Below are 72,089 nucleotides of genomic sequence, written 5' to 3' on the forward strand. Positions count from 1 at the left end.
GTTAAACACACCTGTGACTTATAAACGCAAAATGAGATGCTATCTGACCCTCAGAACATATTCTTCATTTACTCATTCTACAAAAATCTTCAAGAATGAGTTATACATAAAAATCTTGCTATTTAAACTAATCTTGTCTGAACCATTTTTAGATATAAGGTCCAAAGATACCCTATACAGATATTATTTGTTTCTAAAGTAAATAATACAAATAGTGCATTACTGAAATGGTAGAATATGTGTGCGTGTGTGTGTGTGTGTGTGTGTGTGTGTGTGTATGCATGTGGGGCATAACTGGTGCCTTTGTCCTAGGTGAGAGGAAAAAGGTCTTTCAATTTGAGAAAATGAAATAGTATTTGTTATGTAAATATGTATGAGTCATGTACATATAGAGGGCTGTACTTACCACCAGGGACTACCCATTATTAAAATATTAAAATGCTTCCTTCTTATCAATTGAAAAAGAGCTTCTCCCCCAAGCCCTAAAGTGGCTGCTCTAAGTTCTTCCCTGAGGATCTCAGAACCTCCCCATCATCCAGCAATTAAAGGGATTTAGCTGGCAAAGCACAGGGCCTCCAGGCCATAGCTGAAGCACTACCATCTTCTGACTGAATCAGGAATCTTTGATAAGTCATGGCCAGCATGAATGCATGAATGTGCTGTCAGTGAATGGCATACACCCTGAGCCAGCATGCTGAGCCCTGCAGTTACTACCTGGGTGACCTTGGCAAGTAAACTTAACCTTTCTCTTCCTCAATTTCCTTACTTGGAAACTGAAAATAATAGTAGCATTTATCACATGAGGTTGTTGATACAATTGAGTTTATGTGTGTGAAATGCTTGATACAGGGTCTACATAAGTGTTAGGGATGTTGATGATAAAGCTGATGATGAACTGATGAGTGGTCTGAATGTGAGCAAGGCCTCTTGCCCAGAGGGCTGAATCTCTGATCAAGGACAGTGTTTGACACCGAACAATGAAAACTAAGTAGGTCATATATTCTTGGGAATTCTGATGACTGTTTTTGCACTGACACAATGTATTTTTTGAAACTGAGCACTATTCCAAACAATGGTAGGCTAGGATTCTTATTCTCCATGAGGCCTGGTGGACATGTCATATAGGTAAGCCCCCATTATCAAAGGTTTTCTGGATGTGTCTCTTGTGTGCTGCCTTAAAGAACATAAATAATATAACCAGAAGAAGGGAAGCTCTGATCAGTGAATCATACTTCTATATGCAAAATGCTTATTATTAGAATCTGCTCAGAGAGGAAAACTCCCTAGAGCAATCGTTCTCACCCTTTACAACAGTGTCTCCTGGCTCCTGGAGTCCTCCTGCTTGCCCACCAGTATGGTGTGTCATTTTAGTTTGGGTGAGGTCCAGGGCCAATCTAAAATTACAAAAAGAGGAAAGAAGAGGGGAAAAAAGAAAAACAAAAGATCACATATCTTGTGTACAGAAGTTTCTAGAGAAACTTCTTCCTAAGAGCCTGAGAGTGCACTGAATGGATTCCAAGTGATGTTGTCACTGTTATTACAGTTTTAAATGGAAATTACACTGTAAGGTCCTTTGAGATTAAAGCAAGGACTATGTCCATGGGTTAGGAGAAAGGAGAATATAAGAGGATGGATCTGATAGGCTGGCCTAGGCCCACTCTCTATTTCCTTCTTATTCTCTATTTCCCATTTCCTCCATCCATGTCATTTCATTTTTCTTTCCAGTTTACTGCCAGGAGACTTAGGGCAAAGATGAAACAGTATCCAATAACCATGACTGGAGTGTTCAGAAGGCACCAGCCTTAGGAATGGAGACCATTGAAGAAATCATCTGCAGTGGGGCAATGCCACGCTACCAGTCCACGTTTTTTTACTGGGACATGAGCTTCACATGCAGCAGGAACTTTATCTTGGAGAAGTCCCTGTTGTCTAAAAACTGAAGGACTATCCTGGAAAAGTGGATTTCATCACTTAGAGTCATCATGGAAAGCCTGATGGAAGAGACACCCCCAGGGAACAAAAGATGACAAGCAGGTGTCTTTCAGACTCTACCTGCATTGCATCCCCTTCTGTAGTCAGATACTTCTGTGCAGAAAGAGTACAACCGAAAGGTGGAAAACAGTAGGCTTAATGCACTTGGAATATTAATAGCATTTTTTTTCTTTGCTCTGCACCTCTATCTACATAGGAGTTCTTTGCCAAGTTGCCAGGAAACATGTGACCGACTCTGCCATTTGTCTTGCTTATGTGTTTTAAGATTTCTTAATCCACAGTACTACAAAGAGAAAACAAGTTTACTTTTGGTGTGAACAAAGATTATATTTGCTAAGTTGTCTAAAAGTACAAGTTCAAATGGGAGGGAAAAAAATGCATGTGCACTGGAGGAATCCTGATGAAGCTGGTAGCTTTTCTCATCTTTCAGGACAGAGTGAGAAAGTGGTTTTCCTATCTTCCAAGCTGTATGAAGGGTGCAAGCCCACCATATCTCTGATCAGCACAGAAAACCTGACAGGAACAGTACATTTTGAGAAGAGAAGCAAACACAGTTAGCAAATTCTCTGATTTTATATGCAGTCTTAAAAACCCTGACCAGAATATTGAATGTTGCACCAAACTCAGAGATCTGAAAGGCTGTGGGACTAACTAATGAATCTTTGCCCCTAAATGTTTTTGTCCATGGTAGAGACTTTGCTTCATCAAGGGGCCAAGGAACGAAGCAAAGCTGTCAAGAGGACATAAAGATTACCCCCAATTGCTGACAGCAGATGGCAGCTAATGGCAAGTGTTTTTAACACAGCTTTATTGTTCCAGGTTGAGGCATTAATGTGTCTCTGTGGGGTTTTTCTGGGTTTATTTATTTATTTATTTTATTTTAAAAAGTCACTTTGTAAAATGACAGTGTGACATGCATTGTAATTTTTGCCTGCACTGGGCTCCCATTGCTATATTTGTCTTCTCATTTCCCTGATGTGGGGGTGGCATTTGAGTCAACCAAATGCAGGTTCGTATTATTTTGAGCTTTGACAATTAACAAGGAAAGCATCAATTCTTCTAAATAGGAGTGAGGAATTGTCCCCATTTTCTGAGTTGCAAGAGCTTTGAAATCAAAGTAAATATAGCCTGTTTCCACATGCTAAGTGGGTTTTACATGACTCAAGGCAAACAGCCCCAGACCTGTTTGTGCCAGCTACAACTGCTTAGTGGCCTAAGAAGAAAAAAGCTTCTTAACACTTTTATTTCTTTAACAAAGCGACTTTAGTCACTGCAGATTTAAATCTGATTTCTGGGTGATTATCTTTTTGTTTAATTTCTAAATCCCAAGTATTCTTTTGGACTCCAGCTAGTTGCAACTAAAGCACAGGGCAGTTGATTAATAATGTCAACACAAAAGCCAGAAAGAAACCAAAAAGGAGTGAGGCTCTCTTAATGTTTTCCTTCCCCATCAGAGTCCATCCAATTATCAACAGGAAAATCTTAACCAGTAAGAAACTAGCCTCTGTCCCACCCTCCGTGCTCTTTCCAGGGATCCAGAGGCTCTATTTAATACTGAGAAGTCCAGCTGTAAATGTGACCACCCTGGAAAGTTAGGTGACAGCAATGGCACTTAGGTAGTCCTGCACTTTCTGAATATCCTTAAATAATTCCTGGATACAACCTAAAACTTATTGTTATGCTCTAGAATGTTCCTTCCCTAAACACTACCTCCAAAATTAAGACATGTCTTTTATGTTTTTGTAAAACTAGATGCAGTAATGTTAAGAATCAAGTGCACTTCAGGATTCAGCTTGCAATCAGCCTTCGGTGGTTGCAATCTGATTGGCTGGAGAGAGTAGGAAGGAAGGATGGGTATCTGTTTCTCTTGGGGTGTTTTTTTTTTCATTTTGGCACCAACTTTCAGAGCACAGGGTTCCTAGGAAGGAAATTCCAGAGCAAGTCCTTCAGTTTCACTTAGACATCTCCCCTGCTGTATTGGGCCAGCCCCAAAGACCTGCCTCAGTGTGTCCCTGACAATTTCACTGTTGGAAGCCTGAGATCCTTGGCCACCAACTGTTACCAATTTTAAAGGGAATATAACAAACAAGCAAAACAAAATGAAAGATTAGGCTATTTATTTGGCAGTTAACTGCTTAGAACTTTTCTATTCATTCACTCAGGAAAAGTGGTAGAAAGTCTCCCTCCTCCTTTTCAAATTGTAAAATAAACAGCTCAACCTCTTAGACTCCCATAGTGCTACAGGGTAAAGATGCCAAATAAACAAATTTTCCACATCCCTTCTTCCTTCCTGCAGTGTGAACTATCTTAGACAGTATTTGTACCTCTAGAGAAAACAACAACAACAACAAAAAAAATTTTTGAGGAGTTTTGTATTTTTAATGCAGGGAAGAGCCCTATTGCTAATTAAACCACAGCAGCCTGAACATCGGATCATCAACTTCCTCCTTTTGCTTATCCTACGGGTCCCCACACTAGGCTATCTGGGAAGATAGACAATATCTCAAATCCTTACTGTCTCTGGCATCCAACTCATGTGAGGGTCTGCAGAGCAGTGTTTAAGCCAAGACAGAGATCACTATTGTATGGATTAGGATGACTTGGGCCATAGACAGCAAAGTATCTCACTTCATCTGGCTAGACAGTAAGGACATTTATGATCTTATATAACAAGAAGACCTAGCATTCTGTGACTCAATAAAGGGAGGCTCAGTAAAGCTACCCAAGAACATCAGGATCTTGGCTCATTTTTCTTTCCACTATACCAAATTCCTGCATATTGGGTTTGTCCTTGACAAGCCACCTTCAAACTTACAGGATGACTTCCACCACCAGAAACACCACTGGCCTAAGGCACATGGGAGAAGTGTTCATTATCACCTCTCTCTCTTTTTTTTTGGGGGGGGGGGTACCAGCAATTGAACTCAGGAGGACTCAACCACTGAGCTACATCCTCAGCCCTGTTTTGTATTTTATTTAGAGATAGGATCTCACTGAGTTGCTTAGGGTCTCACTAAGTTGCTGAGGCTGGCTTTGAACTCCTGATCCTCCTGCCTCAGCCTCCCAAACTGCTAGGATTATAGGTGTGTGCCACCACACCTGGCTCTCTCTTTTTGAAATCTGTTCTTTTCAGATATACATGACAGTAGAGTGTATTTTGACATATTATACATACACAGAGTATAATTCTAATTAGGATCTCATTCTTGTGGTTATATATGATGTGGGGTTTCACTGGTCATTTATTCATATATGAACATAGGAAATTTATGTCCTGCTCATTCTACTCTCTTTCTTATTCCCATCCCTCACCCTTCCCTTCATTTCCCTTTATCTATTCCAATGAACATCTATTCCCTGCCCCATTTATTGTGTGTTAGTATCCACATATAGGAGAGAACATTTGGCTTTTGTGTTTTTCGTATTGGCTTATTTCACTTAGCATGATAGTCTCCAGTTCCATCCAGGATATGGGAAAAAAGGTTCACTCATGCATTGCTGGTGGCACTACAAATTGGTATAACCACTCTGGAAAGCAATATGGAGGTTCCTCAGAAAACTTGGAATGGAACCACCATTTGACCCAGTTTCCCACTCACACCTGAAGGACTTAATCAGCATACTGCAGTGACACAGCTACATCAATGTTTATAGCAGCAAAATTCACAATAACTACAGAACTAACCAAGTTACCCTTTAACAGATGAATATATACAGAAAATGTGGCATGTATACACAATGGAGTACTACTCAGCCACTAAGAAGAATGAAATTATGGCTTTTCTCAGTTTAGGGATGATTCTTTTGCTGGAAAACTCCTACCAGGTCTCCCCTTACTTTTTGTTGGCTGGGTCAAATGATCACCACCAGGCCCAATCAGTGGTAGGGAAACAAAACAATGATGATTGACTTAGATGAATCAAGGCTTCCACTAGATCTGCTGGAGAGAAGGTAAAATCCTGAATAAAATCAGACTAAATGGCTATTAGGTATGTAAATTACATACCTGTCCCTGCTTCAATAACCAAAATAGCTCCTGAATAGCTTTACCCAGAATTCTATAATAAAGTTTAGGAGCATAGTCCTCTCTTCCAAATGTAGAGATAAAACTAAGAAATGCTTACATTATTCACATTTGCTGACTCCAGTGCTCATAAGTTCAAGATACATGTATGTAGAGTATATAGAAGAATTAGAACTGGAAAATTATATATATATATATATATATATATATATATATATATATATATATATATATATACACACACACACACACACACACACACACACACACATCTTGCTCTGAAACCTTTATTTTGGTAAAATTATCTTATTTTCAAGATTTATTTTCCTTTCTTCAAAATTTCTAGAAATATCCTGTGTTCCTCCCCAGCCATCCCACCCCCATGTGGTTACTCTGGTAGTGCTATAGGAATAAGGGCCTCCCAGTTATTCTAAATTAGTGTGCATAAATGTGGGTCAATAGAGAGGACTCTCTTACACTATTAAGGTTCACAGACTGTGCAGTGGCTTTTACCTCTAGCTGGTCATCTTTTCCAGAACCTACAGCATTTCAAATGTGGATCCAGCCTGAGAAACAGCCACAGCCCATTCTCAGAGAAAGAGGATCTGGTCACTCTGGGGCTTATTAATAGATAAATCTTATAACTTATATATCCCAAGCCAAACTACTTGGGAGATTTTTCTTGGCAACTGAGGCCATAAAGAAGAAATTTTTGGATCCATTTCAAAAAGCAATAATTATATATTCTAATGCACAGCATAGCTTTATAAATAGTTTATAGAAATGGCAAATCATGGGGTCAGCTACAAAGACTTAGAAATCCTTGTAAAAACGCAACATAAAATGGCTAAGTGTGTAATGAACTCACAGGTAGGGAGAGGAACACAAAGCTTGCCTCAAATGAGGTGGAACTAAATCAAGAGCTGGAAGCACAGGAGCTAACTGTTCAGAAGAGCAGAGAGGGGCTGGGGCTAGAGTCCCAGTGCTGTGTGCATGGCAGGAGGCAGGAGCTATGAGCCAAATGACAGCAGTGGGACCCAACTCTCCAGAGTAAAGCTGCTGCCTGTAAGTGTGGCTTGCCACCTGCATGGAAGTGTACACTTGAGAATATCATCTCGGTCACAGGCATGACATAGAAGCTTATCTGTCTCTGTTTGAGATTTGAGCAGGAATACAGTTCTTCCCTGAGGGAATAAATGAAAAGCAGGGATATTCTGAAGGTGGTCAATCAGCCCAGTTTACCCAAGACTCTCCTAGTTTCAAGTCTAGAAGACTTGGATTCTGGAAGCCACTGTCAGTTCCAGGCAAGCCAGGGGCTTTGTCACCCTTGAGTACCTCATGTTGTCTTGGAGTCTAATCAACACTGCCCCACTTCTAGGAACTCCCTACACCAAGAAACCAGCATAATATTGTCTCAAAGCTGCTGGTGCCTCTGAGGTTTGGCAGAAGAGAATGCAAATTGTCAAAGGTCTCACAGATGAAGCCACAGAATTGCCAAAGGTCTCACAGATGAAGCCACAGGGCTTCCTGGGAATGGGTGCAAGTAGAGAGACCGTGTTGAAGATTAGCTGCCAAGGAAAATCTTTAAAACTTGAGCAATTGAGCAATTATGTGCAAGAGTCAGCAGTCAAAGATTTAAGCCCTGAAACCTGAATGACAGAATCTGAAATAGAATATACAGTGCAAATGTTGAATATATTACGAGTGTATCTGACTGTGTGTATGTGTGTGGGGGTGTACACTAAGAAAAAACCTAGACATTAAACACAAGTGCAGGGAGATTTGAAGGGGAACAAGTATGGTAATTTACTTGCAGTTCTTTTGTATATTTTGATGCAAAGTTGAGATTACAAATCAATAATTATTATATTTATGTCTGGTAAATATTACCTTTTAGGTTATGGTTTTTATTATTCATAATGTTTTGTGCCCTATAGTTTTCATTTGATTTTTCTTAAATCATTTTTATTTAACCCAATAAATATATCTGAAATGTGTTTTTGTGCAAAAAAGACATATAAATATTCAGGGAACTGGGAAAGGATGGAAGAGTCATCAGACCCAAATGCAAGTTTGATTCTGAGTGAAAGAGAAAGGAAAGAAGGTTGGGAGAAAGCATCTTAGATTGAGGTATAGCCTAAAAGAAGTTTGGCAAGGCCATTATACATTATCAGAGCCAAGGTCACTTTTTGGAGGAGTCCCGTGTCTCCCAGGACCTGGGTGTCAAAGAATCTGTGCCATGTGGTTTAATTGACTAGCAGCAGCCCACAGAAAGCATATAGGGTCACAGCAGCTGGAGCTGTTGTTCAGCTGCATTCCCTACTGTTGGAGACACATGCTCACGACTAGCACAGTTGGTATTGGACCAGTATTATTTTTAAATAATTTCTTCACATTTATTTACTTACTTATTGTGGAACTGGGCATTGAACCCAGGGATACCCTTCCACTGAGCTACATCCTCAGCCCTTTTTTGTTTTTTATTTTAAGTTGCTGAGGCTAGCCTCAAACCTGCAGTCCTAGCTTCTCACTGAGATTACAGTTATGCACTTTAAATTTTTGGTCATCATGACAAAGGTACCATTTATAAACAAATTAGAGGTGAACTTTTAAATTCCCAGTCTGAAAGTCTTTAACTTTTAACTAGCAAATGCAGTTCATTTTTAACAATTATGATTATGATCTATTTGATTTCTTTTGTAATATTTGTTCTTCTATTTTACCATATTTCTTCTTTGCCTCTTTTCCTTCCTTAGTTGCATTTGAACAATGCTTTTTAGGTTCTTTAAAATGAAGGTGGTAATAAATTAGTAAACACAATAGTATGTAAAAGACCACATAGAATTGTGAAGATATTATTTATTAAACTGTTCTTTTTATTACCTTTGTCTTTGTACTTTTTTTGGAAGTTATATACTCCATTTCTATTTTTTTAAGGGTTATTCTTGGAATTTTGGATTGTATACTTGTCTCAACAAAGACTGAAGTCAATTAATTTCTCCTAATTAATCTATAAATTCAATAAAATTACCATAAAAACACAGATAGATTTTTTGTGGAACTTAATAAATGCCTATGAACAATTTTGATGCAGTTCTAAAATATATATATGGATTAGCAAAGGGCAATAAATAGCCTAGATAATTTTGAAGAAGAAAAAGAAAGAGGAGGGAAAAGAGGAAGGATTTATCTTCTCAGATAGAAGATTTGCCATAAAGCTAAAGTAAATGATGTGCTATTGGCACAATGATAGACAAACAGAGCAGAAAAGAAAGCTCCAAATAAACTCTCTTCCTTTCCTTTTGTCTCTCTCTCTCTCTCTCTCTCTCTCTCTCTCTCTCTCTCTCTCTCTCCTCTCTCTCTCTCTCACACACACACACACACACACACACTACTAGTTCATGACAAAAGTGGCACTTGAAAACAATGAAAAAATAGGGTACTTAATATATGATGCTAGGATAATTAGGTACCTAAATAGATAACTTTATATAGAAGATGAAATTATATTTTTAATTAATACACAATTCCAATGCATTAAAAACTTAAATGTGAAAAAAGCAAAACTTAGCACTTTAAAAAAATATACAGAAGACAACATTGTCACAGGAAAGAATTTTAAGCTAAGATACAAAATATAAAAGGTATAGAAGGGAAAGCACTGATAAATTTAATATTAGAAATTAAAATCAGTCTATGATAAAAAAAATTATTAAGTTGAGGAAAATACTTTAGGCTAGGAGAAGATATTTTCTATTTATTTTTAATAGACATAAAATTATTTATAAGAGAATTACAAATCAATGAGATATAACCCAATGTAAAGCAGAAAAAAAAAAGCTATGAAATTCTGCAGTTCATTGTAAAGGGAAAAAGGAATGACCAATAAATTTATGAGAATGTGCTAAGCTTCACTAATAACCAAAAAATGCATGTTAAAGTGCACTAATGAAACACCACTTCATGTGCATTGCAGGAACAAGTGTTGACAGAAAACACTGAGTTTTGGGGAAATGTAGGGAAATAAGAATGTTCATATCTTGCTGGAAGATGTGAAACCAGTTCGTGGTGTTGGCAAGTAGTTTGGTAATTACTAGAAAATTCTGAGGTATGTTCATCCTCCCCAGGTGGAAGTCTTCCCTGGGGAACTCCTTGTGTATACAGAAAGAGACACATATAAGACATTACTGAAGCATTGCAAACCAAAGACAAAAAGAACAAAATGTCAACAAGTCTAGGAGAAAAGATAATAAAACTAGGCTTATAAATACAATGAAGCACCATGTGGCAGTTACAATGAATTAGATCAACCTGCATTAAAAAACAAAAAACAATGCTGTCCTAGGTATATACCCAAGAGAAATGAAAACATCTGGCCATACACGAATATGTACATAAATGCTGATAACAGCATAATTTATAAGAGCCAAAATGTAAAATCAACCCATATGTCCATCAACTGATGAACAGATAAACAAATTGTGGTATAGCCATATGATGGAATAATATGAACCAACATTGAAAACACCATGCTAAGAGAAAGAAATACACACAAACACATGCATATTACATGATTTCATTTACAGGAAATTTTCAAAATAGACATATGTCTAGAAACAGAAAGTACATTACTTATGGTTTATAAGTAGAAATGAAGTTAAGGGAAGAATGGGTGGTGGAAGATAAAGGGTATAGTTTTTTGTTGTTGTTTTTTAAGGTGACTCATGTTGGAGAATTGACAGTGGTAATGGGTTCAATTGTCTATGAGTGTAATAAAAACAATTCAAATGGTTTTGTACACTTTAGATGAATCATAAATTATGTAAATCGCATCTCACGTTGTTAAAAATATAGATTAGTATAATATTTAGGCAAGAAAAAGTAGCTATTATTTGGAGATATACATATAAATGTAAATATGTAAATAACACATACAGTACACACACATATACATAGGAAAACTTCAAAATATTCATTGCAACGGCACACATAAAAATCTGGTTGAAAGTTGCTTCCATAGAGAGAAGGTGAAGAACTAATGGGAAGGCATTTGAGTGTGAGTTGATCAGTGTGCTTCTTTTAAAAAGGTTTATCAAAAGATGTTAATATTTTACTCTTAATTCGTATATAAATATATTGCATTGTTTTCTGGGTTTAACATCTTTCATAATTAATTTTTAAATAATTGAAAACAAAAAATTCTTGTAAGCCTGTTAACTTCATTGAAATGAAACAACTTTCAAAGATGAAATAAAATATTTTATTCCCTTGCTCTACTCATATAGGCAATAAATCCATTCTCTTTTTCTTCCTCTGATAACACTTTACAGTTGTAGAAGGTGGTCTCAGGAGATACGTATTTGAGTCCATAAAGTGGGCTTTGCATAAATCACATGCCTTTCAAATGAATGATATATAATTCCAGCAACAGAGAACTACAAAATGATGCTTTTTGTCTTGTTAGAACAGATTTTTGTTATCCTTTGAAAAATGATATAAATTAAATCATTTTCCCCTGAAATAACAATGTAGCACATTTTAGCTTCAGTTTGTAAATGGATCACACTGGTTTGTTTTCCCAAAATGTAGGTTATTACATGGCTACTATGGTGGTAAGAGAAGAGGCAGGCATTTTGGATGTTTTTGAAAACTGAAATGGAATAGGGAGTCTCTTTACATTCAATTTGTAAGGCCAACAACTTGTTGGTTGTGAAAAATGTAAATATTTTGTAGTACAACTAAATCTAAGTTTGAAATGTGAAAGGCACATAAAAATCATTATTGTGCTCTTATCTCGAAAAGGACCACTTTTATTGCAAACTGTAAAATAGATTCAGCTACTCTAGTCCTTCTGAAATGGCATATTAAACTGATATCTGCAATGTTCCAAGGATATCATGAATTCAGCAAAGTAAATTATATAAATCTGTGCTGTATAATAAAGGAAAACTAATTGCAAAGCATACACCATCCTGGGACTATATTTGTCAGAAAATAGTAGGAGTCACTGAGTAAATCTTGTTTGAGGAAGTATTTATGTCCAATCCCTAGAGTGTCTGAAATCACTGATAGAAGATGCTGGCAAAATCCACTATGCTTACTGGCTTAGCTGACCATCACACCCAAGAGGAAAGATTTTTATAGAGAAAAGTCTTTTAAATATGTGGCTGACTGCTAATAGATGGAACCAATTACCCAAGAAATTAAAATGAATAGATGGTTAGTCATCACTGCTTGGGTTACTGTAATAGCCTGTTTGTGACTAGATCTTCCTGCATAGACAACGATATCTCTTCCGAGGATGAATCCCAAGTTCTGAAGGAAATTGATCTTTCATAATTTCTTTCACTGGAAATTACCCTTGGTAGACCCTTCGTGTCTCAGCAGTTGTCCAAAATAGTGGTGTATAATGAGCTTTGGCATTCTCTGTATATGTCCCTTGAATCAACCAGTATGAAGTCTATTGTTTTTTTCCTGGATCACTTTCAAAAGAAGTTTTTGAACCATCAGCTTGGCCATAAAATCAATCTGATGTGTTCTTAAAACAGCCTAAAATACTTGATCAAGTATATTTGGAGCTAATGTTTAAATCACATACACATTCCCCTGATCATCTAATTAATACAGCAGTCCCAAGAGCCTGAATAATGAGTTTCAGATGCAAACAACTTTTACTTGCAACACATGAAAGTATTGGATCTATTCATGCTTTCATAATTGACATCAAATTTGTATTTTTTTCAATGAAATAACTGAAAGGAATGGAATTTTTAAATGCATGTGGAAATTTTCTATAGATATCACCTAAGCTGGCAACTTGAAAAGTAAGATGCAATGTCTTTCTAAAATAATTATTAGTTACATAAAATTAATTAAAACTTAGGTATCATTTAGACCATCATTTCCCAAAATGCGCTCAAATAATGCAAGTTCCAGGAGGTGTTACTAAAATCTAAGGGGAATAATAGGTGATGGGGGGACAGCAGAGAGGTTCTGTGATGAAAGTGATGTAATGAATGTTTTTCAGGGACACTTAAGCTTCTTTTTGGAGATTCCTAGTGTACATTAGCGTATTAAGGACTTGTGAAGTCCTGCAACAAAGAAAACTAACCTTAGCATTATCCACACTTATTCAAATGATTAACAAATCCTATTTTTCCCTGACACTCATTCACACAATACTTAAAAGTACCAACAGAGACTGGTCTATTACCTTATGGATAAAGGCTTAAAGAATGTGACCTGCTTGCCCATGATCACATGAGCTTAAGTTGAATAGTCAGAAGTCCTGGCTTCCAACTCAAGGATGCTTCTTGGGATGACCCAATTAAGGATAAGGTTGTCCAAATGATGCTCCCAAATCATATACATTTTTGGAATAGTAAAAATCCAGTATTTTAGGAATTATCAAGAAACCTAAGAACATGTAGGCACTGGAATAGCTTGATAATGGGTAGAACACATGAAGTACAAACCCTAATGTCAAATGCAGACAATATCATCTTTCTCTCATTTGAAGTTAAGATCTCTCATCCCATTACCCATATTCATATTGTAGCTTTGAGCCAAGCTCTCTGATTAAAAAAAAAAAAAATTTCATTCACTGCAAGAGTGGGCTCAGATCTCAGAAACAGCAATTGGAAGACTGAAACCCTGATAACCCAGGGGCCAAAACTGGCATTTGTTCTCTTATTTATATCATGCTTCTAATTATACATCAGGACTTTCTATGGGAGACCCTCAGGAAAATCCCCGCTTGCGCCTAAGACCCTCTGACTTCACCATGTAACCATTTTTCCTTCCCGTCAGAAGCAGATGGAATTAATAGACTGTGACAATTGTCTATTGTTCTAAGTGAGTTGCACCATGATCTCTATGCCTCTTTCCCAGAAGATGGACGACAGAGTGTGAGGAGGAATGAGAATGTGTAATGTCTGCGACTTTCTTGTTCAAAGTCCCTCTTTGTTTAGAAATTATGCTAGCTTGACTTTCTGGGTTCTGTTAGATAATATAAGAATCTTGTTCCTCAGTGTCTCTGATGAAATTAGAGAATCATGGTGGTGTGTCACCAAGGTCTGTGCCTTAAGAAAGCATAATACAGGGATCAGCACATCTCCTGCCTTGGAAAGGAAGACCTTGTGGCTTGCAGATACCTGCCACAGGGCCAAGCACCCCATTGGTAATCGGCCCATTACTGAGAGAACAGAGTCAGCTGGGGCTCAGAATCATTCAAATAATTAAAGAATCCTCCTTGGGCCAGCGGGCTAGAAGCCCTGTGGGTAATATCTGACTTTTTCTCACCTCAATCTTTGATAGTTTAATCTTTGACGGAGAATAGAGGTTGGTGACAGTCCCTTTCCCTTTGGGTCCTCTGAAATCCCAATCTTGTATTAGATGGCCTGGGCTCCAAAGAAAAGTAATGCCCAAATCATGCAGTTTCTAAGTCCATAAGGTTACGCTTTTCATGGTGATTTGTTTTATATTTCATGTTTCCTTTTTAATAAATGGTGATTTTTTTATGAAGAAAATCTGGTTAGTGAATATCTGCTAATATCAATTATTAATGCTTGAGCATCTATTGCACTCATGAAAATTGCCTTCCCAGAGCTTCAGAAGAATAAAATAAACTAATATTTATTTAGCCTCTACTGTGTGTCAGGCACCATGCTAGTTCTTCCATATCTTAATATTAAATTGAATCTTCAATGGGACTTCAGAAAAAAAGCCTTCAGTGTCACTGCTGTTACAGATGATAAACCTAAGAGTGAGAAAGGACCATTTCTTCTGTTCAATCAGTATGTGTTATTTATTTGAAGGAGAAGCAGAAAAAAAGAAGAGGAGAAATAAAGGAATCAGAGAAGCTAAGATAATCCATGCTGATGCTTCTCAGACACATTTATATCACCTCCTCACTTGTTAGAAATGCAGATTTTCAGGCCACTCCAGATGTACTGAGTCAGAATCTGGGTTTTAACAAGATCCCAGGTGACTGGCATGCACTTTAAAGTCTGAGATGCAGTGTCTACCCAATTAAAACCTGACCCAAAGGGAAGGGAGAAGACAGGAAGAAGAGAGTCTCTATGGACAAGACTGAGCCAGAGATGGAGTTGTGAGAAAAGCAAGAACAAAGGCGATCTCAAGAACCTTTGTGTTGTGTTGTGAAGCCTATTAGAGAGAGGTCTGGGCAGTAGCATTGCATCATGATGCTTTCTCCTTAAATTGGATCTTTTGATGTTTTTAAGAGTCTAGTACACTTCTCATTTATTCATTTTGGTGCTGGGTATTGAACCCAGGGTCTTGCACATATAAAGTATGCAGTCTACTCAGTACGTTTAAATTTTATTTTCAATTATTCTTGATTTCTGGTCTGACACAGGCTTTCCACTGTACCATGAAGTGCCCAACTTGCAAATAGGTGCCAGTTAATTAAGCTTGTGGAGTTTAAATGAATTGAAAGACCAGATGAGATTTGTTGGTTCTGCAAGAGAAGCAGAAGGTTCAGGGACTTGTGTTTTCCTCTTACGTTCCCCCATGTATGTGTAGGTATATTTTGTCTAGAAAACCATATAGAACTCAAGTTTGGAGTAGCAAGTTGGGGTGCCTGAACTGCTCGGAGTTCAGGGAATGTCACCCTTTGGTGGCCACGAGGTCCTCAGGGCCTGCTGCTGAGGAACAAACATTGGTATGGCCTAGGAACTTGTTAGAGATGCAGGAACTGCACCTCTTAAATATGCATTTGACCAAGATTCAAGGCTAATTCAGTGTACTTTAAAGTGATATTGTGTGCTTTAAAGTCTGAAAATACTGTCTTAGCTGTATCCATATTAATTTTGATGACCTCTTACCTCCCACTGATCCCTCCTCCTGAAACTGCTCCAAGCCACACCTGGGTCCTAGCATACACATACCCTGGTGATTTTGGACATATTTTTCTACAGATATTTCCCAGGCCAAGCCTTCCAAAGTGCCGTAGGAGATAGTCTGGTTCTGAACAGATGCCAAATGCAATTTTTGGCAGAAGTAGGGCAAAAATCCTGGATTATCTACTCTAACTATGCCTGAGGGTAGAAGGATGTTGTTACCTACTATGGGTTTTGTTTACTTAATTATAAAAACATTTATGCATGGCTGGTCCAGCAAGTCTGATTGTAAGGTTTGAATCTAAATACAAATACTTTACTATTATTTAATTTGGAGTCCTAGGGATATTCATAGTCAATGTCTAGTTTGGTTTTAGTGATACTGATAAGAAAGTCTTCTTCATGCACATACCTAGAAAAATGGTTGGATCATCTGACCTGGCAATTTCACTCCTAGGTATATACTCCTGGGTATATGCCACTCCTGGGTATATACCACACCTGGGTTTATAGTCAGCTTTTTCATGCTGTGATCAAAATACCTGACAAGAACAACTTAGAAGAAAAAAGTTTATTGATGGCTCACAGTTTCAGAAGTCTCAGTCAATAGTTGGCCAACTTCTTTGCTCTGGGCCTGAGATAAGGCAGAACATCATGGCAGAAGGGTATGGTGGAAGAAAGTATCTCAGCTCATGGCAGCCCAGGAGCAGAGACAGAGGAGCCAGGGACAAGATGCCTCCCCCACAATAACCTACTTCCTCCAGCCATGCCCCATCTGCCAATAGTTACCACCCAGTGATCCATTCAAATTATTAATCAAGTGTACTAATCCACAGATGAGGTAACAGCTCTCATAATCCAGACTTTTCACCTCTGAATATTGCAACCTTGCTTAACACATGGGCTGTCTGAGGGACATTTTTAGGTCTAAATTATAATTATACCCACAGAAAATGAAAACACATCCACACAAAACCCATGTATATGAATGTTCACAGCGTTATTCATAATAGTTCCAAACTGGAAACAACCCAAATGCCCATCAACTAATAAAAAGATAAATTAAATGTGGTATGCTTTGTCCATTTTGTGCTTCTTTAACAGAATGTCTGTGACTGGGTAATTTAAAATGAACAGAAATGTATTGTTTCAAGGTTGGAAAATACAAGATTGGAAGGCCAGTATCTGTTGAGAGCCAACATGTTGTGCCAGGTCAGAAGGCAAGACAGTCAGAGAGAGTGAAAAGGGAGCCAAACATGTCCTTTTATAAGGAACTAATTCCCATAATAATGAACCTACTTCCATGGTGATGACATAACTCAGTTCTCATTAGGCCCCATCTCCCGACACTGTGGAATCAGAGACTAAGTTTTCAATGCATGCTTCTTGGGAGACACATTCAAATCACAGTATGGTATATCCATAAAACGGAATGCTATTTTGGCCATAACAAGTAATGAAGTATAGATGCATGCAATGACATGGATGAGCCCTGAAAACATCATGTCAGACACTCAGGATAAATACCATGTGATTCCATTTGTATGAAATATCTAAAACAGGGGAATCCCTAATGACAGAAAATAGATTAGGTTGCCAGGAGGAACCTAACAGAGGTTGAGTGGCAGGAAGGGAGGACTGGAGAGGGACTGCTAATAGGTGTAAGGTTTCTCTCAAGGGTGTTTAAATGTTCTAAAGTTGTGATGGTGATTATATGAGGAAGCACAACTCCGAAACACTAAAAAAACCACTGGATTGTGTACACTTGAGAGGGTTAATTTTATGGTATGTGAATTATATCATAATATAGCTTTTTTAAAATTGGCAATGAAACAAGAGCAGCCCACGTTGAAGACAGAAATCTGCTGGAGAGCGGTTTGCAGTCTCTGCTCAGGGCAAGGAACACAGAGAGGAGCAGCCTCATGGCCATCACTTGCTACCACCTGGGGCCCAGCAAGACAGGACTGCTAGAGATGTCCCTTAGCAATCAGATACAAGAAACAGGTGATGTGTTCCAAGCATAGCACCCTCTTCCCTATTGAGGAAGGTATTTCTGAGACTGATCATTTTTGTTTATTTGTTTTTTCTTCCTACAATGAATCTCCCTGACATTTTTTTTTGTTGTCGTTGTTTATTTGCTTTTTACTAAGTCTCTTTGCAGGATATAAGTGTTTGAACATAGTAACAGTAAAGAAGATCATCATTATTGAAAAAGTGATAAGTTCCTTTTGTTCTAATTGCCTTGGGAAGTTACTATACTCAAGTGACAACAGAACAAGCACATGAACCCTCTGGGCACGGGACCCTCTGTGATGGCTTGCATTATACCCATGAAGGTACCTTAGATAGATAAGGTGTATAGATGAGAAGGCAGGAAAGAGATGACACCATTCTTATGTACTTGAGAAGAATTTCATGAAAAAACCTTTATTGGACATGCTATTTCTTGTTAATAAAAGCTATTTCAAATGGTATATTTCTGGAAAGTGCCTACAGGTAATAGTATGAAATATAATCTGATTTTAAGGAGCTTTCCCAGAATTTCATTAAAATAGTCAATTTCACAGGGCTTTAATTGGCAAATTATTTTACTTTACCTCTCAACATTATTGTGATATCGAAAGAGACACAATTTAAATATCCATTTTACCTATGGGGAAATTTTCATGCAAGGTATTTTGGGGGACTCCAAAGGCAAGAACTGCAGTGAGAGAGACACCACTTTGTATTTCTCTCAGCTCTTTTTGCAGTGTGCTAACTTATCTATGATAATACTATGGAAAGAGTGCACATGAATTCATAATATTGACATGTGATAATTATTAATAATCATTATAAAAATAAAAACACATTATTAAATGTTTATGAAACACAGGTCACCATGCTAATCTCTACATATGTTATAGTATTTGATTTTCACTCCAAAATTCTCACCTAAATTGATCATCTATGTATTAACAGGTAAGTATTTTGTGTCAGATTGTACGTGTGTGTGTGCACATGGACATGTGTGTTGGAAGGGTGCCAGCAAAATCAACTTCGATCAGTAGTACTTCTATTCCAAGAACAATGCATTATATAAACCATCCCCAAAGTGCCCCCAAACTTACCACTGATTATTCTGTGAAGTTGCCCCCAGCTACAGAGAAGCAGCATAGTATGATAATGACAAATGTGACCTGGGTTTGAATCTCAGACATTCTGGACCTGTGTGACCTTGAGTAAGCCAGTCACACTTTTTTTTTTCTCTCTCTCTTTGTGAAATGGATATTACCATGTTATTAATGACAGAGTCGTTGCAAGGACCAAACAAAAATATATCTAAAGTATTGCATTATACAAATATTAACTCTGCTATGAATTATTATTCATTATTACATATTATCATTATTATGACCTGCCCTCTAGCATCCAGCCTGTCCTTGCAAGCCATTAGACTTTTTTTTCTTTTTAGTGCTGGGGATTGATCCCAGGGCCTCCCACATATTAAACCTGTGCTCTGCCACTGAACTACATTCCCAGGCCCAGAAAATCAGAATTTAACATCACAAGTAATCTGTTGAGATCATCCACTAGACTCTCCCTATATCCACAGCACATCTTGATACTTGATCAAATGGTATTTAAATACAATCAATGCATATAGTCCTTTAAGAAACAAGATAATCACTCACTAGGGCAGAGTTAGTGGCAAGAAAATCATGGAGCTGCAGAAGCCTTCTTCCTGGACCATAAAGAACACGTAAAGAACAATACCAAGCTCTTTTAAACAGCATTCAAACCAGTATCAAACAAGAACCATCCTAGCCTTCAAGACCAACCTGAGATCTCACACACATTCTGTGCTGACCTTTCCTTGCTTCTTCTCTTCTCTAGGGGAGCTCTGCTAAGAGTACCTATAGTGACTTAGAAAAGAGGCAGGTGAAAGAAAGGGGTGGCTCTTTCACTGGTGCTCAGCACTTTGGTTTTGTGGGTCATTCTGGAACCTCCCTTCCTTTATTCTCCCAGAGACCCTGAAACACATGTAGAGTCAACAAACACTCCTCCCCCTTCTTTCTACTTTACCATTCAGTCTATTGGTTATTTGGGGGCTACTCTTTTTACATTTTTAGTCTGAAGTTAAAATTTAGCCTACTACTGCCTATATAAAAATATGGAGAAGTAGACAGAACAAGCAGAAAAATACAATATTATTTGTCTTGGACCTAAATCTTTGAAATGGACTTCACTCGACCTTAATAAATCAGGCACATAGTAGGAACTCCAAAATGCTTCTTAATGAGTAGATGGATAACAGAAATCTTTTAAATATTCTGAGTCTGTCATGGGCTGCCAAATGTCTAAGGGCTTTGTTAAACAAGAGAAGAATCAGTGTATTAGGGCAATAATTTACATAATGAGGTTCAAAAAATGCTAAGTACATCTTTGAGCAGAAATCATCTTTCTTCCTGATATCATGTCGTCATCCCCAGGCTTCAACCTAACATAAAGGAAGAGGCAGAGAGAGGAAGACTCAGGCTCTGATCTGGGAAGAATCAGAACAGGAGCCCTTAGCTAAGGCACATCGGAGACATAGAAATGGATAGGCTTCATTCCCTGAGTTGCTGGGACAGTCTGCCCACCTGTATCATGACAGCCTATGTAAAGTTCATGCTCCACACCGTGAAGGGCAGGTGATGCTGAATACGTCCACTAACTTCACAGTGACAAAAATGAAAAGTGATGCCTGCTCCCCAAGAGCTTTTTGTGAACTGACACATCAAAACCTGCCTATCGGCAGCAACTGAGGCAGAGAGGTGGTGGTAAGCAAACAAGTATGTGATGCTTTGCAGCTCAGCTTTAGCAGGCTGCTTCTTAAAAGCAGAATGTGCTAAAAGTGCCCATGCCCAGGTTCATCTCAGAGAGTCAAACCTGAGGTCATGGAGTATAACTTCCAGAAAAGTAAGAGGAATTCTGCAATATCATCAATTTAACCTCCTAGCCTCAGAACCAGCAATGAACGTTTGGGACTCAATAAAGTGATGACATAAAGAAAAACACATATATTGGTTTTCATGAATTATATATATTATATATTATATATATATATAATATATATATATATATATTATATATATATATATAATATATATATTATATATATTATATATTATATAGCCATTAGTCAGTCTAGTGTGGATATCTGTCAGTCAATTGGTTAGAAATAATACTGGTTCCTGCTCTCCAAGTGAAAAGATCTGGGAGTTTTTCAAGTTATGGAGACTCAATCTGGTATATAATGAATTCATGTGGGAATACAACCAGAGTATGAGGTGGAATCTGTTGTTTAAGTCCAGCTGGATTACCCTTTGCTGAGGCCCACCATGGCCCTAATGGTTTTGGTTTCTTTTTCACCTTCTAATAATACAGATTTATTGGTATGTTCCATTACTGTCAAAAGTTAGGGCTTTTGAGCTACCTATATCATTCCCTCCATGCATGATGCTGAGATTTTACCAGTGACACAGAAATGAACTCTGTAACATGATTCACCAGTTCCCCCTAACTCTTGTTATGAATGTGCTATAATTTAGTGCAGTTTTCCAATGATGGTAGCTTAGAATTATTTTTGTTTTCTAAAAGAGTAATGATGTACCTAATGAATGACTCCAATGTCTCTCATGAAATTACTAAATCATTGGCGATGGAGAGTTGTGGCTAAGAATAAATAACTGTGTTAATTAATCCAGTCAATAAATATCTAGTCATTAAGAGAGGCATAATGAAATCTCCATGTTTTAAATCCCTCGGCACATCTGTGAAAAAACAGAATATATGCACATCATCTTTAATGCTCATCAGCAATCACCAAACACCCACATGTTTGAAGGCAAGATAAACAAAACAGTGAAAAGAAGAACAGTTTATAAAATAATTGTTTTGTAGAAGTAGGATAGATATGCTAAAGAATAACACATTTTCTCCAATCAAGGCAATTCCAGATGGGTTCATCTCAACTTTCCCTGAGAAAAGTCCAGTTAGTAATAGTAGTCATATTTTCATCATCTTTTGCAGCAGCAGCCATTAGTCATGCTTGCTAGCAATGACACCAGGCTTGTCTAGAGCTACTGGCATGGAAATTCCTTCCACACAACCCACAGCCAGCACTTGCAAACCTTATAAGTGGAAGATGACTGTTGGCCTTCTACTCTCTTGTTACCTTTCAGACTTCCAGCTTCTTATTTCTCTTTCTAAAACCTTTAGAAGAATCAGAATGTTCTCATAGACCAGTATAGACTGAGGCTTAGATCATCACCATCCTCTTTTAATGTTATAAAAAAAGAAAACAACCTGAGTCAATTTCCAAATGAATGGTATTTTGACTCCTGTCTTCTGGAGGCATTACACATCTGGATCACTTGTAGTTGGTCCTGGGCAGCCAGTTTTAGATGTAGAAGAATTAGAAATTTATTCCTAATTATGTTCTTGACAGAGCATTTTAATTTCATCTAATATCTTATCCAGGGAAACTTTTGTTGCACAAAACAGAATTACATTCAAATAGGCCTAGAAGGAAATTTCATTGACAATAATCTTTCTGGCAGGAAAACTAACAAAGGTCAAGATATGAGGCTGCTTTCCTGTCTCTGAATGGAACCTGTTGGCTTTAGCTTCTTTTCTACTCTGAATTTTACAAACAGAACCTTTTCTGCTTCCCCAGACCATTTGTTTGCATAGGATTTTGCTTGGCTCCAAATCTATTTCAGTCTTTATCTCTTCCATTACATAACTTGGGCCCCCTCAATTTGTGTCTTCAGATCAGGCTCAGAAGAAATTTTTTGCCATTCTGTGATAAAAGTACAGAAATTGAGGGGAACTATGTGCATATATGATTATATGACCTGTGTAACTCCACATCATGAACCACCAGAAAAATGAGAAGTTATACTCCATTTATGTATAATGTGTCAAAATGCATTCTAATCAGAAGAAATTTAAAAATATTTTAAAAAATTGAGGGTAAATGCTTAGAGACTTTCATAGCAGTTTGACCTCACCCATGATGCAGGTGCACAGTAACTAGATCTGCCTTGTTGACGAGGGTAGAGACCTGTGTGGACCTTGTTAAATGCAGTCGCTGTTCACATGGAATGCACATCCTATGAAGCAGGATTGTGTTACAACGGGTGACAGTTTAAGATCAATTTGTCACTGTAAACTAAAAACATATAAAATCCAGAATTAATTTAACTCATCTAAAGAAAATTTAAGCTTAGTTGTAACTTTACAGGTAAAAATTTTGAAACTGACTACTGAATCATATTGAAGATGAATTTTGAAATACATTTTGAAGAAAAGTTAATATCCTAAAGTTTGTGGAACTTGCTTTAAAATATCTTTTTCCATGTCCATCAATCTCTATCTGTAAGGTTTGTTTCTCTATGAACACTTGTTATGAAAACAAGAACAGAAGTGGTTTAGGTAACATTATTCCCTACTAGTAGCATTCTCATCAATCCAACGTAGGTTAGATCAGTTAACTAACAAGAAGGAAGCTCATTTGTATCATTAAAGACTTTAAATATTAATATACATGTTGTATATTCAAAGGAAATATCATGAAATATCACTATTGAAGCCATAGCTTTTGGTTTCACTATAATTATTAAAAAACTAGCAGCTACAATGGAATAGTGATTCTCTATGCTACCTACCTAGAAGTATACTACCAATGACTAAGTTGCACAATTTTGGTAATTCTTTTCTTTCTTTAGATTATGTTTGTTCTTCTTATATTTATTAAAAATAATTGCATGTCTACTGAACCCAAAATATAAATGTAGGTGTTGTAGTTTGTATATCCTTTTTCAATTTAAATTTTTAATAATTCATTTTTGTTGTGTCTTACAAAAATATGAATCTATTAAATTTTGGAAATTTAAGAACAATGATGTGACCCTTTCCCACAGATGGTCTGAAAAGCACCTTTCTAACTCAGTCTCATGGAGCACCAATTGAAGATCCCCTAGAGTGAATCTATTTAACTCATTTTGGAAAAGGTTTTCAACACTAGATGGAAGAGCAATGAGTGGGGAGTTGGTGGCTATAAGGTCGTACATATGTCTGCTGTTTCAGAAGTTGGTGTGGGCTTGGAGGTCAAGGCCAGAGTCATCTTCTTGGTCTGTATTGTTGAACTCACCCTCACGTTATTATCAGTTTAACATAATGAAACAAAATTATCAATAGCCTGACCACTACCTTCAAACCATGCTCCCTCTAACTAGGCTGACCTTAGTTTGACTAGGGGGAAGACATCTATCTACAGCTCTTCCAAAAAGTAAAAAGACAAGTACATGACAATGGATAGAAGAAGGGCAGAAGGCTCTCTGAAAATAATCAGAAAGTGCAGTGAAGTTGTCCAGAGAAGAATAGATACATTAGCCTCCCTGTCACACTAGAGAGTGAGAGGGCAAAGGTCACAATAAGAAAAGACAGGACTCAAAAGAGCAAGCTAATCATTTAAGAAACATAGATGAAATGTCCATTATGTGTTGTGACCTGTGCTATGTTCTGCGTTAGTTAGTTAGTTTGTTTGTCATATAATCATATATGCACATAGTTCCCCTCAATTTCTGTACTTTTATCACAGAATGGCAGTTAGTTAGTTAGTTAGTTAGTTTTGTTTTTTCTCCCTTTGAGGAATTCAGAAGTTCAAAATCTACATGATGTGTTGGGTACCTAGGTAGACATGGAGGTGTACAACATAGATTTCCCTTCAGGGAAAGGCCTAATTTTTGTCTAGTGGCAGAATAGGATCCCAAAGAGTTTCCTGCTACCTGGCCCTTTATGATTTCCATTGGCTGTAGAGAGTGCATTGCCTATGGTCACGCCCTTCCTGAGGCAGAGCCATCTGGTAATTGAACCAGGCAGGGCTATAAAGTCCCAGACATTCCATCCCAAATGCCAGGTACCCTATGGGCAATACCCTCTCCAGTACTCCCTGCTGTGCTGACTAAGGTTGTTATGGTTCGGATCTTCAATGTTCCCCAAAGGCTCATGTGTTGAAGACTTAGTCCCTAGATGATAGTGCTGTTGAGAAGTGTTAGAACCTTTAGGAGGAGAGGCCTACTGGAAGGAAATTAGGTCCCTGGGATGTACCCTTGAAGTTGATCCCAGCCTATTTCCCACTTCTCTCTCTTCCACCCCCATCTCTGCCCTTTTCTGGATGCCATGAGGTGAACAACTCTCCCATCACCCACTCCTCATGATGATGTGTTCTCTTGCCACGGGTTCAAAAGTAATGGAGCCAACCAACCATGGACTGAAACCATAAGACAACATAAAACTTTCTCACTTTAAGTTGATTTTCCCAGGTATTTTGTCACAGCAATGGAAAGCTAACACAGAGGCTTTATCAGATCTGCATCACAGCTTGAAGTCTTCTAACCAGTTCTACTTCCTCTTAAAAAAATATTGAACCCCAATGAATACCTTGTACTTTAAATTCTGTCAGTGTCTGTTCTCAGAGAGTTAAACCCAAACAGTGCCATTTAAATCTGACATGTAAGAAGCCGCATCAGTCCACAGCAAGGGAAATAACCCAGAATTGAAACAGGGCTGTTAAGAAATGATTTGCCAGGAAAGGATGCAATTTCAGTTGAGTCTGGGAGAATGAATGGAAAACTGAGGTAGGCAGCAGAGCAAGGTGACTATATTCCTCTAGGTTCAGGAAACAGATTGTACAAAGGAAAGGGCATGATCCTGGCACAATGGACTCCTGTGCTTCAGGCTTTCCTCCGCTATCACTTCCTCAGTAGACTTCTCGGACCTTCCAGTTCAGAGTTGCCACCCTGCCCTGTCTGAGCCACTCTCCCATTAGGGAAATGTTAAGGTATCTGGCATTGAAAATGGGATGTGTGCCAGGAAGGGCTATGTTGGGACTCAATCCTGAAGGCCACAGGAAGCCTTTGGAGATCTCAAGTGCACTTCCTGTACCATCCAAATCATGCCCTAAAATGCACATGGCAGCTGCCTAAAGATGCTAATGAAGTGGGGCAAGAATGGTGGTGCGAGGAGGCGTTTAAAAGTAGGACCCTTTTCAAGGTATAGACCAAAAATTAGAGCTCAAGGGAAGAAGTATCACATTGCGCAGAGCAGTGGCTCTTAGTAGTAAAGTGTCTTTGAATCTCCTGGGAGTCTTGTTAATATGCCTATTCTGATTCTGAGTGAGGAGGTCTGGAATGAGGCTCAAGACTGCATTTCTGACAGGGTTCCCAATGATGATAAATGCTGCTGGTCCACAGTGACATCAAGAACCAACCCATTCACCAGCAGACAATAGGTACTGATCTCACAGGGAAAGGGTTGGAATGCTCATGATTCTGTATGGCTTAGTCATGCTCTCTGATATCAAATGACCAGGAGAGATAAGCATAGGTCTTTGACGCATAGATAGTTGGAGACATACTGGGTAAAGAGATGGCTATCTCATCTCAAAGGCCCATAAACCTCTCAAAGTATGAGATGTTAGTATGTGGTTCATTTAACTACAGTTTCTTGTCTCCTGCTATTCACCAGGAATTAGATCATTTAACTACAAATGGATTGAGTCAGCTTTTGGCCTCTGCTAGAGTCCCAGGTTCATCAGTTTCAGCTGTTGTTATTTCATCCAAAATGTGGTTTTCACAGGCGGGGGGGGGGGGGGGGGGGAACCAGCTATCCAATTTTTTTCTTCTCTTGGTGTCTATTATGTAACATTATTAGTAAAGCAAATTATCAAATACACCTTCAATTCACAATTTTAGACGAGTGTATCTGAGTACTTAATTAGTCCATAGAAGTCAGCTATGAGGCACAGATTTATTATGGTTGCACATGAGTAAGTGTGCATAAGCCTTAAGTAGCATGGTCTATTTTCTTTTTCTCTCCTCTCCTTCACCTCTCTTCACCTCACTCTGCCCCTATATCCATTAGATATTTGTTACCCAGCAGAATATGGAATTCCTGGCACCTGATATTAAACCTCAAGTATTTTGAAATTGAATTTTTTTCTTTTGTGTCTTTAAATCTGTTGGGTAAATCTTGGAAAGGTTCCAAATTGTTAAGAAATTTCAATCTACTTTTTTTCCTCATGCATATTGCTTCCAAATAAAATGAAAATTGCCTATCATATTGATTACCTACAGAATTGCATGATCCTTTTGAAAGTCTTTATTCTATACACATAGCCATGTGTTCACAGACTCGCTATTGCTCCAATAGGATTTGATAGGATTCACACATGTCAAAACATTTTAACTTTAAAAATGAGGTGTTTTTTTTTTAATTTCTGTTTTTATTTTTGTTTTGGGGGGGGGTTTGTTTTGGTGTAGGAATTGAACTCAGGGCCTTACATATGGTAGGCAAGTGCTCTACTCACTGAGCTACACCCCCAGACCTCAAATAAGATATTTTTTAAACCTGAGAGTTTATGGGGGAGATCAACATATTTACCTGAAACTATGTAGCTATTTTATTTTTTTAAATTGTCTCTTTTTGAAAAAATGAAAAGTACTGCCTTACTGGCCTCAGGTCACATATGGTGGCATACAATCTGCACAGAATAAATACTTGCAAATACTGTGAAGTGCCACTGGGACTGACAATTTCACACAGAGAGGAAGAACAGGAAATATTAATTATAAGGTTGTGATTCAATTTGGAGGACTCTAAGGGTATTGTCTAAATTTAGAATAAATGTGCCATAGAGCGTTAGTAATCTGCCCCTCACTGCTAGTCATTTCCGCTGCTATCCTGAACTTGGTTTAATTAAGATTGAACCTTGTGAACTGAACAACATATAACGTTGTTTTAAAAAGGCAAACTATAGAAGGATCACAAGGTTTGAGAATAAAACTGGAAATTCTATACTAAGCTGATAGCCATTTCTGCAGCAAAAATAATAGTACAGGAGGATTAATGCATATGAAACTGCATTGAAACATATAAATTATTATACAAAAGCAGGAGATTATTACTATTATTATTTAAAAGAGTGTTGTGAGAGCGAGCAAGTCTCTTGGTGGGAGAATCATAAATTTCCACACTGGGAAAATAAAATAAATGCACACCTCCGGCAGAGACTACAATACAAACGTGGAAACCGAAGTAGCCAAGTCAAACTGGTTCTCGTCTCTAGAGCCGGAGTGTCTTCATCACACCATTTGGATGTCATAGGCATCTGGAGCTCAGCCATGCTGTGGTTGTCACAAAGGACTTTTTCATTCCCACAAAATATTTCCAGAAAGCCCACAAACAATGGCACAGAATGCTAGGATAACACGATCACACAGCCACCTGGGATTTGCATCCTGTGACTAATGGTAGCTTGAGCACGGGGTTAATAAAACTGAAGCTTCAAGGCTCCTCAGTTGCGTGGGCCCTTGTGAATGCTGGCAGTTGGAGACAGCTCTCTGCGCCAAGGAAAAGGCAGGTTATGCTCAGGATCCATTTCTGTTCAAGCATTTCTGGTAAATTGCCTCAGGAGATCACAGAGGAAAGGGTCCTGAGCTCTAGGCATATGTTGGGATTTCTTTTCTCACTCTAAATAAACATGCATACCCATACCTAGTTTTCCATTTGAAACAAAGATGAGACATGACTTGATTTCATTTGATTCATACATTTTCATGTTTAGTAAAAACTTATCTACTCTAAACTTTTCAGTAGAAAGGCTTTAAAGTACCCACAAGTCTAATATCTCTATCCTCTAAGTTGTTGTTAACAATAGTCAACAGACCACCTAGAATTCTGTGATATCCTATGACACCTTTTGCCACCCAATCATAAGGCTTGATCATTCTACATCCATTTTTGGGAAGTGCTGGGGGCAAACCCAGGGCCTCCACATGCTAGGCAAAAGTGCTTTTCCTCTCAACTACTTCCCTGGCCCTCTCCTCACATGTTAAATACCTTCCTATTTCCCAAACCCTAAAATTGTAGGTATTAACATCACCCCCATTTTAGAGACCCCCAAAAGTAGACATAGAGCTGAAAAATGATTTGATCAAAATGCAAAGCAGGCATCTGCCTCCTGAGCCAGAGATGGATATTAACCTGGGACTGCACTGCCTCCATGAGTCTATATGGTCATAACTGCTACCTAGTTCCAGTGCAACCATTAAACCAGTGGTTCACAGCCAAGGGTGATTTTGTACCCCAGGGGACATTTGGCAATTTTGGAAACATTTTTCAATAGTTATGACTAGTGAGGTGCTACTTCATCAGTGGTCAGAGACCAGAAATGCTGCAAAACATTCTGCAGACCCACAGGAGAGACCCATCTGGCCCCAATATATATGGTATTGTCATGGAGAAAGTCTGAGTGAAGCCAATACCAAAATAACCCACCTCAAATACCTCACCCCTCTTTGATGACTTCTTACTCCTTTCCAGATAAAATGGATACATTTTGGACTTGAATTCTGTGTCTTTGACAAGATGTCCTTTTATATTTTTCCACTTTGATTTGATTCAATTCTGCCACCACTATCTCTGCTCTAACATTGCTAATAGTGTTTGAGACAGAAAGCCTGGGCTTTGCCCTTGGCTCTATCGTGGATGGGCTCTCTAACCAATGGCATATCACACAGTCTCTCTAAATCTCTGTCTCCTCACTGTGAGATGATGGAATTGATGATGTGTGTGATCCCATGGACTCCATCCAGCAGGCCACTCGCTCTGATTTCCCTCAACAGGAAGAGGCACTCCTGGCCAAAAGGAATCTTTTGGTTCAGCATCCAATGGGTAATTAGGATTGTTACTAAAGTCCACCAAGGTCAGAGACCAAAGCTGCTGGGAGGAGGGAAACAAGAAGTATAGAGCTATGGAGGTGAGGAGAACCGGAGCAGGAAAAGGGTACAGGCCTGAGCAAAGAAAGAATGAGTAGAATAAGATTGGTAGGGCTGTCCTCACCAATTCTCACCTGCATTCCCTGCATGTGTTCAAGACTCTAGGAGCACTCTGGGTCTCATTGCACTGGGTGTCAGGATGGGAGAAGCTGTTCTCAGATGTGTCATCCTGTGATCAATGATGATGAGAGGACATGAATTTAGTAAATGAAACACATACAACCCACTAAAGCCTGACTCACTGAGCCCCGCCAGCAATAAGCCATTGTTCAGTTCTGTGCTGTCTTATCCTTTTTATTCCCCTTAAATGAGCCCCCATGAATGGGATACTCCCCATTGGCTTCTGGTCACTGTCCCTGCCACTATCCAAAGGATGAAGAAATTCTCTTAGGGTCCCTGCCCTAAGCCTCTCTCAGCACCTTCCCCTCTTTGTGAGCCTAAATCATGACACTGCACACAACTGGGATTGTTTGAGGGGTAGGGGGTAGAGGGAGGACAGAGGGGGAACAATTTAAAATGCACAAAAAGATTGCAAAAACAGCACAGGAATGTTTTTCTGAATTATCGAAGAGTAACTTGATTATATACCCCATCATTCCTGGATATTTTGGTGTATAATTCCTACAAACAAGAACCTTCTCCCATATAAATCAAGATGGTCAAAACTGAGAGAGTAGCATTAATATATTACTATCGTCTAATTCTCAGAGCAATTCACAATCATCTCTTGTCACAATAACATGCTTCATAGCAAAATAATCCATTCTGAATAAACAAGTTGCATTTAGTTACCATGCCTAATTAGTGTCCTTTAATTTGAAAGAGTTCTTCAGTGTTCCAAACTCTGGACATTTGAAAACCACAGTTCACTTGTTTTGTAGACTCACTCCATTTGGGGTTGTCTGATAATTTGTCATGATTAAATTTCAACTGTGCCTCTTTGGCAGGAGCGCCGCTGAAAAGACACTGCAATCTTTTTGCTGCATTCTGCAAGGTGGCTCACGATTTCAATTTGTTCCATCACTGGTGATGTTAACTTTCATCCATTGATTAAGGTGGTGCCTGCCAGCTTCTCCACACTAAAGCTAACTTTTCTTCCTTTTGTATTTCATAAGTATTTTATAGGGGGGTATTTCAAGTCTTGATAAATAAGTCTCATCAAACTTTCAACTCATTGGTTTGCATACTGATATCAGCATGGACTCATGGGTTCCTATTCTCATCCCTTACAATCATTATTTTGATGTTCCAGTTGTCCCAGATTCAACCAGTGGGAGCTCCTTCAGGCTGATTTCTGTGTCCCTTTTGACATGTTCCCCTCCTTCATCAGACACATCTTTATTTTCTGATAGAATGTGGTGTTCCAGGATTACTTGTATCTTCCCTATCCCATCTTTAGGACTTCTTCAGGGATCACTTTAAATGGTAATAGCATTTAGTTACCAAGATCTGGACAATGGATATACCCATTACCATTGGAGTGTCGCTGCTCCCAGACATACACACGCACACATCTATATCTATCTATCTATCTATCTATCTATCTACTTAAAAAATTGACTTCATATCAATATCTCCAATTTCAGTCCAACACTGTAAGGATCATTCTAGTTTTCTCCTTTTTAAATTTATAACTCCTTTTGCTGACAATAAGAAATCTGCTCTCATTATCCTTAAAATATTTATTTATCTGCTCAAATCAATCCCTTGTACATGTCCTGTTGCAGCTAAATTAACTCCCCTTGACCTCCAGAATGTTGCCCTCATCCCTGCATAGGTGTCTATCTTGCTCCACCCCTTGTACAGTTTTTGGACTGATTTGTTCAGGAAGGGAAGGGATGTGAAGGGATATGTCAGAGATGAAAGAGAGGAAAGGGAAGGGAGGTAAAGGAAAGTAAGAGGAAGAGAGACACTGTCCCTTTAATTATATGAAATATTATTAATAATAAAGTTTTTGTATGCACTCCCGGACCAGCCAATGTTTAGTTAAAAAACAAGCAAAGTACTATACTTTAAGCAGGAATGCATTTACCTAAGGAATTGGAAGCTTGCACATGAGAACTGGAGGAAGAAGCAGCAGTTTTAAGCTGAGCCCTTTGGAATGACCGCTGGGTTATCATGGGACTGAGGATGCTGCTTAGAGCCACCTATCAGGACTTGGAGCTACAGCCCTGTCCTCTGTAGCCTTTGGATACCTGAAAACTGGGAAAGGATTCTTCAAAATGTTACCCACCTGCAATTAGGGAAGATAATGCTAAGTGAAGTTAGCCAAAGTACATGTATGAAGACACGAATTAGTGTGAATATACTTTGTATACAACCAGAGATATGAAAAATTGTGCTCTATATGTGTAATAAGAAATGTAATGCATTCTGATGTCATATATAAATAAAAAAATTAATAAAAAAAAAAAAGTTACGCATCTACCAGAGAGTCAAAGCAAAAGAGCTGCTGCTACCACTACTGTTTCTTGACAGGAAACTAGAGAATAAACTTCAGAAACTGATACAGAAAATCTATAAACTTCCTAACCAGTGACAACTACCTAAAGCCACAGGAAGATCCCTATTTTCTCCCTTACTGGAGGATACTAACTCATCCAGAGCTTTAGTTTCAAAGGGTTCTGGCAGACACTTTTGGGTTTTGTAGGTTGTTTTGCTTTGTTTGTTTTTAGGGTTTGTTTGTTTCTTTAGGTACCCAATCTATTCAAATAGGAGAATGAAATGGAGGTGGTGGGGTCGATCTTAGGAATACCCCTCTCCCTTGCTTTTCGACTCCATTATGATAACCAATTTTTATCATGTTGGAGGATTCCTGTTTTGCAGGAAACCTAATGAAATATTAGCATTTTGGTATACAAAATATTCATATTTTTTATAGATGTTCCAAATATATACATTATTTACTTTCTTAAGTCAATGTCTATATTTCCTGGTAGGAAAAAAAAAAAGAAAAGAAAATATTGCCTATAAGAAACTCCAGAAGCTCTGTGGCTTCCTTTTCTGCTCCCATACCTGGAATTTTTGCTGCCCAGCCTCCTAATAATCACTCCAGAAGTGGCCTTTGGATCCTATCATCAGCCTTTCTTTTTTTTTTCTTCCCTCTTCTCCTTCATCCTCTATTTCTCCCTCCTTTCTTTCCATTTTTTCTTTCTTTCCTTTCTTCCTCCTCCTTTCCCTTCTTTCTCCCTCCCTCTCTCCCTTCTTTCCTTTCCCTCCCTACCCCCTGTCTTTCTTTCTTTCAATGTCCTTCCATCCACTTTGACTCTTCTCCCCTAGTTTTTCTTTTACATTTTAGAGTCCTCCACCCCCAAACATGCAGGAATGTGAAGAAGAAGTTGTTACTTCCTGTTTCTTCTCCACCTTTTATGACTTGCTTTGGTGTGAACACATAGCCCCATTTAGATTCAACAAACAGTGGATGACAATTCCTAAGGCATTTATCAGTGGAGTTGGCACCCACAATTGTCAAGAGGGCCATTAGGCACAGGATGTGTGAATGGGAGATGCTTAGTTCTCCATCTGAGACCATAGAATCCCTTGTACAACTGCTTTAAGTGTGTTTTCACTTCCAGTAGGCGGCACCTACATCTCTTTGTCAGACAGCTGCCCTCAAGCTGCTTAGAGCCCTCTTTGTGTGCAGGCCTGGAGAATGGAGACTCAGCTGTGCCTAGGAAGGCCCAATTTTTCCCCACTGACGGCCTGAAACAAAATATTCCAGCTCTTGAGAGGATGACTCTACGATGTGACTGTGGAACAATCCTGCAGGACTAATCGTGCTTATCTTTCATTGGACTTTCCTTGAAGCCACACACCTGCTTCATCTCTTTCCTGCACTTGCCTCACTTTTCTGTTCCTCTCCACTTTTTCCTGGAAACATTTTCTAAGAAATCACTTTCACATGAATACTCCAGGGCTGATTCTTGTAGAAATGGGTTCTATTCTAGTTCGTTTTCAAACAGGGCATTTTATTTTATTTTTATTTTTATTTTGGTACTGGGGATTGAACCCAGGGTGCTTAACCATTGAGCCACAGTCCTTTTTTTCCTATTTTATTTTGAGACAGGGTCTTGCTAAGTTGCTGAGGCTGTCTTTGAACTTATGATCCTCCTCCCTCAACCTCCTGAGCTGTTGGGCATGAACCACCGTGCCGGGCTCCAAACAGGGCATTTCATAAGTATCAATATACATGCTTCTTAACACCTCTACTTCCATTCTCATAGGCTTGCTTAGTAGTTACCATTTCTATTTAGAGAAATTTTACATTATGTGTTGAAACTAGTATCAACACTTACTAAACAATATAATAGTCCAACAAGATCCTCAATTTGCACATGATTTTATTTTTTAAAAAATTTTGTTTTCTAGGGACTGGGATTGTGTCTCAGTGGTAGAGTACTTGCCTGGCATGTGTGAGGCACTGCGTTCGACCCTCAGTACCACATACCAAATAAATAAAAATAAAAAACAAAGGTATCGTGTAAAAAAAAAAATTGTTATCTAACTAGCTAATGAGATGAATCTATCAAGTTATCCAGAAATAAAATACTACAAAGTAAAGAGAAAATTGAAGGCTATTTCTAACTTATCCAATTAGCAAAGATTTTGAAAATTACCTTATTCAGTTCTGGCAAAGGTGAAGTGAGATACACTCATCTACTGCTGGTGGGAGTGCAAATTGGTACCACACTCTGGAAAAGCAATTTGTCAAAATATGTCAAGAATCTGAGCAGTGTCGCAGCCCTTTGGCTCAGTTTATATACTTTCAAGAAGCTAGCCTGAGGAAAGTAATTTGAATTTTGGATAAAAGTTCATGCATAAAGGTGTTTATAATCCAGCGTTGGAAATAAGATAAGTGTTCAAGAGAATATCATAATTTAAAAATGAGGAAATAGTTATTTGATTGAAAAATTTTATGTGGCTATTAAAAGGTATAATAAATGTTTAATGATTTTTTTATAAATGAAACATGTTAATGGATGCATTTACCATCTAGAAATAATACTTCAACTAGACCAAAATGTATCCTCAGGAAAGAACATAGAAAGGAAATGTAACAAATCTAAAATGAAAATAGTGTTTCTGTCTGCTTTGGGGGGAATGTAGAATTTTTTCTTTCTTTCTCTCTCTCTTTCTAGAGTGTCAACATTTTCAGCAGTAGGCCTGTATTAGCTTTCTAATTTAAAAACTCATGCTTTGAATCATCACAAGTTCCTCACCTTTTGAATTTCTCTATGACACACATTCTTGAACTTTACTTGTTTTTTTTTTTTTATTTTTTCTTTAACCTCAAACTACCACCTTTAACATCTCCTTTGAAAGGACTCTTTCCTCTAAACAGTTCATGGAAAGATAAGTGAGAATCTATACTAAGCTCTAAAGAGACATCTTAGAGGCAACTCTGGATGTGAAACTCTCTTGGCATGTGAGTCTCGCCACTTTTCTTAATGATACATTTATATGGAAAGACCTTTTGTGGGATTTCAAGCACATAATCACTTCCTTGTACCCGTATTGTCACAAAAACCATAGAAAACATTATGTGAGTCATGCAATCCACTGACAATGGCATCCCAACCTTCACATCTGTCAAGAAGGAAAGGAAGAAGTAAGACAATAAATAGGAAATGCAAAGTGTGAGGGTGGAAAAAGTATTGAAATAATAAGTATGAGGGAAAATAATATGTGTAAAATAAAAATTGGAACCTTATTTTTCTTATGGGACTTGCCACATTTTCTTTTGGGCTATGAACATTATAAGGAAATCTGTAGTTTATGCCTATTTAACACTTCCTGATCATCAAGTAAACTCTCTCTGTATAATGGAAAACAGATTTTTCAGTATTACAGTTTCCAAATTTCTGATCCTAGGAGGTCCCAGGCCCTCCTAAGCCATCTCAGAAAAGGTTAAATATGAAGACACGAATTGGGTGTCAATATACTTTATATATAAACAGAAATATGAAAAATTGTGGTAATATGTATAATAAGAATTATAATACAAAAAGTACATGTATAAAGACATGAATTGGCATGAATATACTTTATATACAAAGATATGAAAAATTGTGCTCTATATGTGTAATAAGAATTGTAATGCATTCCACTGTCATGTATTTAAAAAAATAAAATCAATTAAATTTAAAAAAAAGAGAAAAGGTTAAAAGAACCAGATATAATTCCTTAAAAATTAAAACAACTGTAAAAAATATATTGTCATCTTTTCTAATTCTTTATTCATTAAAAATACACTGTGATTGTCTTGGTAGATTCAGACAGTTGACAGAAAAGACTCTAATCAGGTAGTAGACATTGTGTGTCATCCGTGACTGAGAGGAAATAGCAATCAGATACACATGGACAATGAGTCCCTGGGGTTGGGGAGTGATGCTTAAAATAAAGAGGACTGGGGAAAAGAATGAGATAAACCCAGGAAAATGAGCTGCTGTGGGTGGCCAGGAAGTCAGCTGCTGGCGTTAAAACATGGCCAAGAGAGAGAAGAGGAGAGAAAGTACTGAAGAGGGGCTTGAGTGATTGAGGGGACCTAGGGAGAGAAGTGCCTTCAAAAGGCCCTGGGACATAATCCAAGAAACTAGACACTAGTTAACAAGGCCCGGGTGGTTGCTAAGAGCAAGGATTTGGCCTGGAGCTGCGGTTGGATTTGGAACCCTGAAGTGAAGAACAAATAATCCCAGTAAAGGCCAGTCCTAAGACTCAATTGTTTGACCCTATGGGAGAGGGGGGCGTGGTTTGGAGGGGGAAACAGAGAAAGAGAGAGATTGATTCCTTATGTGGTCAGCTCTACATTATGTGGTTCTAATCTAATTCAGGCTGATTAAGTGAGCAGGCTGGGTCCCTGTGGTTTATCTTTTACCCAGAAGACTTTGGTGGCCAGTATTTCTTTGGCCTCCTTTGGTTTGAGGCATCTTTGAATGGGCTATGAACATGGTTTTACACAATGAAAAGTAGAAATGGTTATGAAGTTTTCTGAAACTCTACACTCAACATCACAGAGAGAGTGATGAGCTTTCTCCAGTAACACCTTGGGAAGGTGCCCAGAAGTTGCATAAATTATCACTTGCAGCCTGTGGTGTGTAGCAGGCAGGAAGGGGCCTTGAATAAACTGGGTATGTGATCATGCTTGATCTGTTGCCTTTCCCAGGCCACTCCAGAGGCCTCGTCTGCAAACTGAAACAATTTATTCTTGAAGGGAACATGTGGCCAGGACTTTATACTTCAGGTTATAATGAGAAAAGAGGAAAACTCCCTGTGCTCTTGAATAATTTCTGTTGGACAGTGTCTTGCTGACTCTCCTCTTACTGGGTCCCACACTCCAAGGAGGGAGACAGTGCTGTGAACAGAGAGGAACCATCTTCAGCTCTAGCAACCTAGCTCTGTTGTCAGCATATTTAGATAAGAATTTATAGCTCGTCCTATAATTCCTTGAGCAGGTCTCTCAATAATCTCCATCAACCAAAGGGAATTAATCACATTTGCCCAAGAGACAGGGAGTGAGAAAGAATTCACTCACACCTTTGCATCTCATGTGTGATTCCCATGGAGCTCGGTACTGATGCATAGCCATGATGTGCCAAATGAATGGAGTGTCAAGACACAGGCCTTAGGAGATGTATGAATAGAGAGAAAACATGGAGATTCTTCTGTGAGTTTCTTCTATTTTTACCTGGAAGCCAGGTGGTTCACCACAGGGCAACCTCCCCAACAAAGAAAGGCCCAAGGTCCCCTAAAGAATCCCATTTGTGGATTCCTGGTATTATTATCTATCAAAGAGATGAATGTGAAGAAGGTGTCTAGCTGAGAAACAGGCTGTGGGAATGACTTTGCACAGGGAGTCAAGAAAAGAAGACTGCTACGTTGAAATATCTCTGAATTTAGACTTGGCTTCTTTCACAAATGTTAAGGCAAAACTATGAAATAAACCAGGTTTATCACCGATATTTTCCAATTTCTCCTTCTGTCTTTCTATCCTATATCATCCACATCCCCCAGGACTACCACACTGTTTAACCTGCTCAGGAGCTAATATGCATCTTCCCTTGTCATTCAAACATGAATTGAGCACCATCTTAGTCCATTCATGCTGCTATAACAAAATACCCAATACTAAATAGTTTATAAATAACAGAAATTTCTCACAGTTCTGGAGGCTGGGAAGTCTAAGATGAAAGTACTGCAAATTCAATGCCTCATGTATACCTTGTCTCTGTGATGAGGACCAATTGCTGTATGCTCCAGAGAATACTGTTCTCACATGCAGAAGGTGAAAGTGCAAAAGGGAACAGTGTTAGTTTCTTCCATCCCTTTTATCAGACCTCTACTCCCATTCATGAGGGCTCCAACCTCATTACTTATTTACCTGTGAAAGGTCCCAAAGTATCTAAGCCATCTTACTAAAACTATCACATTGGTGATTGAGTTTCAACATGTTAATTTTGGGGAACACATTAAGACCATAGTAAACACCTAATATAACCAGTCATCAGAAATCTATAATTAAATAAGAACCCATGTGCAGTCTTGTAGAGATAAATAAGAGTGCTAGGCTATAAGCCCTAGGCTGTATAGACATGTAATTTGCAAGTTAAAGAGCTAGAGCATAGTTTAGGGAATGAAAGGTCTAAGTTGTTCTTTTCAAGAGGTGATATTTCAGTCAGGAAAGGACTAGACTGAGACCAGATTTAGGACAGTGTACAGGGCAATCTGGGCAAACAGAGTTAGCCAGCAAGTTCAAACATCAGACAGATGGGGCCAGGAAGAGGGCCAGAGCATTGCCAGGAGGGAAAACTAATGGAAAGTTCTGGATCTTTTGAAGGACATATTAAGAAGTTTGGGTTTTCTAAGAAGGGAAATAGTGTTTTGTTTTTTTTTCTTTTAGAAGGAGTACTATGATAGTAGGATGGAAATAAACAGTAGGAATAGAAACCTAATTAGAGGTTTAATCCTAACTGGACATGCAATGATGAGGATCTTAAATAAGGACACCACAGTGAGGAGAAATGAAAAAGCTGTTATCTCTGAACTGGAAGGAAAGTTCAGAAAGAATCCAGGGGACTAGCTGGTCATGAAAGATAACTGGGGGCCTTCTGGCTTGGACAGTGACTTGAGAGATATATCCATGGACTGTGACTGTGGTTTGGTGGAAATACACACAGGAATTGATGAATTCAAACAGGGACATGTTGAGTTGCAGTTGTCTCCGAGATGGCCAGATGCATTCAAGCCCAAAGCAGAGGGGAAAGCCAGGGTTGTATACCATCAGCTAGACAACCAGGAGTACATTTTTGAGAGATACATGAAAGGCATAGAAAAGGTCAACCAGGGAAGGCCTTCAAGCCTCACTTTGGGCCGTGTGGTATATTTCAAAATTACTTTTCTCCATCTGTCTTATGAATTAAAACTTTAAGTCCTTCCATACCATGATCTCAATGGGCTCTTAAGAGCTCGACTATGCTAGTTTTAACTAAGAATGAATGAATGACTAGTTGCTAGCTTGGTGGATTAGATCCTATGGAAAAATTGACTGAGATAAGATCTAAAATCACATGAGCGAGGGTGAAGAAAGGTATCAAAAGGCGATAATGTGCATATACTAATATTACTGCAAAAAAATTTATGTACACTATACTTGTACATAACGATGATATTTATTGTTATATATTCACACATGCACACAATATAACAATATAATTTTGCCAGTATTACTCTCCAGCACATCCCCCTTTCCTCCCTGCCTTCTACCCTTTGGCCCCTTTCCTCTACTGATATCCCTTCTATTTTTTTAAGATCTGCCCCTACTTTTCTTTCCTTTTTCCTCTCTAGTTTCCACATATGAGAGAAAACATATGACCCTTGACCTTCTGAGTTTGGCTTATTTTGCTTAACATAATGGTCTCTAGTTTCATCTGTTTTTCCTGAAAATGACATAATTTCATATTTCTTCATGGCTGAAAAAAACTCCACTGTGTATACATATCACATTTTTTAAAATTCATTCATTCATTGACGGACACCTAAGTTGATTTCAGAGTTTAGCTGTTGTGAATTGTGCTACCATGAATATGGGTATGCATGTATCATTGTAGTATGATGACTTTAATTCTTCAGCATAAATACTGAGGAGTAGTATAGCTGGGTCATATGGTGGTTCCATGCCTAGTGTTTGGGGGAAACTCCACACTGATTTCCATGGTGGTTGTACTCATGTACAACCCTACCAACAGCATGAAAGTGTTCCTTCTCCCATCCTGTCCAGCATTTATTATTATTTGTATTCTTGATGACTATCATTCTGAGTGGTGTGAGATGAAATCTCAGTGTAGTGTGGTTTTTATTTTGTTTTGTTTTGGTTTTAGTGTAGTTTTGATTTGCATTTCCCTAATTGCTAATGATGTTGAACATGTTTTCATATATTTATTGGCCATTTGGACAAGTGCCTGTTTGTTTGCACATTTATTAACTGGGTTATTTGATTTTTTGGTGTAAAGTTTTTTGTGTGCTTTATATATTATAGATATTAACCCTGTCTGAAGAGTAGCTAGCAGATTTTCTCTCATTTTGAGGGTTTTCTCTTCACATTTCTAGTTGTTTCCTTTGCTGAGCAGAAGCTTTTAATTTGATGTCATCCCATTTATTAACTCTTGGCATTATTTCCTGAGGTTTAGGTATCCTATTGAGAAAGTCATTGCCTGTACCCTTATGCTGGAGTGTTGATCCTATGTTTTCTTCTAGGAGTTGCATAATTTCTGGTCTAATTGTTAGGTCTTTTATACACTTTGAATTTATTTTTTGGCAGGGTGAGAAATAAAGGTCAAGTTTCATTCCTTCACATAGGTATAATCTATATTCTTATCATCATTTATTTTTTAAAAAGGCTGTCTTTCCTCCAATGTATTTGTTTTTGGAACTTTGTCAAGGATCAGATGACTATAGATGTGTGGGTTTGCCTCTGTGTCTCCTATTCTGTAACACTGGCCTATGAGTCTCTTTTTATGCCAGTATCATTCAGTCTTTGTTATTATAGTTCTGTAATGTAATTTGAAGTCAGCATTGTTTTTTTGACTTAAAATTGCTTTGGCTATTTTGGATCTTTTATTCTTCCAAATGAATTTTAGGACCGTTGTTTTCTAGTTCTGTGAAGAATGTCATTGGTATTTTGATGGGGATTTCATTTAATCTGTGTATTGGTTTTGATAGTATGGCCATTTTAATAATATTAATTTTGTCTATCCATGAACATGGGAGGTTTTTGCATCTTCTGAGATCTTCTTCAATTTCTTTTTCAGTGTTGTATATTTTTCATTGTAGAAGTATTTCACTGACTTGGTTAGATTTATTCCTAGGTATTTTACTTTATTTCATTTTATTTTTGAGGCTATTGTGATGGAATTGTTTTCCTGATTTCTGCTGAGAAGCAGCTTTGTTGTTGGGATATAAGAAAGTTAGTGATTTTTGTATGTTGATTTTGTAAACTGCTACTTTGACAAATTTGTTTATTAGCTCTAGCAGTCTTTTATTCCCCACTCCCCTTTTTTAACCAGGAATTGAACCCAAGGATGCTTAAACACTGAGTCACAACCCCAGCCCTTTTTTCTATATTTTATTTAGAAATAGTGTCTTGCTGAGTTGACTAGCAGTCTTTTGATGGAGGTTTTTCTGGATCTTATATGTATAGGATCATATCATCTGGTAACAGTGATAATTTGATTTCTTCCTTTCCTATTTTTATCCCTTTTATTTACTTATCTTGCCCAGTTGCTCTGAATAGAATTTCTAGCACTATATTAAACAGGAGTTGGAAGAGTGGACTTTCTTGTCTTATCCCAAGGAAATGCCTTCAGTTTTTCTTCATTTACTATGAGGTTGGCTTTTGCTTTTTCCTAGATAGTCTTTATGGTTGAAGTAGGTTCCTTTTATCCCTATTTTCTTTAGCATTTAAAAATTTTTTATTTGTTCTTTTTAGATATACATGATAGTAGAATGTATTTTGACATATTATACATACATGGAGTATAACTTCCAAATCTTGTGGTTGGCCATGATGTGGAGTTACACTGGTCGTGCATTCATATAAGAACATATGAAAGTTATGTCCAAATCATTCTACTGTCTTACCTATTCCCATCCCTACTTTCCTTCATTACACTGTCTCCAATCCAATGAACTTCTACTCTTCCCTCCACCCTCCATTATTGTGCTCTAGCATCTTCACATCAGAGTGAACATTTAGCCTTTGGTTTTAGGGATTGACTTATTTCCCATAGCACGATAGTCTCCAGTTCCATTCATTTACCATCAAATGCCATAATTTCATTCTTTTTTATGGATAAGTAATATTTCATAGTGTGTGTGTGTGTGTGTGTGTGTGTGTGTATCACATTTTCTTTATCCATTATTCTGTTGAAGGGCATGAGATTGGTTCCATAACTTAGCTATTGTGAATTGAGCTGCTATAAATATTGATATGGCTGAGTTACTGTAGTATGCTGACTTTAAGTCTTTTGAGTATATGATGAGGAGTGGGATAATGGGGTAAAATGATGGTTCCATTCCAAGTTTTCTAAGGAATCTCCATACTGCTTTCTAGAGTGGCTGCACCAATTTGCAGTCCAACCAGAAATGTATGAGTGTACTTTTTCCCCTACATCCTTGCCAACATTTATTGTTACTTTTGTTTTTGATAACTGCCATGCTGACCAGAATGAGATGAAATCCAAGTGTAGTTTCAATTTGCATCTCTCTAGTTGCTAGAAATGGTGAATATGTTTCATTTTTTGTTGTTGTTGACTGATCATATTTCTTCTTCTATAAAGTGCCTGTTCAGTTCCTTTGCCCACTTATTGATTGGATTATTTGCTTTTTTGGTGTTGATTTTTTTGAGTTCTTTGTATATTCAAGAGATTAATGCAATCTGAGGTGCAGGTGCCAAAGTTTTTCTCACATTCTGTAGGCTCTCTCTCCACATTCTTGACTGTTTCCTTTGCTCTGAATAAGCTTTTTAGTTTGATATTGATTCTTGATTTTACTTCTTGTGCTGTAGGAGTCTTGTAGAGGAATTCAGTTTCTAAGCTGACATAATGGAGATTTGGGCCTGGTTTTACTTCTAGAAGGCACAGGGTTTCTGGTCTAATACCTAGGTCCTTGATCCATTTTGAACTGAATTTTGTGTTGGGTGAGAGGTAAGGGTCTAATTTCATTTTGCTACATATGGATTTCCAGTTTTGCCAGCATCATTTGTTTAACAGGCTATCTTTTCTCCAATGAATATTTTTGGTGCATTTGTCTAGTATGAGATAACTGTATTTATGTGGGTTTGTCTATGTGTTTTCTATTCTGTACCATTGGTTTTCATGTCTGCTTGGGGACCAATTGAATTTCATGACTGCTTTTTCTATTTCTATGAAGAATGTCATTGCAATTTTAATAGGAATTTCACTAAATCTGTACATCACTTTTGGTCACATGGCCATTTTGACAATATTAATTTTGCCTATCCAAGAATATCTTTTCATCTTCTGAGGTCTTCTTTAATTTCTTTCTTTAGTGTTCTGTAGTTTTTATTGTAAAAATCTTTAAACTCTTTTGTTAGATTGATTTCCAAATATTTTTGAGGCATTTTAAATGGGATAGTTTCCTAATTTCTCTTTCAGTTGATTCATTACTGATATGTAGGAACACAATTGATTTATGGGTGTTAATTTTATATCCTGCTACTTTGCTGAATTCATTTGATTTCTACAAGTTTCCTGGTGAAGTTTTTTGGGTCTTCTAAATGTCATCAGCAAATATGGATAGCTTAAGTTATTCTTTTCCTATTCATATCCATTTAATTTCTTTCTTCTGCCTAATTGCTTTGGCTAGAGTTTCAAAGACTATGTTGAATAGAAATAGTGAAAGAGAGCATCCTTGTCTTATTCCAGTTTTTGGAGGGAATGTTTTCAATTTTTCTTCATTTAGAATGATGTTGATCTTGGGTTTAACATATATGGCTTTTACAATGTTGAGTTATATTCCAACTATCCCTAATTTTCTAATGTTTTGAATATGAATGGATGTTATATTTTGTCTGTTGATGTGATGAATTACATTTATTGATTTCTGTTTGTTGAAACAACCTCACATTCCTAGGATAAACCCCACTTGATCATCAGGCACTATCTTTTTAATCATTTTTGTATGTGGTTTTCCAGTACTTAATTAAGAATTTTTGCATATATGTTCATCAGGGATATTGGTCTGAAGTTTTCTTTCCTTGATGTGTCATTGTCTTGTTTTGGTACACTAATTTAATAAAATTAGTTTGGAGGGGTTCCCTTCTTTTCTACTTCATGGAATAATTTGAGGAGGATTAGTGTTAGTTCTTCTTTGAAGGTCTGGTAGAACTTGACTGATAATCCATCTGGGCCTGAACTTTTCTTTCTTGGTAGGCTTTTGATGACATTTTCAATCTCATTGCTTGAAATTGATCTGTTTAAATTTTCTGTATCCTTCTGATTCAATTTGGTTAGGTCCTATGTCTTTAGAAATGTGTTGCTGTCTTTAAGATTTTCTACTTTATTAGAGTATAAATTCTCAAAATAGTTTCTGATTACCATCTGTTCTAGTCAGCTTATTTTGCTGCTGTGACTAAACTATCTAACTAGCCCAATTGTAGAGGAGAAAAAGTTTATCTAAGAGCTCATGGTTTCAGAGATCTCAGCCCACTGACAGCAGGCTTACTACCAGGTCTCTAGGTAAGAACAACATGGCAGAAGAATGTGGCTGAGGGAAGATGCTCACATGATGATTAGGAAGCAGAGAGAGAGAGAGAGCTTTCCACTTGCCAGATGCAAATATATACCCCAAAGCCATGCCCCCCAATACCCCACCTCCTCCAGCCACACCCTACCTGCCTTCAGTTACCATTTAGTTAATGCCATCTGGGGATTAATTCCCTGATTGGGTTAAGACTCTCACAACCCAATCACTTCTCCTCTGAACCTTCTTGCATTGTCTTACACGTGATCTTTTGGGTGACATCTCTCATTCAAACCATGTCACCATCTATATTTTAGTAGTGTCCTTAGTGAAATTTTCCTTTTCATCATGAACTTTAGTAATTTAAGTATTCTCTGTTTTTCTCTTTTTAGCTTGACTAACGGTCTGGCAATTTTATCTATTTTTTTTCAAAGAGACACTTTTCATTTCATCAATTTCTTGAATTTTTTTTGTTTCAATCTCATTGATTTCAGCTCTGATCTTAATCATTTCCTGTTTTCTATTGTTTGGGGGGTTTAGTTGTTCTTCTTTTTATGGGGCTTTGAGATGTAATGTTAGGTTATTTATTCATTAACCTTCTATTCTTTTAATAAATGACCTCAATGCAATAAACTTTCCTCTTAGAGCTGCCTTCAGAGTGACCCAGAGATTCTAGGTATTATCTCTATTTTTTTTTTTTGTATTTGTAAGAGTTGCTTTGTGACCTAAGATATGGTCTATTTTAGAGAAGGATCCATGTGCTGCTGAGAATATTCAGTCATTTATGGATGAAATATTCTATATATGTCTATTAAATCTAAATTATTAGTTATATTTTTTGGTTCTATAGCTTCTTTATTTAGTTTTGTTTGGAGGATCTATCCTGTGGTGAGAGAGGCATATTAAAGTCACCCACCCAGTTTTATTGTGTTGTGGTCTAGTTGCTTTTTGAAATTAAGAAGGGTTTGTTTGATGTATGTAGATGCCATTGTTTGTGACATAAATATTTACAATTGTTATGTCTTGTTGATGTTTAATTCCCTTAAGCAGTATGAAATGTCCTTCTTCGTCCCTTTTGATTAACTCTGGCTTGAAGTCCACTTTATCTGATATGAGTATAACAACTCTTGCTTATTTATGAGGCCCCTATGAATGATATTTTTTTGCATCCTTTCACCTTCAGTCTGTGGATGTCTTTGCCTATGAGGTGAGTCTCTGGGAGATAGCATATTGTTGGGTCTTATTTATTAATCCAGTCTGCTAGTTTATGTCTTTTGTCTTTTGATTGTAGAGTTTGGGCCATTTACATTCAATATTATCCTTGAGAAATAATTTTTATTCCCTGTCATCTTGATTTATTTTTGGTTTTTAATTTTGTTTCTTCTTTGATGGACTATTCTTCTAGTATAGTTCCTCCCTTTGCAGGTTTTCACTTTGACTTTTTTATTTCTTCTTCATGAAATATTTTATTGAGTATGTTTTGTAGTGCAGGTTTTCTAGTTATGAATGCTTTTAACTTTTGTTTATCATGGAAGGTTTTATTTCATCATCAATTCTGAAGTTATTTTTTGCTGGGCATAATATAATTGGTTGGCATTCATTTTCTTTCAGAGCTTGATATGTATTATTTCAAGACCTCCTAGCTTTGAGGGTTTGAGTTGAGAAATCAGCTGCAACGTGGATTGGATTCACTCTAAATGTGATAGTATTTTAAAGCTTTTTAAAGTATTTAAAATACTATCCTTATTATGTGTGTTAGGTATTTTCCTTATAATGTGCTTTGGTGTGGGTCTGTTGCACTTTATATATTTGGGGTCCTATAAGCCTTCCATGTTTGATTTTCCATTTCATTCTTTAGTTTTGAAAAATTTTCTGATGTTATTTTGTTGAAAAGATTGTGCTTTCCTTTTGTTTGTTTCTCTGAGCCTTCATCTATTCCAGTAAATCTTAAATTTGGCCTTTTCATGTTATCCCATATTTCCTGGAAGTTCTCTTCTTGGCATCATAACCTCCATGTCAGTCACCTTTTTTGCTGCTATAACTAAAAGACCCAACCAGAACAATTGTAGTGAAGGAAAGCTTTTTGGGGATTCTTGGTTTCAGAGGTCTTAGTCCTTAGAAGCCCAGCTCCATTACGAGGGCTCAGGGTGAGGGAGAACATCATGGCAGAAGAGTGTGGTTTATATTATGATCAGAAAGCAGAGAAAGAGAGGTCTCCATTTGCCAGATACAAATATATACATCAAAGCCATACGAACTCCTCCAGCCAGCCATACTTTAGCACTTCAGTTACCACTCAGTTAATCCCTGTGAAGGAATTAATCACTGATTGCATTGTCTTACATGTGAGCTTTGGGGGGACACCTCACATCCAAACCATAACAACATCTTTTCTTTAAGGTCAACTTTATTTGTAATATTATATATTTTGTCTTCATTGCCTGAAACTTTGTCTTCCAAGTGATGCTTTCCATTGAATATTTACTTTGGTTTATTGATTCATTCATTTCAAGGATTTCTGCTTGATTTTTTTCCCATGATCTCTTTATTGAAGTGATCTTTCACTTCCTTTGTTTTCTTTCTGATTTAACTCCTTACATTGTCCCTTATCTTGCAGATGATTTTTAACTATGTACATTCTGAACTTCTTCTCTGACATTTTTTCCACTGTGGTGTCAATGGATTCTGTTGTTGAGTGTCTGGTTTGTTTGGGGGTGATTTGTTTCTTTGCTTTTCCACGTTGTTAGTGTGTCTAACCATCTAGCAGTATGGATCTGAGGCAGGAGAGTTTCTACCCTGTGGACTTCTAGTGTCATTGAAGGTTTCCTGTTTCCTTGGCATTTTCATCATGAATCAGTGCTGAATTTTGTCAAAGGCCTTCTCTGCATCTATTGAGATGACTAATTGATTCTTGTACATAATTTTATTTATGTGATGAAATACATTTGTTGATTTGCATATATCAAACCATCCTTGCATCTCTGTAATAAAACCAACTTGTTTCTCGTATACAGTCTTCTTATTGTTGTTCAATATAATTTACTAATATTTTATTAAGTATCTTTGCATCTAAGTTCATCAGAGATATTGATCTGTAGTTTTCTTTCCTTGATGTGTCCTTATCTAATTTTGTTTTGAGGTTTCAGATTGATACTGGTTTCATAGGTAGAAGTGTTTTTATTTTATGAGATAATATGAAGAATATTGGCATTACTTCTTTAAAGTTTTGGGAAAATCCAGCTAAGAAGCCACCTGGTCCTGGGCTTTTATTTGTTGGAAAGCTTTTTATTATTACTTCTACCCCATTGCTACTTATTGTTTTGTTTAGGTTTTCTACATCCTCTGGATTCAGATTTGGCACATAGTATCTATCTAGAAATGTATACATTTCTTCTAATTTTTCCAATTTATTGGAGTAAAAAATTTCAAAATAGTACCTAATAATCCACTGAGTTTCTGTTATGTCTGTGTCTATTTCTCCTTTGTTGTTTCTAGTTTAATTAATTTGAGTTTTCTCATTTTCTTTTGGTTATTTTGGATAAGGGATTATCAATCTTGTTTATATGCTCAAAGAACCAACTCTTTGTTTCACTCATCCTTTTGTATTTGTATTTTTCTTTAAAAAACTTTTTTTTGTAATTGTAGGTGGACAGCATGCCTTTATTTTATTTGCTTATTTTTGTGTGTGGTGCTAAGGATAAAACCCAGTGCCTCACTCATAGTAGGCAAGCACTCTGCCACTGAGCCATAATCCCAGCCGCCTTTGTATTTGTTTTTATTCTCAATTTTATTAATATTGGCTCTGATCTTAATTATCCACTTCCTTCTACTGGTTTTGGAATTGGTTTTTTTTATTCTGTTTCAAGAGCCTTGAGATGCATCATTAGGTTATTTGGGATATTTCTGATTTTCTTATGTAGGTACTTACAGCTATAAACTTTCCTCTTAGAACTACGTTCATAGTATCCCAAAGATTCTGGTACATTGTATCACTATTATCACTTGAGTCTAATAAGATTTTTTTAATTTCTCCTTTGATTTCTTTTATTGACCAGTCATTATTCAAAAAAGCATTTTTCAATCTCCATGTGTTTACATAGGATTTTGTCATGTTGTTTTCTAATTTCATTCCATTTTTATCTGATAAGGTGCTAGGAATTATATTTAAAATTTTTTTTGTATTTGCTAAGAGCTTTTTTGTGGCTAAAAAATATGATTTATTTTGGAGAAGGTTCCATGACCTGCTGAGAAGAAAGTATATTCAGTTGTTGTTGGATGAAATATTCTATATATGTCTGTTAAGTCCATTTAATTTATAATATTTTTCTTGTCCAAACAGTTTTTACTGAATTTATGTCAGAATGACTTATCTAATTTTTAGAGAGGTTTGTTGAAGTCACTCAGTATTTTTTTCACTCTCTGTGAGGCTTAAATTTTAGTAATGTCTCTCTTTTAAGTGATTAATTGCACCCACATTCGTGGCTAAAGATTTATTATTATTATATCTTTTTGTTGGATTCTTCCTTTTACCAATGTGAAGTGACTGTCTTCATCTCTTCTGATTAATTTTGGTTTGAAGTTTTCTTTGTCATATATGAGAGTAACTATTCCTGCATGTTTTCAAGCTGATTTGCATGGTATATCAATTTCAAACTCTTTGCTTTTAACCTGTATCTGTCTGTCTTTGTAAAATGTGTCTTTTGCAAACAAGATATAGTTGTGTCTTGTCTTTCAATCCCTTCTGCCAGCTTATGTCTTTTAACAGGAGATTTGAAACCATTTACATTCAATGTTATTAAAGAGAGGTATTTATTAATTTATGCTATTTTGATTTATTTATCATGTTTAATTTGGCCTTGTTTCTCACATGCTTGCCTATTCTTCAAATAAGATTTGTTTATTTGTTATCTCTGTTGTTTTTTTTTAATTATTATTTCTTCTGTGTGGTGTATTTTTTTTTAAAGAAACTTCTGTATTGCCTATTTAATAGTCATAAATTGTTTTAATTCTTCTTAGAAGGTTTTTAATTTCTACTTCAAGTTTGAAGAATATCTTTGCTGCATCTTAGCAGCCTTGGTTGACAGTTATTTTCTTTCAGGACTTGGAACACATCATTTCAAGCCCTCCTGGCTTAAAGAGTTTGTGCTGAGAAATCAGAAGTGATCCTGATTGGCTTGCCTATAAATGTGACCTGACGTTTTTCTCTTGAGACTTTTAAAATGCCATTCTTGTTCTGTATGTTAGGCATTTTAATTATAATGTGTCATGGAGAGGTTCTTTTTTGATCTTGTCTATTTGCAGTTCTAAATTACTCCTGTATCTGATGTTCATTTCATTCTGAAGGTTTGAAAAAATTTCTGTTATTATTTCCCTGAGGCATTTATCCATTTCATTAACTGAATTTCATAACCCTCCTGAATTCCAATGATTCTTAAACTTGTTCTCTTAATTTTGTCCCAGAGCTCTGTATTATCTGTTCATGGTTACTTCTTTTCTGTTCTTTAATGCTGTCTGAATGTTCAAGGCTGGATAGTTTCATCTTCCAACTCTGATATTCTGTCTTTAGCATGGTCCACTCTATTAGAAACTCTTTCAACTGACTTTTTAAAATTTGATTTATTGTGTATTTCATTTTCAATATTTTGGGGGGTTATTTTATAATATTTTTTTCTTATTGAATTTCTCATTCATATCATATACTGACTTCCTTAATTTATTCAGTTGTTTTTCTATGTCTCTTAGAATTCATTGATTATTTTTTAATGATGATTCTGAATTCTTTACCTGACATTTCTTCCACTTTAATATCTTTGGGATCAGTTGCTGGTGAATTATGAACTTTATGAGGTGTCATATTACCTTGTTTTTTTTCTTATCTTCCTCTGTTGGGTTTTATGCATTTGTTGGAAGGAAATTCTTTTCCACTATTATGTATGGATCTTTTTAGGGCACAGTCTTCATCTTTCAGAGTGTTCTAGAGTAATCTATCTTAAGACCCCCCCTCTTAGGTATGGCTTGCTCCGACTTTGTGTTAATTTTCTCTGTTTTTGCTGTAGAAGTAAATGTCCACAGGTAAGACCTAAGGGCCCACCCTTTAGCCATTCCCACTTGAGACCTGCTCAAAGTTTGACCTTTTGTATCTTCTATTCTTTGTATTAAAGTATAGCTGAATATTGGAGGTCATTGATTTGTGTGTGGAGCAAAGTGTGCTGTCTTTTGGTTGGGTTTAGTTCAGCAGCAGTCTCTGCCCTGTGAACTTGTAGTGTCCCCATAGGTTTCCAGCACCTCACAGAATAGGGTGAAACAAACAATAGCAACAACCAATGCAAACAATATTCATCATTAAAATAAATACCTACTATGGCATCTACAATGTTTATTGCCACAAAATCCAGAAATAGTGGCATCAGCAATTGCCAATAGCAAAAACAATAAGTAACCATAAGCTTTATCTGGCATTAAAGCAAACAATAGGTGTCATCTAACTCATCCACAAAAGAAATAATTGCAAAAACATTAATGATGGGGCTAGGAAGTATATAAACCAACTAGTTCTAAAGATGGTAAGAATACAGTTAATTAAGAGAAAAAGAAATGTGATAGGAAGATAGAAAGGAGTTTACAATTTCAAAAAGTAAACAAAGAGAATGTAGAAGAGATGCAGCAAATGATGGTTCTAAGGAAGGAGGAGAAACAAAATCAAGAGAGAAAGTGAGAATTTGACCATCAGGAAGCAGAAGGAGAAGGAAAGAGAAAGAAAAACAAGAGGAACAAATGAAAACAATACAAAAGAATACATATACAAGCCCCAAACCCTAACCCTCAAAAGACAAGGCAAAGAAAAATAACTACATTAAAAATTGCTAAAAATAAGAAAGAAAGAACCAAATGTGTATATGCATATATGTTCACCAACAAATCAGCACAACAAAAGTCCACCAGAGATAGAAGAAGAACAACAAGAAGAAGAAAAAGAAAAATATTCTTAATGAAAAATTAAGGAAATCATTTCCACTGAGGTGGTCAAAATTGTCAATGAGAATAGATGGTCACTATCTATGCCTGTCTATCTTTCTTCAGCTATCTACTGAGAGCCACAGCAAGGTCTAGGGTTGTTAACCCCTTCCTCTTTTTGTGTTGCTCTTCCAGCTGCCAATTGGAGTGGCCTAAGGCTGAGGTTGATTAAAATAAACCTCAGCTTCCCTTCTCCCTAGTATGAAGTAGGATGGGATGAAAAGTAATGTCAGTCAGAATTTTGTCTGCACAAACCAGATCAATGCATGCCCAGGGTGGAACTACTGCAGAATTCTATGAAGGGAGTCCTGGCAGATTGGGCATAGGTCTTATCAGCCTCAAAGGTTTTGTTGGGTGGGGACTGCTTTGGAAAGATTAATTCAACACCCCCTTAGGGTGTGGCAGCTGTTTATCTAGGTTAGGAGTTTGGAGGCTTACAAGAATTCTCCTCCTAAGCAAGAAAGGCCAGGAGCACAGCCTTTCCAGGCTTAGTCCCTGAGTGTATTCACACCCAACTCTTTGAATTCCCAGCCCACTTCATCTGATCACGTGAGCTACCAGCTCAAAGAATAAGTGAGTTTGGCTCCCCTTTGCTCTTCTGATTTGAAATTCCCCCAGGTAAATATTCTCTGTGCCTATGTCAGTCATATTCTGCTAAGGACACCTTAGGCCACATGGAAGACACTTGGTCGGACATCCATGGCAGTGTTTGCTATGATCTCCTGGCTTTGCAACAGCATCTGCAGTGTGGTTGACTCAAGATATCTCTGCCTCAAGATGGCTGCCATCTCACCTCTCTGCAACCTGTTGAGAAACAGAGCACTTTTCAAGAACAAGTGCACAGAGCAGCCTCTGAATCAGCCAAGTCCAGGCTGCTTTTCTTATCTCAGGGTTTTCCATATTAAATCTGCCCATTGTGTTTCTTTTTGTCCCCTCTGTCTTCTCCTTCCCTCTGTGCTAAACCAGCACCACATCTGCTGCCAATACTACATCAAGCTTAGCTCCAAAGTAGTCTTTTTTCTTTGTTTAATGTACCCCAATTTCTGAGTCTCAAAAGCATTCTGATTTTACAATATTGAATTTTAGGGAAATCCCTCTTTTACCCACCATGCTAATAAGCAGTACAACCACTACTTGAATCTCAAGCCATGGAGCAACTAAGAATGCAGCCTTCCTATAATCCGCCATATTGAACCTATCTCATCCTGTCATACAATTTTCCAATAACTATAGAAGGTAGTAGGACTAATGTTATTAGTTTTATTACATGTATAAGTAGTGTGAGGCTTAGAATAATTTAATAACTGATCTGATTTTACATAAGATAAACCTAGGGTTTAAACTATTTTCTAAAGTTCTAGTCCAGTGTTTTTCTCCTTTATACCAGTTCATCTTCAAAGACAAAGAGAAGAAAGGCCAATATTCTTAAATGCTTTTTAGAATTAAGAAGCATCTTTCCTTATTGTAGCAGGATAAGAAAAAAGTTATGGAAAGATTTTGGTGGCAAAAATGTTCAGGAAGCGGTGCTTCGTGAGTAAATCTCCAGATTGCTTTCTCTTAGGGCTCCGAAGATGAATGCCTGTTTACCCAAAGGCCTGCATTTTGATTGTTGATTGAGTTGTGACAGCAGCAGGCTCCTTAGGCCATAGTACCCAGGTGTGTTTACCTGTCAGCTTTCCAAAATCTGCTCTGTCTTTCAATTTTCAACTGAACTGCAATATGTCCATGCATTTTTCCAATCAAATCACTCAAATATCAAAGCTAAAACAAAAGACTAGCGTTTTTATGTGTTGTAAATATTCCATAGTATTCAGCCCCTCAGTAAGGACTATAATCTTATAGTTTTTCATTCTAATGCCCTATTATTTACACAACCTGATTGGAAAAACGAGAAAAAGAAAGACCTTGACCTTTTGCGTTTTTTTAAAAGTGTATTTTATAGTCTGCATAATAAGGCAGTGATTGTTTTGGTAATATTTTGTCCTGTAATCAATGTTAGAGATGGCCTTACCAGTGACTTGCAATGGAATTTTTATTTGATTTACATTTTTACATTTACAAAGCAATTTTCTCTGGCATGATATTTGTCTTGTAAGTTGCCCTAAAACATGATGTAAATAAGTACATTACAATGCTAAATAAAGGACAGAAATATTAAATATTAAAAATAAACCAGAATTGGAATAATTAAACTTTTTAAAAGAAAGACGGGGTCAATTTATATAGTTTACTATGTTTAGAAACTAGTAAAGTTAAAAAGATAAAAAGTACTAATAATTCTGAAATAACTTTTCAAAAGTGAAAAGACATTATAAAACAGGTTCTTTTAAAATGTACTTCAGCTTCACCATGACTTCATTGGCAAGTTTTCAAACAACAGATGTTTATTAAACACTTACTCAGTTTTAGTCACTGAGCTGGGGTCTCAGAACAAAGCAGTTGATCACACAGAAAGAGTTTTATTCCTTCCTCTTAGAGCTTTAGTGACCTGGCAAAGCAGAGGGCATTTCTGTGTGTGTGTGTGTGTGTGTGTGTGTGTGTGTTTTCTACTAACTTGCTAATTCAATAGTGGTATTATACTATTGGAATTGTAGCTGATATTTGACTTCTAGTGAGCTTAAATATTTTTCCCATTTACATTTCTTCTTTAAAATGTGCTATTCATATCTGTTAGTTGCTTTAGGCTTAGTGATTTTCTTATCAATTTGAGTGACATATTTATATAAGCATGTCATATTTACTGAAAATATTTTGCTGTTTCATATATTTATATACATGAAAATTCTATCTATATGAACAAAAAACAGTTATATAATCAACCCTTTCAATCTTTTTTTTTCTGATTTGTGTTATTTTCAAACTTAGAAAGTCTTACCCCAAATTTCTATTTTGTTCTTTCCAGAAAACTGAATCCAAAAGAGGAGAAAGAAAAGATAACATTTTGGAGACCCTATCTCTTTGTAAACTAATTTATATGTACATGCTACTTGTTATATATTATTTCATAGACAATGAAAATGAGATTATAGTATACCTACTATATTATAACTGAGGTTTTTACCTTTCTTAAAATAATAAACATTCCCTATTTAATACATAGATATCTAACATTTCTTGTTGGTAGTTTATGTAATTTATGTTTCTTCCAATGAATGCACATTTACATTTATTTCAGTTTTTTCACTATTACAATTAAAATTTAGATAGACATCTTTGCACACATATCTATACATATACACACAAAAATATATGTATATATTTTTCATATTCTTCCCATTAGATATATTTCTATTTCTAAATTTCTAAAATTTCAATATCAAAAAAATGTTTAGTTATTTTCATAGCTATTGTTGAAATGCTCTCCAAAAAGCTATGCATGGCATTTGGAAGGAGCTGAGGATCTAAAGGCATAAAAAACTGGGTTACATGAGGCTGTAAGGTGGAGGATGTGGGCAGACTGATGCTAAAGCTGAGAGCCACTGGGCTCAGGAGACCCAGTTAAGGAGAAAGTGGCCAGCAAGGCAGGTGTTGAATTCACCCAGGAGGATTCAATCACTCACCCACCCATTTGTTTGTTCAACAAACGTAGGAGGGTTTACCATGATTTAGACATATTTTAAAGAAAGAAAAGTTAAAAATTCCTGTTCTCATGCAGCATATTTACATTATAGTGGAGGAATCAGGCAACAAAAAAAAAAAAATAAAATATTGCTGGGAGCCATTAGCCAAGTAAGTAGGTATGACAATTTCCTTGCCAGCGTACCCCATGTTGCTGACATGTTGCAGTGACATTGAATGTAGGTGACCTTGCTCAAGGACCAAGGCGGATTAGGGTGTTCCCGGTTTAAGATAATCGTGTTTAGGGCGTTCCCAGTTTAGGTTCCAGGTTTAAGGTTTAAGATTATTCCTGCTGGGAATAGGGCGTATCCTGCTGCCTGAGTTCCCCTTGAGTTCTCACGGGATTTAGACAATATATTTTGGAGATAGATGCCCAGTGGACGTGGATTTGGGCAGAGAATGTGGATTTGGGCAGAGAACGTGGATTTGGGCAGAGAACGTGGATTTCCCCAGAACGTGATTGTAGACGGCTGGTGTGAGTTCGGGAATAAAGAGTTGCTGTTTGAATCCACAAGCTGTGTGGTGGCTCGTGATTGTGTGCCCAGCCAGACTGCGGCATTTGGCGGCTTGTACGGGGAACTTCTAAAGCTTGGAGGTAAGTGAAATTGCTCGTCCCTGAGGAAGAGCAAAAGAATGGGTGACCAATTCAAAAAACAATATGCTCTTGTTTTGACTTATTTTGTTTTTATTTCAAGTTGCCTGTTCCTAGAACTTTCTCAGGCAAACTGGAGAAAATGGTTGACTCAAGGTTTGAAGTTATTCGCCTCCGAGCAAGAGAAATTGTTAGAGGAAGGAGGCACCCCAGTAAGACCAACAACAATTAGGGCATATGTTGATACAATACAAAAATGTAGCACATGGCCTTTTAAAGACGAGTTATTAAGTATATCAATGGGACCATCATGGTATCCTGTAGAAGGATTTTTTCTTCAACAAGAAAGAGATGGCTAGTTCTGTTTACTACATTTGTCTAAGATCTTGGTTTTTACAGACATCTGATTAATTTACAAAGCTAAAGTGTTAAAATATCAACCACTAAATATGAAATCAAGTACTCTTTACTTATTAAGTTCCATAAGGTAATATATTTAAACATTATGTGTGTTTTCATAAATTGGTAAATGGAAAAAGGTTTAATATTGCTTTGTATCTCTGTCTTTGCTAAAACAAGGTTACTAAGAGTTAAGATTCTATCATGTGTAATTTATATACAAAGAGTAGAAAAATTTTCAGTTGGGTTTCAATTATAGTATTATAGTACCATAAAAAAAACCATGAAAGTCTTTCATCTTATTAAAGTGGAGTAATTTGTCTAAATCAGAAATTTTATAAGAGTTGTTTCAAAATATGAATTTATAAAAAGGGTTAACGGTTAAAAAAGAGAAAAAGATTCAAGATGTGGAAATATATTTTAATATGAAAGGTTAAAGGAGAAAGAAATGTTTCTAGATGAGATAATCTCTGTGTGGTAAAGTAAAAAGTTGTAAAATGCCATTTAAAAAGACTTTGAGGAAACTAGACTTACTTTAAAAGCTTGAGAAAGGAAGAAAGAAGAAAAAGGTTGCTGATAGTAGGCCCGCCCTGGCCCCTGGGGACTCAACCCCCAGTTCTTTGTTATGCATGTCAATGTGGCCAGCTCACAAGGCCATGACGCAGGCTTGCGGTTCCCTGTTTATCTGCCTCGCACATATGTGTCTCGGGAACATCTTGACCTGTTCGAGCCTCCTGATAGGGGACGGTGACGTGACGGTAACCCAAGGACGCAGTTATTACTCTTCCCTCCTCACTTTTGAGTAATTTCCCGCAGCTGTTAAAAAGATATATAAGGGGAACAAATTTGGCAATAAAGCACGCGCGCGCACGCTCCCTCCTGGATGAAGAACCTTGGTGTCCTGTGTATTTTTTAACCCCGACGTCCCTCGCCGGACTCGGCTACGTTGGCCGGACGCGGCAAAAGGTATTTGTACATGGCAGATTGAGACAAAGCTTCTCAATGGAGTTAAAAAAAAAAAAAAAGGCCTTTGGTTGAAGGGCAGCCATGTAAACTAACATTAAAGCGATTTAAACAGAATCTAAACCTCGTTTAAAAGAGTGAAGTTGTAGGTGGTGAAAAAGTACATTTAAAAGTACAGTATAGATGATAATTGGAAGGCTTTAAAAGGTTAAATTGAAGGTGGACGAGATACCTTCATGGCGGAAAAAAGATTGCTTTATTGCATCATTCGAAGACTAGTTAATCTTAAAGGCATTACTTAAAAAATGGGAAGATAATAGGATAAAAGATATTTAGATAAAGAAGATTAAAAATTTAAAGTGAAAAACTTTAAAGACAGAAGTATAGAAAGTTAAAAACAAAAAAAGATAGAAAAGATGTAGAAAGATAAAAAAATGTAGGAAGACAAAAATTTTAAACCCACAAAATAGGAAGAAAAAAAAAACTAGGAGGAAATAAGCAACTAAGGGTAAATATACAAACCTTAGGAAAAAAAAAACTAGAAGATAGAAATAAGAAAAAATGGTTGAAAATGTCAAGTAAGGTATTACAGATAGAAAATGCAAAAAGCTAAGACAACTATTAGATACAGACATATACTTATTAAAGCAAAAAGAGGGAATTGGAAAGGGGTATATATCCCCCAAAGATAAACTTAAAATAACCCTTTTTACTCTAAACTTTTAAAATTTGGATTCATCAGGACTTAGTGCTGCAGAAAGACATATGTATCCAAAAAATGTACATAAGCCTAAAGTACTTTGGAAAGATATTCTAACAGGACAATGGAAAGGTCCTGACCCAGTGATTGTCTGGAGTCGGGGTTTTGTTTGTGTGTTTCCACAGGAAGAACAGCAGCCGATTTGGATTCCAGAGAGATTAACTAAAACAATTTCTGCAGATCGAAAAGAAGATGATTTGACTCAAATCCATAACAGCTGATATCCAGAACTCCAGCTTGGCCATTCTTACATCTGCGACAGTGATTAACAAGGATGCTTTTTTCAATAGCTATTTTATTATTGCATTTTTCCACATCATAAGGTTCTATTTTTATTTTTTGAGCTCATACAAACCTAGGTTAATGTTTTTCTGATCAGTTTTATTTTTTAACTGTGAAGTTTTTAAACATTGCAATGGAGATTTCACCTAGGTAAAGCTACAAGGCCTTTACTATTTTCTTATGTGTTGTACGTTTGTGTGCACATTTGTGTTTTGTGTTGTATGTCTATATGTGCGTATGTCCATATTTCTTATATGAGGAGCGCTCATGAAAAAATGGATCCGAATTATTATTATTATTTTTTTTATTCACGTGATTTAAATGGTTTAATTTAAATTAGGTAAACAGCTGTTAAAGATTGTTTTTAAAGGTGGTTAACAGATCTGTTTGTTTACTAATTTAAATTAGGTAAAAAGCTGTTAAGGATTGTTTCTAAAGTAGGTTAACAGATCTGTTTGTTTACTTTCACCTTTCCTTTTCATTATATTCAATAATTCTTTTCAGGATAATGTCTTTTTAGCATCATTGCCAGAATTCCTATCTTCATCCCAGTGCCGGTGAAGACAAAGATAAAACCAGACTACAGCTTCTATCATAGCTATCACAGTAAACTGTATAAACTGATGCATCAATGAATATAACTCAACAAGTAATGCTCAATCAAGGAGTTAACTTACTTTGGGAGGAAACGGATTTTGGGAGGAAATGGACATATTGATAGATTCCTCCGCTTTGAACTGCTTGCAGAACTTGCCTGGACTATGTAACTATCGTTTGGTGCAGTGAATTGTGGTAATGCTGGCATATCTTTGCTGATGGTGTCACTAGTGATGCAATTTTTATTTCCTTGCCAGCGCACCCCATGTTAATTGTGGTAGTGCTGACATATCTTTGCTGATGGTGTCACCAGTGATGCAATTTTTCCCAAGGAGCCGCCAATTGGCTTGGTGTCGTGGCATTTCTGTATCCTCCTCCCTTCTGCTAGTGATGGTCTAAAATTTGGGGGCCAATGGCTTATGCTGGACCGGTAGTCAGTGACGGGTATGATCCAATTGCAGTGGTATCAACCTAAGACAGGAGGCTGACGCCTAAAGGTCACTTTTTCCGATGACGGGTAAGAACCATATGTTGAATTGGACAACCTACCAGGCACGGTCCTCAAGCCACATTAACCTCACTCTCCCACTGGCACCAAGGCCAAATTTGGGGGCCAACAGAGGTGAGGCAAAGAACCTCACCCCCCCCACTGGTGCATAGACCTATCCACAAGTATGGCTGTATGCTGGACCGGTAGTCAGTGACGGGTATGATTCAATTGCAGTGGTATCAACCTAAGACAGGAGGCTGACGCCTAAAGGTCAGTTTTCCGATGACGGGTAAGAACCATATGTTGAATTGGACAACCTACCAGGCACGGTCCTTAAGCCACATTGCTTGTTGTTTAATTAATCAGAAGGGGGGAGATGCTGGGAGCCATTAGCCAAGTAAGTAGGTATGACAATTTCCTTGCCAGCGTACCCCATGTTGCTGACATGTTGCAGTGACATTGAATGTAGGTGACCTTGCTCAAGGACCAAGGCGGATTAGGGTGTTCCCGGTTTAAGATAATCGTGTTTAGGGCGTTCCCAGTTTAGGTTCCAGGTTTAAGGTTTAAGATTATTCCTGCTGGGAATAGGGCGTATCCTGCTGCCTGAGTTCCCCTTGAGTTCTCACGGGATTTAGACAATATATTTTGGAGATAGATGCCCAGTGGACGTGGATTTGGGCAGAGAATGTGGATTTGGGCAGAGAACGTGGATTTGGGCAGAGAACGTGGATTTCCCCAGAACGTGATTGTAGACGGCTGGTGTGAGTTCGGGAATAAAGAGTTGCTGTCTGAATCTACAAGCTGTGTGGTGGCTCGTGATTGTGTGCCCAGCCAGACTGCGGCATTTGTGCCCAGCCAGACTGTGGCAAAATATGTATTAAATCATATGGAAAATGAGCTTTGGAAAAAATAAAGCATGGAAGAAATAAGGAATGCCAAATAGAGAGGCTTTGAACTTAAATAGGATGATGAGGGAAGGTCTCACTGAGGGGATGGCAGTACAATGAGAGTCCTGTGGAAAACTGTAGGGAGAGCGACTCAGGAAAAGGGGATACTGCAAGCAAAGGCCCTTAGGTAGGTGCATTGAAGAAGCAAGACCAGTTAAAGACTGAGTTTGGTACCCAGTGAAGGAAGGTGAGATACCTGGGGGATGATGGAGAATAACAGAAGTAGGAAGCCCCAAGAGCAGCTTCAAAATAGGAAGATATTTTATATATGAATGAACATACAACAATGGAGGGAAGGTGTGCTGCTGATTCCCTCTCCACCCTGAAGTACACGGATGTGGAAAAGAGCTACCTATAAGGTGGCATCATGTAAGGAGAGCCAGGTTAAGGGAGCCTGCTGTGACAACACTGAGAATGAAGAGGAATGTAGGAAAGAAAAGAAAGGAGGGAGAGAGGGAAGGAGGAAGGGAGGCGAGCCATTACCAATGTCTGGGAGTGCCTGTGCTAGCTCCTATGCAGATGGTGGGAAGAATGGAGTACAGGAGTGTGAATAACGATGAGAGGATGACAGACGAAATTTATTAGGTGATAAGGGGAGAAGGAAAATGAAGAAGGATATAGAGGAGCTGGCCAGTGAGCTCCCCAGTGAAGCAGGATGAAAGATTTCAGTAGTGTCCAGGAAGAAAAGTCTGCTGTTCAGGAAGTCAAGGACGGTGGGGTGGGTCTGAAGCATTTTATTTTAAGAAAGATGGAGTAATTAACTGTGGCAATTGAGGCTGGGAGATGGAGTGATTCAAGTGCTGAGAAATCGACAGTCAGATTTGGCAAGATGAAAGTCGCTAGTAGGTCTTGACAGGATAGTTTCAGGGGTGTGTTGGGATTGAAAGTCTGAAGAGGTAGATTAAACTAAAAACTTTAGACAAATTAAGTTTAGCAGAATTTAACTGAGCAAAGAACTACTCTCAAACCAAAAGGCGTTCAGAGAGCTCCACTCTGTTAGGCGGGCAGCCAGGATTTATGGATGGAGAATGGAAATAAGAAACAGAAACAGATTGATGGGCTAGTTCAGTGTTTGTCTTACCTGACGGTGGTCCGATGAGTTGGCAGCCTGTGACTGACTGGAGCTTGGCAGCTGTGATTGGGCGAGGCTCAGCTATTTGTTACAAATGTATACTCCTAAATTGGGTTTTATAGTCAACTTGCATACTCTGTTTGTTGGGTTGCAGTTTATTAGGCAAGGACAAAGTAAGGAGGCATCCTCAGGCCAAATGTGGTTCAGTTTAACAGGGAAGGGAAAGACAAGTTGACAGTGAGTGATGTCTTTGGCTTTAATAGGTGGAATTTCTTTTTTATTTTTTATTTTAATTTCTATTTATACATGACAGTATAATGTATTTTGACAGAATATAGTTATATAAAATATAATGTATTCTATTAGATCCCCACTCCTGTGATCATATATAATGTGGAGTTACCCTGGTCCTGTATACAAATACAATACTAGGAAAGTTATGATCAATAAATTCTACTGTCTTTCTTATTCCCCTCCCCCTCCCTTCCCTTTGTAACCCTTTGTCTAGTCCAATCTATTTCTATTATTCCCCTTCCCAACTTCCCTTTTTTTGTGTTAGCATCCACAAATCAGAGAGAACATTCAGCCTTTGATTTTATGGGACTGGCTTATTTCACTTAGCATGATATTCTCTAGTTTCATCCATTTACTGGCAAATGCTATAATTTAATTCTTCTTTATGGCTCAGTAATATTCCATTGGGTATATATATATATATCACATTTTCTTCACCTATTCATCCATTTAAGGACACCTAGTTTGTGTCTATAGCTTGGCTATTGTGAATTGAGCTGCTATAAACATGGATGTGGCTGTGAATAGATGGCATTTCTACTATTAGGGTGAGGAAAAGAGAAAGAGAAGATCTTGGGAAGGTTTTGCTTGTTTGTTTTGGTTTGGTTTTGGTTTTGGTTTTTCCTAATATATGTTGAGATTTGACAGAATCTAACATATATGGATATATTGGATTTTTTTATATATGCCCAATTTCTCAATATATTGAGAGGTAGGAAAATAAGCAGTCCAAGATCAAAATATTACTTTCATCACTTATAAAACTGTTGGTAGTTGAACTTATTTCTATTATCTAATATGTAAATGATAATGTTTTATGGAGAAGTAGGCAGATTTATCTGCCCAGTCCTTGACAGTGCTGAACAACTGCAGACCTTCTCTTTTAAGGGTCTGTCCTGGTAAAATTAATGATTTAAAGGAAAAGAATAGAAAGTGAAAGGAAGGTGGGACTAAGCTCAGCTTCTCTGTTCACCAATCAGAACATTCACTTCTTCCCTGGAGGAGTGAATGAGCAATTCTCCCTCAACAAGGGTCATTCCCTCATGTATGCTTGTTGATGGAAAGGACCAGAGACAAGGAAACTGATCTGCAGGAGAGGAGAGAATTTGATTACTTTCCAGGAGGTGAGACCAAATCCACAGCATTTGATAGGAATTAGGAAAGTTTATATCATTTATCAAGAGCACAGGCAGTTGATAGGGGTGCAGATATACTTAGATTGAAATTTGGTGTTGGAAGATACATTTTCTCTTCTGATTGTTCTTATTTTATGGTGAGATAGGAAGTGAGATCATCAACCATGAGTAAGAAGAGAGCAGGTTTGAAGAAACAGAGGTGTGAAACTATTTTCTCAAAAGAGTCGGAAAGTAAATTGACCAGAGAGACAAAGAAAATTGGCAGGGCAATGCTGAAGGTCCATTTGAGCTTTGTGGTTGTAAATTTGAAGTTAGTGCATGCAGCACGGTGGTGATATATTCCCCTCCCTGTCCTCACTCTGCTCAGTTTCAGGAAGAGAGAAGATAGAGGGTTGAATTCAGCCACAGTTGTAGTTGTGCCAAGCGAGTCTAATGGAGAGAGAAAGGGGGAAGGATGTTTACAGTGCATACAGGGAGTGATGGATGATGGGTTTTAGTCTAGTTAGAGAAGATAGAAATGAGAAAAGAAGGTTGTTATAAAGGGGAAAGGAGTATGGGCAATGAACTAGAGTTCCCAGTGTCTTCCTTTTAAGGGAGAATCAGGTTAGGTAGTGTCTTCCTTTTAAGGGGGAATCAGTTTAGGTAGATGTTAAAATAAAGGGATGGATATTCAGAGAAGGGACTGAGGATGTGGAAGATAAAGCCAAAGAAATAATATAAATGACAGAGAACAAGATTGAAGGATTTTAATTATTTATATCCTTCCTCTTGGTTGTAAAAGGAGAAATTGGCCATGTCTGGTGGTAAGAAGGGCAATCTTACCACAGTCCTAGAGAAATCTGGAAAGCTCCCCAAATTATGGTATACTGAGCTAACCTCTTTACTAATTTTTGTCCAGAATTTCCTTGCTTTCTGGATGTTGGTCTACTGGATGTAATGTATTATGTTTCAAATTTTCCAAAAATTCCTCTGGATTTTTTATGCTAATGAATTTTTAAGATTGATTTGAGTCACCATAGAAAAATATTAGAATTCTCCTCTTCCTCCTACTCAAAAGTAAAATTTTCCCCTCCTCTGAATTTCTCGTAACCCTCTACCTGAATCTCTCTTGTAATATTTATTATAATTATTTTTGTGAATCTCATATATCTATGATTTATACTTTCTATTATATGACAGTATCCAACACTGTACCTTACATAGAGAAGGTCTAAAATAAGTACACATGCAAAGCATGAATAAAAAGCAAGGAATAAGCTAAGAGTGAGGAAAACTGCAGCCTAGAACCATTCTGCTACTCACTATGTACATGACCTTGAGCAAGTTATTTAACTTTTCATATTTGCATCTACAGGGTAGAAATAATAAATATCCTGTCTACCTAACCGTCTGCTGAAGCTGTAAGAAGTGTGAGAACTAGAAGCAGTATTTGAAAATGCTTTGAAAACTGGTTGCAAATTAGCTAATTCAAAACTGAAATTAAAAGAGTAGTAATTCAGAAAAAGACAATTTCATAATTTGCAGGAAGCATTTCATGATATGCTTAAACTTTTTTGGCTCAGACATCTCTGGAAATAAAGATTATATAGGACTCATATGATAATTAGGTTCTCTTAATCTGCCATCCTCAGCATAGAAGTCCTGCTGAAGGGAGTAGCCTTGAACTGACTGTAACTTCAGTTCCAAATTCTACAAAAATTTTCAAAGATTTCATATCATACCTGAAATGCTAACATCACTAATTTATTCCCTGGAGTTAAAATATTGCCTTTATTCTTCAAGTTCTGTTTCAAAAATAGAGAGAGAAATGGCACAGTATATGTGGCTTGGATTTGAATTCCAGCTTTGTGGTTTAGTGTTTGTATGACTGTCACAAAATTTTCTAATTTTTCAAATAGATATAATAGTAGTTATATCATTATCATGAAGACAAAATAAAATTTCATAAGGTATATATAACCGTGTTGGCTCATGCCAATCACTCAATAAATGTTAGATATTTTAAAGTCATCATAAAATCTCTAACAGCATAGTGAGAATAACAGATGAAATAGAAAACAGATAAAGAGAATCAACAAGTCCAAAAGATTGTTCTTGAGAAAAGGTTAATAAAACAACCAAACCTATGAGGAAATCAGCCAAGAAAATAATCAAGGAAGAACACACAAGGAAATACTAGAAATGAAAGAGGACTATAACTGCAGATACAGAACAGATTAGAATTTAATAAGAGAATAGTGTTAATACTTAGTGCTAATAAATTTGAAAATTTAGACAAAATTGATCATTTCTGAAAACAAATTATAAACTACCAAGCTTGGGAAGAAACTGAAATTTAGAATAGCCCGCCAATCATAAGTGGGTACTATCACCAAAGAACAGGTAAAATAAGGTAGCATCACACTTTGAGTTGCATGCAGTAGGTAGCAACAACTTTGTAGACGTGCAGACAAGCAATTAAATATATCTGATAGGCAGGGATGGTAAGAAAAGAATAAAAAGGAGAAAGAAGTGTATTATATAATGTTGCTTATGAAACTCAAAACACACACACAGCATATGTTGCAATAACACATGCAAAACAAAGAATTCACATCAAACTTATTAGAATATTTGCCTCTAAGGAGAATAGGGAGTGAAGGGAGGGAGGGAGGGAGGGGAAGTAAGGAGAAAAGAAGAGAAATAATACAATGGAAAGATAGCAGCATGTTCAAGGATCCAAATGTTCAGTATTGTAAATATACCCACGCTCTCCAAATTGATTAATAGATGCAATATATTCCAGCATAAATTTTTATAAGGTTGTTATTGGGAGTTGACAAGTTGATTCTGAAATTTATGTAGAAGAACAAAAGGTTAAGTATAATCACTATACTCCTAAGAAAGAATAGCAAGGCAAAGAGACAAAGAGAAATTATAACTTATTGCTTTAATACTTAAGAACAAGATCTTGTTGCAAGGATTTCAAATAGACTTATGGAATATGATACAGAACACAGAATGGCTTATCCTACAGAACCCCACATATATGGACATCTGATAGATGGCAGGGGGAGGGGGAGGATATAGACTATGCAATCAGTGGAAACATAGTGAGGCACTTTGTTATGGATGAAATTGTGTCTCCCCCCCAAAAAAAAATCATAAGTTGAAACCCTAACCCTATATGTGACTATATTTGGAGACAAGTGACAGAATTAATGACATCATAAAGTGGACTCTTCATCTGACAAGAATGGCATCCTTATACAGAGAGGAAGAATTATCAGGACTCTCCTTCCAGAGAAGAGAGCCTGTGAGATCATAGCTAGAAGGTAGGTGTCTGCCAGCCAGGATGGGAGGCCTCACTAGAAACCAACTCTGATGACACCTTGATTTGACCTGGACTTCCTGCAAGAAAATAAATTTCTGTTGTTTAACCCACCCAGGCTGTGATATTTTGCATTGATTGCCTAAGCAGATGCAAACATTCTAGGCCATCCATTTGGGAAAATAATAATAATAATTTGTTTCTCATAACCATACATAGAACCAGTTATTGATAGAGTAAAGACAGAAGTGTGAAAATGAAACTTGAAAACTTTCAGTAGATAAATAGGAGACTATCTTAAAGATCTTATTGATTAGGAATGCTTCCTTAAACATCATAAAAAAGGTAGCCAGAACAGAAAATACTAGTAATTTTGACTACATGAAAATTAAAATCATTTGTTTATCAAAGGGCATCATAAAGAAAGTATATAATAAAACATACACACACACACACACACACACACACACACGACAAAAAACAGTACCAGAGGAAAAATAGCTAAAAGACATGAATCCAAAAGAGGAAATATAAATGACAAATAAACATATGAAAGGTATTCAGGCTTATTAGCATTTAGAGAAGCACAAGTTATAATCCCAATGATATACTCTTTCATACACATGTGATGAATGAGTATTCTAGTCTGGCAAACACCAAACACTGGCAAGGATGTAGGATAGGCTGATATTTATTATATTGCTGGGGTAATTGTATACTTCTACAATCATTTTGGAAAGCAATTTGGTGTTAGGCAGTAAAATTAATGGTGGATCTACCCCAAGACCCTGTCCTTGCCTACATATTTTGTGTCTTAGAAAATTTTTTGCATGTGTACAAGAGGAGAAATCAGATAGGAATATGTTTACAGAAGCAAGGTTCGTATTAGGAAGAAACTTGGCAGAGCATAATGTCCATATACAGAGAACGGGTAATAAATTGGGATGTAATCAAAACATGAAATGCTAGACTGTAGTGAAAATCAATGAACTATATAGCACGTGTATTAGCATAGGTAGATGTGAAATCATATTGAGAAAAAAAGCAAATTACAATGACATATTCTATTTATGTAAACTTAAAAAAAACTTGGAAACATACCAATGCTTGTTTAGAGATGCTCACATATGTAACAAAATACAATAAAATGGAGAGGAATTATAAACATGAGGAGGAAAGGAAAGGAATTCAGTGGGGGATGCAGCAGTGCTATTGGCAGCCTATTTTTATCTTTCATTTCTGAAGCAGTGTGCTGTGTACATGGGTATTCGCTTTAACTTTATGCTATCTGTCACAAACATATGCACACATGTAGACACAAATAAAAATATAAGTAGAAATATATATGTTCATTCATATAAATTATATTTATTCTTCTACATGTATGAAATATTTCATAGTAAAAGTGAAAACGAAGAAGTGGGGGAAAAAATGAACTAAGCCTGCGGTTACCATAAAAAGAGTTTCCAACACAAGCTATGACGATTGATGCTCAGACTTTCTATTTCTTTCCCAAGCCTGGAAAATCACCCTGTCCTGTGATTTCACACAATACAATTCCAAACAGGCTGTTCCTGGGCGCACACACACTCATATAGATCCCCAAAGACACACACAGAGATGGCAGCCAGATTGTCACCTTTCTCTCCCTTCTTCAACACAAAGGGGGACGATGAGGATCAAAGTCAGCCTTGAAGTGAACTATCCAGATTTCCTTCTTTCTATCTAGAAGGAGGAGGGCTCAGGGTGAGGAGAGGAAACTTCGTAAGGCCCTGGAGAGGATTGTTTGAAGAGTCCGAGGAGTGCTGGTCTGCCAGGAAGGCATGTGTGGAGTTGACCTTCAGAGAGCAGGATCAGGCATGCCAAATGTGCTCACCCTTCTGAGATTCTTCCTTCCCTTTGACATTGCTAAAAATGGAATCAGCTGCAAACAGTATGTGACTGTGTATGATAATTTCTGTGAAGCTCCTCAAGGGTAACATTTAGCTAGAAATGCAATATGGCCTGGGATCAAAGTATTATTTTTAAGATTAAATGGAATAACATTCTGGCAAGCCAGTAAAACTCCAGACAAGGGGCCCACCCTTTTAAAACTTTGCATTCTCCCAAGACACATCTCCAAGCCCTTATGGAGGCTACACCAGCTTTCCAGTGGCTTCCCCTGCTGGAGGTGAAACTCATATGGCTCTACACAGTCTCCAGGGACCACCACATACTAACAGCACCATGTCATTCCTGAAACAGAAATCCAAGAAAACTGCATGTCTTTTTAGACTGATTATAGTTTGTGAAGTCACCCTATTCTTTTCACAATGTGTTTGCTTGTGAATTCAGGCCACATGGGAATAGAACAAGTTACATGTAGGCCTTTTACTAAAACACCATTTTGACATGATTTGTCTGCCCTTGGCTCACAGGGAAGTCTACCTCTGCTAACAAATACACTTCACTATATCTGTAGTGAATTTTGAATTATAGGAACTGCAAAAACCTACCAGCCCCACCCATCAGCTGCAATATATTTATATTAATTCTAAGAACTGGGAAGCTTTTTGAAGAAAGAAGAGCTCTTTGGGTTTTCTCCTAGTCATTCATGTGTCACCGGATGTAATAAAATCATACCACATTGTGTTTTATTTTATTGTGAGGAGCATGCTGTGACATGTGTAAGTAATGGAATTAGCTTGAGTAGAGTCTGTATTTAATACAAACTTCTTACATGGCAAGTGTGGCCTGGACCTTGGGTTGGCTTGGGTTACTCCCCCAGCTTCTTCATAGCTTCCCCTAGATGCACAGTACACACTAAGTGCTAGATTAGCTGTAGAAGCAAAGCTTAGAATGGCATGATTGGGACCACTTACAACCCACAACGAAAGTTTGCAGGAACAGAATTCATCTGGAAAGTATATGAGTTCCCCCTTCACTGAGTGTAGTTTGTCTGCTTAAATACACATATATACTTACACACACAAACACACATGCGGGCGCACACACAAACAGTGTTTGAATCTAATTAAGCACACATGCTGCCTACCATTGTGTCTTTCTGTGGCACAATTGCTGTGATAGTGTTTTTTCCAGCCAGGGATGATGTCCCTGATTTCTAAAACAGGACCATCCCTGCACACAATCCCCTGCTAGTTGATTTCAGTGCCCCATCTTTTCCCCCAGTCAGCAGCCCTGCATGACAATGTCACTCTTTCTTATAGTTCTGAGGACACTCAGATAGGGAGTTTGTTATTTATTTGCTTAACAAAAAGAAGAGCTCATTCCAAAAGCATACAGTGAAGGGGAGCTGGGCCACCAGCTAAATCCTACTTTTGTATTTGATGAGCTTTGTTGTGGATTTGCATACTCGGTAAGGAAAATTGACAGACACTTTTATTGTTTCACATCCTATCACTGTCTCTCTTTTGTCCTCATGAACCTCTCAAATGTTTCCCTTAATTTTTAAAGTTTTGTCATTCTCATAGAGGTACAAAATCAGCAATGTCACTGGAATAAAATGACGAAAGATAGATGATGTCCTTCACAAATGACATTGGAAAGACAAAAAGATAAATAAACACAAATAAAAAGTTTACACTTCTATAGCTAATCTAACATCTATTCAATATTAGATTGTTTGTTACCAGGTTTTTAGAGTATTATTAGATGATTACTTAAATGAGATTAACAAACAGCCGGACATAGTTGCATGCATTCTAATGTCACATTGCATCACACTAGCCACTGTTTATCTCTTTTAGAGTTTACCACAAACCATTGTATAGATGCAGAAGAAGTTTAAAGAAGGAAATAACGACTTGCTATGGTCATCAGCTAGTAAGTGGAAAAGCAGGAATTCAAACACTTGCCTACAGACTCTATAACAATGATCCCTATCTCTGATCAGCCCATGTCCTGAATTGGACTGCCTGGAGTAAACTTCTGGCTTAGCTATGCTGTATCTATGCTTAGCTATGCTGATTTCCATGAGCAAATCACTAAGCCCCTCTGTATTCAGTTTCCTTATTCAAAAATGAAAATAATAGCAGTAGCTCCTGACAACATAAGGGGGTCCCAGGAGCTCTCTCCAGAAGCAGAGACCTCCACTCCAGCCTTCCAGGCTCTTGAACATGTCACAGAGAAGAATTTAAGAACACATCAGGCTTTAACAAAGAGGGGAGGAGCTTTATTAGAAAGTGAAAGGTGGAGATGTGCACTTCTAGAGCAGAATGCAGCCTATCTCAAGAGCAAGATGCACCTCCAGGGCTTAGGTCACATTTTTATTTTGTATTAGGTTTCATAATCAGTGGAATAGGTATGATAAAAAAGGGGCTGGACTTTTCTTGGGACTGGGAAATATTGAGCAAAATCATGTTTCCCTATAAGGGGGTCTGGTCTGATTTGTAGGTTTCAGCTTATGTTAAGGTCTCTGGCAATTGGGTGGTTGATTAAGTAATTGGGCCAAAATGTTAAGTATCATGAGGTTAAGGGTCTCTTTCTAGAGGTCCTGTTCCTACTTTGTTACATCCCAGAAAACATATAGGCAACTGCAAAGTTACAAAGTAATTTATGAGTTGTTTAGTGTGCTCATACATTCTGTCCCCCTTGTGTCCCTTAGGCTCCTTTGTTTGGTTCCCTAGTTGTCTAGAGGATGCCTATTCCGTATTCCTTCAAGGACATTTAAAAATTCAGTTTTCTATCTATACACCTAAATTTCTATATCACTACCATCATAAGGTTGCTATGAGAATTAAATTAAATGCTACAAGTTAGGTGCTCAGAATGGTGCATTTAACTTCTATGTCTATGATAAAGTCCCATAAATGTAGCTACTATTAAAAATATTTGTAATTAATAGATAGCATCATACTTCATTGAATGACACTTGATCTTTATTTTTTATTCTAACAGATCTATTGTATATGTGCCATTTATTGAAAGCCCACTCAAATCTGTTTTGGAAGCAAAATGGATGTAAGCAACAAATGCTTGAAATAATTCCATATTTTGCCTCCACTGAAAGGCTAATTGTAAAACTGTTTCCTTTATCACCCTTCCAGTAGACCTGAGTGGTTCATCTACATGAGGACACCATCTGGTGACCCTGAAATGTTGCCTTCACTGCATCCCTTCACCAGAAAGAAAAGCAACAGATGATGAGCAGAAACAAAATTCTTAGTTGGAAACTATTTGGGCATGGTTCTACTCCACATATGGACACAGCCTAAGTGGAACTGGGGAGATCTCCCCTTTTTGGTTTCCTTTCAAGGTTTTGAGATGAACTCTAAAAAAATATCTTTGTCCATCTGGCCTATTTATCATGATTGTGTCTCCTAAATATAAATATGGTCAGAGAAGATATTTAGAACAAAAGAAACTAATGGAAGTCTTATAACCAAATTGTCCTAAGTCACTTATTTAGTTTTTTTGTGTGTGTGTGGTTTTTATTGCCGTTGTTGTTGTTGTTGTTTTTTGTTTGTTTGTTTTTAATATATACTCTCAACCATCAGCTCATCAATTCTGGAGACTATACATAGAGGTGTGCTCGTGTGCGAAATTCAAAGTACCTTAATATGAGTATATTAATAGTGACCATTTACTGGATCTCTGTTTATTCAGTACCAAATAAGATACTGAAACTCTGCTTAAACTAGATTAAACAAAGTAGGAAATTTATTGGCACTTTCAAATAAAGCATCCAGGGGCAGATCCTGGCCTCAGTGATATCATTAGGACCAGCTCTCTTCTGCCTCTCAGCCACACTTCCCCCCGGGATGGCTTTCGTCTCTGCAGGCCTCAAGTCTGTGGCTGGGATATCTCTTTTGTCCATACCCCAGGAATTTCTCAGGATTTGCTTTTGTTTGATGAGTTTGGCTTGACCAGAATCATATACCCATCTCTGAACAAATAGACCTAGAACCTTTGTCCTCCTCTGGAGCCTGGAATTAGATTCACATGAAGTTTGTGGATTGCTAGATAGAGAAGGAGGATGCCCAGAGGGAAAGCCAGGCAGGGTAACTGGAAAAGGGAAATGCAGGGGAGAAGCAAGAGATGCTCATTAAGATGGGATAGCAGAGAAAGCTCTGCTCCTCAAATCCACTCTCCCATGGTTTGTAGTCGAGCTGAAGT

The sequence above is a fragment of the Marmota flaviventris genome, chromosome 2, assembly GCF_047511675.1.
Source record: "Marmota flaviventris isolate mMarFla1 chromosome 2, mMarFla1.hap1, whole genome shotgun sequence".
Classification (NCBI taxonomy): Eukaryota; Metazoa; Chordata; class Mammalia; order Rodentia; family Sciuridae; genus Marmota; species Marmota flaviventris.